Source organism: Salvelinus namaycush, chromosome 25, assembly GCF_016432855.1.
Source record: "Salvelinus namaycush isolate Seneca chromosome 25, SaNama_1.0, whole genome shotgun sequence".
Taxonomy (NCBI): Eukaryota; Metazoa; Chordata; class Actinopteri; order Salmoniformes; family Salmonidae; genus Salvelinus; species Salvelinus namaycush.
In genome coordinates, this window is record NC_052331.1 from 35,021,064 (window position 1) to 35,093,152 (window position 72,089).

The window sequence follows — 72,089 nt, forward strand, 5'->3', positions numbered from 1 at the left end:
TCCTCAAAATGTCCTCTTCTATACAGGTCCTCTCCTCTACAGGTCCTCTCCTCTACAGGTCCTCTCCTCTACAGGTCCTCTCCTCTACAGGTCCTCTCCTCTAAATGACCTCTCCTCTAAATGACCTCTCCTCTAAATGACCTCTCCTCTGCAGGTCCTCTCCTCTACAGGTCCTCTCCTCTACAGGTCATCTCCTCTAAATGTCCTCTCTTCTACAGGTCCTCTCCTCTACAGGTCATCTCCTCTAAATGTCCTCTCTTCTACATGTCCTCTCCTCTGCAGGTCCTCTCCTCTATATGTCCTCTCTTCTACAGGTCCTCTCCTCTAAATGTCCTCTCTTCTACAGGTCATCTCCTCTAAAGGTCCTCTCCTTTACAGGTCCTCTCCTCTAAATGTCCTCTCCTCTGCAGGTCCTCTCCTCTACAGGTCCTCTCCTCTACAGGTCCTCTCCTCTACAGGTCCTCTCCTCTAAAGGTCCTCTCCTTTACAGGTCCTCTCCTTTACGGGTCCTCTACTCTAAATGTCCTCTCCTTTACAGGTCCTCTCCTCTAAATGTCCTCTCCTTTACAGGTCATCTCCTCTAAATGTCCTCTCCTTTACAGGTCCTCTCTTCTAAATGTCCTCTCCTCTACAGGTCCTCTCCTCTACAGGTCCTCTCCTCTACAGGTCCTCTCCTCTACAGGTCCTCTCCTCTACAGGTCCTCTCCTCTAAATGTCCTCTCCTTTACAGGTCCTCTCCTCTACAGATCCTTTCCTCTACAGGTCCTCTCCTCTAAATGTCCTCTCCTTTACAGGTCCTCTCCTCTACAGGTCCTCTCCTTTACGGGTCCTCTACTCTAAATGTCCTCTCCTTTACAGGTCCTCTCTTCTAAATGTCCTCTCCTCTACAGGTCCTCTCCTCTACAGGTCCTCTCCTCTACAGGTCCTCTCCTCTACAGGTCCTCTCCTCTAAATGTCCTCTCCTCTACAGGTCCTCTCCTCTACAGGTCCTCTCCTCTACAGGTCCTCTCCTCTACAGGTCCTCTCCTCTAAATGTCCTCTCCTCTACAGGTCCTCTCCTCTACAGGTCCTCTCCTCTACAGGTCCTCTCCTCTAAATGTCCTCTCCTCTACAGGTCCTCTCCTCTACAGGTCCTCTCCTCTAAATGTCCTCTCCTCTACAGGTCCTCTCCTCTACAGGTCCTCTCCTCTACAGGTCCTCTCCTCTACAGGTCATCTCCTCTAAATGTCCTCTCTTCTACAGGTCCTCTCCTCTACAGGTCATCTCCTCTAAATGTCCTCTCTTCTACATGTCCTCTCCTCTGCAGGTCCTCTCCTCTATATGTCCTCTCTTCTACAGGTCCTCTCCTCTAAATGTCCTCTCTTCTACAGGTCATCTCCTCTAAAGTTCCTCTCCTTTACAGGTCCTCTCCTCTAAATGACCTCTCCTCTGCAGGTCCTCTCCTCTACAGGTCCTCTCCTCTACAGGTCCTCTCCTCTACAGGTCCTCTCCTCTAAAGGTCCTCTCCTTTACAGGTCCTCTCCTTACGGGTCCTCTACTCTAAATGTCCTCTCCTTTACAGGTCCTCTCCTCTAAATGTCCTCTCCTTTACAGGTCATCTCCTCTAAATGTCCTCTCCTTTACAGGTCCTCTCTTCTAAATGTCCTCTCCTCTACAGGTCCTCTCCTCTACAGGTCCTCTCCTCTACAGGTCCTCTCCTCTAAATGTCCTCTCCTTTACAGGTCCTCTCCTCTACAGGTCCTTTCCTCTACAGGTCCTCTCCTCTAAATGTCCTCTCCTTTACAGGTCCTCTCCTCTACAGGTCCTCTCCTTTACGGGTCCTCTACTCTAAATGTCCTCTCCTTTACAGGTCCTCTCTTCTAAATGTCCTCTCCTCTACAGGTCCTCTCCTCTACAGGTCCTCTCCTCTACAGGTCCTCTCCTCTACAGGTCCTCTCCTCTAAATGTCCTCTCCTCTACAGGTCCTCTCCTCTACAGGTCCTCTCCTCTACAGGTCCTCTCCTCTAAATGTCCTCTCCTCTACAGGTCCTCTCCTCTACAGGTCCTCTCCTCTACAGGTCCTCTCCTCTAAATGTCCTCTCCTCTGCAGGTCCTCTCCTCTACAGGTCCTCTCCTCTAAATGTCCTCTCCTCTACAGGTCCTCTCCTCTACAGGTCCTCTCCTCTACAGGTCCTCTCCTCTACAGGTCCTCTCCTCTAAATGTCCTCTCCTCTACAGGTCCTCTCCTCTACAGGTCCTCTCCTCTAAATGTCCTCTCCTCTACAGGTCCTCTCCTCTACAGGTCCTCTCCTCTACAGGTCCTCTCCTCTACAGGTCATCTCCTCTACAGGTCCTCTCTTCTACAGGTCCTCTCCTCTACAGGTCATCTCCTCTAAATGTCCTCTCTTCTACATGTCCTCTCCTCTGCAGGTCCTCTCCTCTATATGTCCTCTCTTCTACAGGTCCTCTCCTCTAAATGTCCTCTCTTCTACAGGTCATCTCCTCTAAAGGTCCTCTCCTTTACAGGTCCTCTCCTCTAAATGTCCTCTCCTCTGCAGGTCCTCTCCTCTACAGGTCCTCTCCTCTACAGGTCCTCTCCTCTACAGGTCCTCTCCTCTAAAGGTCCTCTCCTTTACAGGTCCTCTCCTTTACGGGTCCTCTACTCTAAATGTCCTCTCCTTTACAGGTCCTCTCCTCTAAATGTCCTCTCCTTTACAGGTCATCTCCTCTAAATGTCCTCTCCTTTACAGGTCCTCTCTTCTAAATGTCCTCTCCTCTACAGGTCCTCTCCTCTACAGGTCCTCTCCTCTACAGGTCCTCTCCTCTACAGGTCCTCTCCTCTACAGGTCCTCTCCTCTAAATGTCCTCTCCTTTACAGGTCCTCTCCTCTACAGGTCCTTTCCTCTACAGGTCCTCTCCTCTAAATGTCCTCTCCTTTACAGGTCCTCTCCTCTACAGGTCCTCTCCTTTACGGGTCCTCTACTCTAAATGTCCTCTCCTTTACAGGTCCTCTCTTCTAAATGTCCTCTCCTCTACAGGTCCTCTCCTCTACAGGTCCTCTCCTCTACAGGTCCTCTCCTCTACAGGTCCTCTCCTCTAAATGTCCTCTCCTCTACAGGTCCTCTCCTCTACAGGTCCTCTCCTCTACAGGTCCTCTCCTCTAAATGTCCTCTCCTCTACAGGTCCTCTCCTCTACAGGTCCTCTCCTCTACAGGTCCTCTCCTCTACAGGTCCTCTCCTCTCCTCTACAGGTCCTCTCCTCTACAGGTCCTCTCCTCTAAATGTCCTCTCCTCTACAGGTCCTCTCCTCTACAGGTCCTCTCCTCTAAATGTCCTCTCCTCTACAGGTCCTCTCCTCTACAGGTCCTCTCCTCTACAGGTCCTCTCCTCTACAGGTCCTCTCCTCTAAATGTCCTCTCCTTTACAGGTCCTCTCCTCAACAGGTCCTCTCCTCTTCCTTTATAGTAGAGTACCAGGCTAGGGTCTTCATATATTAATTGCTTGATATGGGCAGTGACCTTAATCCTACTCCTTAGCTGTGTGTGTGTCTGTCTGTCTGTCTGTCTGTCTGTCTGTCTGTCTGTCTGTCTGTCTGTCTGTCTGTCTGTCTGTCTGTCTGTGGGGTTAGGACACACACCCAGTTTAGGGTACAGGGGAAGTGTAGGGATTAGGATACGAAACCAGTTTAGGGTAAGGTTTAGGGATTAGGATACGAAACCAGTTTAGGGTAAGGTTTAGGGATTAGGATACGAAACCAGTTTAGGGTAAGGTTTAGGGATTAGGATACGAAACCAGTTTAGGGTAAGGAGTAAGGGTTTGGGTTAGGTGCTGCTCAGGATGGTGAAGAGTGGAGAGTCTTTGCTTGTATGTGTGTGTAGACAAAAACAAACATTTAATGGATAACCGGGCGAAGAACTTACACATCAAAGTAATTATTGAGTAAACACTGTTACTAAACAGATACCAGGGAGGCAGTCGAGCATCACTCTCCGGGAAATGGCATCACAAAACACATTCTCAATAGATTCATTGGTTGGTGGATGGATGGAACGATAGATGGATCGAGGGATGGATTCATTGATTGATTGATGTTTATTGTTCTTCAGGAGGACACTCACAGCTCACACATACACAAATCACAGAGAAACTGTCATTATTCAGAGACTTTAAAAAATATAAATTAGCATCCAATTCCCTTTTTAGTGCACTTATTGTGACCAGAGCCCATTTTGGTCACAACCTCATTGTCACAGATAAACCATTTTCTGCAAAACAGCCTAGATTTTCAATCCCAGTCCCCCTACTGTCCTTACCAATAAAGATCTCCACCTCTACTGTAGAAATGGATCATTAATTATGAAGTCAGAATGTAATGGCTGAATCTCAGTGAGATAATCCATATAGAGCGGCTCCCTGCAGCGATGAATACCATTATGTCTGGCCTGTCTCTCAATTCAATTCAATTTAAGAGCTTTATTGGCATGGGAAACATACGTTAACATTCCCAAAAGCAAGTGAAGTAGATAATAAACAAAAGTGAAATCAACAATAAAAATTAACAGTGAACATTACAGTCACAGAAGTTCCAAAAGAATAAAGACATTTCAAATGTCATAATATGTATATATACAGTGTTGTAACGATGTACAAATGTTTAAAGTACAAAAGGGAAAGTAAATAAACATAAATATAGGTTGTATTTACAATTGTCAGAGTCGTGTGTATAGGTGGCAGGGAAGTCAGGCGCAGGAGAATCAAACTTAATGTAATGGAGTTGTTTAATAACAATAAACAAAACAAAACTCCAAAACGATTAACTTCTTATGGCTGCAGGGACAGTATTGAGTAGCTTGGATGAAAGGTGCACAGAGGTGCCCAGAATAAATGGCCTGCTCCTCAGTCATAGTTGCTAATAAATGCATATTATTATTAGTATTGGATAGAAAACACTCTGAAGTTTCAAAAACTGTTTGAATTATGTCTGTGAGTATAACAGAACTCATATGGCAGGCAAGAAACTGAGAAAAAATTCAAACAGGAAGTGGAAATTCTGAGGCTGGTAGATTTTCAACCAAGCTCCCATTGAAATCACAGCGAGATATGGATGAGTTTTCACTTCCTACGGCTTCCACTAGATGTCAATAGTCTGTAGAACTTTGTCTGATGACTCTACTGTGAAGGGGGGCCGGATGAGAGGAGAATTAGTCAGGTCTGCCATGAGGTGACCATTCTTTGACCATGCGCATTCACATGAGGGAGCTCCGTTCCATCGCTCATCTGAAGTCAATGTAATTCTCCGGTTGGAACGTTATTCAAGATTTATGTTAAAAACATTCTAAAGATTGATTCAATACATCGTTTGACATGTTTCTACGGACTGTTACGGAATTTCGTCAGGTTTTAGTGAACGCGCTTCCCTGATGTTGGATTTGTATACCAAACACGTGACAAAAATAGCTATTTGGACATAAATGATGGACATTACCGAAAAAAACGAACATTTCTTGTGGAAGTGGGAGTCCTGGGAGTGCATTCCGACGAAGATCAGCAAAGGTAAGTGAAGATTTATAATGCTTTTTATGAGTTTTGTTGACTGCACAATTTGGGCGGGTAACTGTATGGCTTGCTTTTGTGGCTGAACGCTGTTTTCAGATTATTGAATATTGTGTTTTGCCGTAAAGCTTTTTGAAATATTACACAGCGGTTGCATTAAAACTTCATCGGGATAGGGGGCAGTGTTTCCACTTTGAACAAATTGCGTGCCCAAACGAAATGTCCTCCTACTCTGTCCCAGAAGGTAATACATGCATATTATTATTACTATTGTATAGAAAACACTCTGAAGTTTCTAAAACTGTTTGAATTATTTCTGTAATTATAACAGAACTCATTTGGCAGACAAAAACCTGAGAAGAGGTCAAAACAGGAAATGAGAACTCGATTTTCAAAACAGTGTCAAATGATACCCCTTCTAGATATGACTGAACAAAGACTTCCTAGGGCTTCCACTAGATGTCGCCATCTTTAGATTTTAGTCTTATGATTCTACTATAAAGGAGGGGCTCATAGGAGCTGTTTTAGTGAGTGGTCGTCAGAAATCTCAGTCTGGTTTTGCACGCGAGGGAGAGAGAGTGCTCTCGTTCCAACGCTCTTTCTTCAGACAATGAAATTCTCCGGTTGGATCCTTATTGATGATTAATGTAAAACACATGGATTGCAAACATCATTTGACCTGTTTCTACGACCTGTAACGGAACTTTTTGAGTTTTTGTCTGGAGGGATTTCTCGTGCGTCATGAAAATGGATTCCTGGGCTGAACATGCTAACAACAAGTGGCTAAATGATGGGCTTTATGGAACTTTTCAGTCATTTATTGTCGATCTGGGAATCCTGGGAGTGCCTTCTGATGAAGTTATTCGAAGGTAAGTGCATATTTATAGTGTTTTTGTAGCTTTTGTTGACGCCAAAATAGCGACTGTTTCTTTGGCTGGATTGTGCTCTAAACGCCATTCTCAGATTAATCTTTTTCCGTAAAGTTTATTTTGAAATCTGACACAGCGGTTGCATAGAGGATACATTTATCTTTAATTATGTGAATAACACTTGCATCTTTTATCAATGTTTATTATGAGTATTTCTGCAAAATCACCAGATGTTTTGGAATCAAAACATTACTGCACGTAACGCGCCAATGTAAACATATTTCTTTTATATATATATACAGTGGGGCAAAAAAGTATTTAGTCAGCCACCAATTGTGCAAGTTCTCCCACCTAAAAAGATGAGAGAGGCCTGTAATTTTCATCATAGGTACACTTCAACTATGACAGACAAAATGAGGGAAAAAAATCCAGAAAATCACATTGTAGGATTTTTAATGAATTTATTTGCAAATTATGGTGGAAAATAAGTATTTGGTCAATAACAAAAGTTTATCTCAATACTTTGTTATATACCCTTTGTTGGCAATGACAGAGGTCAAACGTTTTCTGTAAGTCTTCACAATATACGTGGTGTTTTCGCTGTAAAACATTTAAAAAATCGGACATGTTGGCTGGATTCACAAGATGTTTATCTTTCATTTGCTGTATTGGACTTGTTAATGTGTGAAAGTTAAATATTTCTAAAAAATATTTTTGAATTTCGCGCGCTGCCTTTTCAGTGGAATGTGGGGGGGCTAGCGGAACCCCAGGGCTAGACAGGTTTAAGAACAAGTGTATCTTTAATTCTATGCAAAACATGTATCTTTCATCAAAGTTTATGAAGAGTATTTCTGTTATTTGACGTGGCTCTCTGCAATTTCTCCGGATATTTTGGAGGCATTTCTGAACATGGCGCCAATGTAAACAGAGATTTTTGGATATAAATATGAACTTAATCGAACAAGACATATATGTATTGTGTAATATGAAGTCCTATGAGTGTCATCTGATGAAGATCATCAAAGGTTAGTGATTAATTTTATCTCTATTTGTGCTTTTTGTGACTCCTCTCTTTGGCTGGAAAAATGGCAGAATCTTTCTTTGAGTTGGTGCTGACCTAACATAATCGTTTGTGGTGCTTTCGCTGAAAAGCCTATTTGAAATCGGATACTTTGGTGGGATTAACAACAAGATTACCTTTTAAAATGGTATGAGATACATGTATGTTTGAGGAATTTAATTATGAGATTTCTGTTGTTTGAATTTGGCGCCCTGCACTTTCACTGGCTGTTGTCATATCGATCCCGTTAACGGGATTGCAGCCATAAGAAGTTTTAATAACAATAAAACAAAGTGGGTACGAGGACCTGTCGCGCACCAATACAAACAACACAAAACTGAACAACAAACAAACAATCTCTGACAAAGACATGAGGGGAAACAGAGGGTTAAATACACAACAGGTAATGAATGGGATTGAAACCAGGTGTGTAGGAAGACAATACAAAACCAATGGAAAATGAAAAACAGATCAAAGATGGCTAGAAGACCGGTGACGTCGACCGCCGAGCACCGCCCGAACAAGGAGAGGCTTCGACTTCGGTAGAAGTCGTGACAGTACCCCCCCCCCCCCCCCCCCCCCCCCCCCACCGGCCTCAGGGATGACCCGGAGGGCGAGGCGCAGGGCGATCCGGATGGAGACGGTGGAAATCTCGCAGCATGGAAGGATCTAACACGTCCTCCACCGGAACCCAGCATCTCTCCTCCGGACCGTACCCCTCCCAGTCCACGAGGTACTGAAGGCCCCTCGCCCGACGTCTTGAATACACGATGGATCGAACGGAGTACGCCGGGACCCCCTCGATGTCCATCTCGCACTTCAGACTCCTGGAGCGGGCCAGCCACCACCGGCCTGAGGAGAGACACAAGGAACGAGGGGTTAATACGGTAATTAATGCGTAGCTGTAACCTATAACATTGCCTCGTTCACTCTTCTCAGGACATTAAACGGCCCCACAAAATGCGTACCCAGCTTCCGGCAGGGCAGGCGGAGGGGCAGGTTTCGGGTCGAGAGCCAGACCCTGTCCCCTGGTGCGAACACCGGGGCCTTACTGCGGTGATGGTCTGCGCCAACTTTCTGGCGTAGTATGGTGCGCTGAAGGTGGACGTGGGCGGCCTCCCAGGTTCCCTCCGCGCGCCAGAACCAATTGTCCACCGCAGGTGCCTCGGTCTGACTCTGATGCCAAGGAGCCAGAACCGTCTGATACGCAAATACACATTGAAAGGGAGAAAGGTTAGTGGAGGAGCGAGTTCTGGGCCATCTCTGCCCATGGCATGAACTTCGCCCACTCCTCCGGCCGGTCCTGGCAATAAGACCGCAGAAAACCTACCCACATCCTGGTTAACTCTCTCCACCTGCCCATTACTCTCGTGGTGAAAACCTGAGGTAAGACCGAGACCCCCAGACGTTCCATGAACGCCTTCCAGACCCTTGACGTGAACTGGGGACCCCGATCAGACACTATATCCTCAGGCACCCCATAGTGCCGGTATTAAAGGAATTTTGATTTCTGTTTATTAACCAATTCAATTAAAACACTCTGCCCATAAATAAGAATTTGTAAGATAATTATCTGCATAAAATGGACAGATACCAGTCTTAAAATCAATCAATCAATCAATAGCGTTTATTCTCGAGAGTACTGATCATAATACATTTTACATCAGGTTATATAATAAAGATGATGTCATAGGTTTTAATGTCCAACCTCCTCTCGGATACAATGGCAATACAGTTCGAGTTCTCATTACTGTCTGCCACCTGTTAAACTATCTACAACCAACTCAAGGTCTCTCCCCTCCCTGGGTAGAGACATCATTCTAGCCTGTCTGAAGATAAACCCATTCTTTCTAACAAGGAACACATAACATTCAACATTTATGAGTTATAATTCTAAGTCAAATGTATACATATTTTAGTCATTAAACACAAAAATCCCGTAACAGCCGGAAAACGTGTGTAAACAGGGCCTCCGCAGTTTGTAAGGCCGTAAGGAGACTGGGCAAAGGGAGGAGACGACAAGACTTAGAAAAACGATCCACAACGACCAGGATCGTGGTGTGACCCTGTGAAGGAGGAAGATCGGTTAGGAAATCCACCGACAGGTGTGACCACGGCCGTTGTGGAACGGGTAAGGGTTGTAACTTACCTCTGGTCAGGTGTCTAGGAGCCTTGCACTGCGCGCACACTGAGCAGGAGGAAACATAAATCCTCACGTCCTTAGCTAAAGTGGGCCACCAGTACCTCTCTTCAAGACAGCGCATCGTCCGACCTATCCCAGGATGACCAGAGGAGGGTGACGTGTGGGCCCAATAGATCAGTCGGTCGTGGACAGCAGACGGAACGTACAGACGCCAAGCTGGACACTGAGGGGGAGAAGGCTCTGCACGTGACGCCCGCTCTCTGAGAGAGCACTGCTCCTATCCCAGCTTCGGATGCGTCCACCTCCACTATGAACGGCAAAGAGGGATCCGGATGAGCCAACACCGGAACCGAGGTAAACAGAGCCTTCAGGTGCCTAAAAGCCCTGTTCGCCTCAGCTGACCACTGCAAGCGCACCGGGCCCCCCTTTATCAGTGAGGAAATGGGAGCAGCAACCTGACCAAAACCCCGGATAAACCTCCGGTAGTAGTTGGCAAACCCTAAGATTCGCTGCACCTCCTTTACCGTGGTGGGAGTCGGCCAATTACGCACGGCTGCAATGCGGTCACTCTCCATCTCCACTCCTGACGTGGAAATCCGATGCCCTAGGAAGGAGACGGACTGTTGGAAGAACAAGCATTTCTCAGCCTTGACATATAGGTCATGCTCCAACAGGCAATCAGGCACTTTGCGCATCAGGGACACATGCTCGGCGCGTGTAGCGAAGTATATCAGGATGTCATTGATATACACCACTACACCCTGCCCGTGCAGGTCCCTGAAAAAAATCTAGTCAACAAAGGCTTGGAAGACTGATGGAGCATTCATCAACCCGTACGGCATGACGAGGTACTCATAATGCCCTGAGGTGGTACTAAATGCCGTCTTCCACTCGTCTCCCTTCCGAATACGCACCAGATTGTACGCACTCCTGAGATCCAGTTTAGTGAAGAAGCGCACCCCGTGCATTGACTCAATCGTGATAAGAGGTAGCGGGTAACTATACCTCACCTTGATTTTATTTAGACCTCGATAATCAATGCACGGGCGCAAACCTCCATCCTTCTTCTTCACAAAAAAGAAACTTGAGGAGACGGGGGAAATGGAGGGCTGAATGTACCCCTGTCTACCAGGAGTGCAGTGATCTATCCCCCCGGTTTACAGAAGGCGAGAGCCAAATCGGCATATTCTGGGGGGATGCGCACGGTGGAGACCTGGTCTGGACTTTCCACCATAGTAGCACCAACGGAAACCCCTAAACACCTACCTGAGCACTCTTGCGACCACCCTGTGAGAGCCCTCTGTGGCCACAAGACAGTGGGGTTATGACAAGCTAACCAGGGTAGGCCCAGCACCACAGAATACGCAGGAGAATCAATAAGGAAAATATTAATATTCTCCTTGTGACCCCCCTGCGTTACCATACTCAAAGGAGCGGTGGCCTCCCTGATAAACCCTGACCCTAATGGTCGACTATCTAAGGCATGAACGGGAAAAGGCATATCCACAGGAACAATGGGGATCCCTAAACTATGAGCTAAACCTTTATTAACTTTTACTTGGTACTCATCCCGGATCCGCACCCTCATCAGTAAAAAAGCTGACTAGCATAGCCTAGCATGAATAAATACTAGCATCTAAATATCATGAAATCACAAGTCCAAGACACCAGATGAAAGATACACATCTTGTGAAATCCAGCCATCATTTCTCATTTTTAAAATGTTTTACAGGGAAGACACAATATGTATTTCTATTAGCTAACCACGATAGCAAAAGACCCAACTTTTTTTTCTCCACCATTTTTTTACTGCATGAAAAAATAAAAATAAAAATAAATGTTTACACTGTCACTTCTGCATTATGTTAACATCTATCTATCACAAATTCGACCAAATAAAGATATAAATAGTCACTAACCAAGAAACAACTTCATCAGATGACAGTCTGATAACATATTTATTGTATAGCATATGTTTTGTTCTAGGCTACCTGCCTCTAACCACTAGGCTACCTGCCTCTAACCACTAGGCTACCTGCCTCTAACCACTAGGCTACCTGCCTCTAACCACTAGGCTACCTGCATCTAACCACTAGGCTACCTTCCTCTAACCACTAGGCCACCTGCCTCTAACCACTAGGCTACCTTCCTCTAACCACTAGGCTACCTGCCTCTAACCACTAGGCTACCTGCCTCTAACCACTAGGCCACGTACCTCTAACCACTAGGCTACCTGCCTCTAACCACTAGGCTACCTGCCTCTAACCACTAGGCTACCTGCCTCTAACCACTAGGCTACCTGCCTCTAACCACTAGGCTACCTGCCTCTAACCACTAGGCTACCTTCCTCTAACCACTAGGCTACCTGCCTCTAACCACTAGGCCACCTGCCTCTAACCAATAGGCCACCTACCTCTAACCACTAGGCTACCAACCTCTAACCACTAGGCTACCTACCTCTAGCCACTAGGCTACCTACCTCTAGCCACTAGGCCACCTGCCTCTAACCACTAGGCCACCTACCTCTAACCACTAGGCTACCTGCCTCTAACCACTAGGCTACCTGCCTCTAACCACTAGGCTACCTGCCTCTAACCACTAGGCTACCTGCCTCTAACCACTAGGCTACCTTCCTCTAACCACTAGGCTACCTGCCTCTAACCACTAGGCTACCTGCCTCTAACCACTAGGCCACCTGCCTCTAACCACTAGGCCACCTGCCTCTAACCAATAGGCCACCTACCTCTAACCACTAGGCTACCAACCTCTAACCACTAGGCTACCTACCTCTAGCCACTAGGCTACCTACCTCTAGCCACTAGGCCACCTGCCTCTAACCACTAGGCCACCTGCCTAACCACTAGGCCACCTGCCTCTAACCACTAGGCTACCTGCCTCTAACCACTAGGCTACCTGCCTCTAACCACTAGGCTACCTGCCTCTAACCACTAGGCTACCTGCCTCCAACCACTAGGCTACCCTGCCTCTAACCACTAGGCTACCTGCCTGTAACCACTAGGCTACCTGCCTCTAACCACTAGGCTACCCTGCCTCTAACCCGTCATTGACATCTTCCACACTGACTTTACAGAATTCAAAATGACAGTGCTCGTCTTTCATAATTTTATGCATGTATATGTAGATTCAGAATTTGTTGCTGGCATGTCATGCATACATTTTCTAATCTCGCCAATGAAAAAATCTTTAAATATCAGTGGTTTTTATGATGAATGAGCCATCTGAATGAGCCATCTGAATGAGCCATCTGAATGAGCCATCTGAATGAGCCATCTGATTCAATGAATGATGGAGCCGAGTTTGCCTTTTTGCCCAACATTTCATTTAAGGGGCTCCAAAACGTTTTACTATCAAATCTTTATGTCCTTTATCTTTGTTTCATAGTTTTTCCTTATTTTCTGTTCACTTAGTCACATGATTTCTCAATTTATATTATTTCAAAACCTGTATCTGTGCTTGATTGAGCTGTCCTTTCTCCCCCAGTACTTCTCCCACTGATCTCTCTCTCTGTGATCCCTGTATATTGATGCTACAGTACCTGGGTTCAAATACTATTTGAGGTAATTTCAAATACTGTATCTGTGCTGCCATTTTTTTGATTGACCCAAGTTCTTTTCTTTTGTTTTGTTAAAAATGTATGGGTTTGATTTTTGTTGTGGTGAAGAACTTTAATTGTCTTTCATAAGCATCTGTATATAGTTGAGGAAAAGGTTAGCTGCACCACTTCTAAAATCTTTCCCAACTCTTTCATTCAGTCCATTCCTACTAAGTTCACATATGGACTTGTTTTAAAAAGTTCACAACAAATAACATGTTGCCATTTGATTTAGAATTGATTTAATAACTCAAATAAATATTTGATGAAACATTGAATTTGTCCTTGTTGCTGTTAGCCAATAGAAACACATTGAATAACAGACAGTCCTTACTGCTATTAGCCAATAGAAACACATTGAACAACAGATAGTCCTTACTGCTATTAGCCAATAGAAACACATTGAATAACAGACAGTCCTTACTGCTATTAGCCAATAGAAACACATTGAACAACAGATAGTCCTTACTGCTATTAGCCAATAGAAACACATTGAATAACAGATAGTCCTTACTGCTATTAGCCAATAGAAACACATTGAATAACAGATAGTCCTTACTGCTATTAGCCAATAGAAACACATTGAATAACAGATAGTCCTTACTGCTATTAGCCAATAGAAACACATTGAATAACAGATAGTCCTTACTGCTATTAGCCCATAGAAACAAATTGAATAACAATGAACCGCTCAAACTACGCTAGCCTGGTCTCATAGACTAGACGTAACATAGTACATGTAAATCCAGGACACTGGCATGGTCTGGTATGGTTAGATAAGACATAAGGTTACTTAAGTAAATCATGAAAGGAGGGTGGAAGGGTAGACGTATAACGCAACCCAAAAGTTGTGAGTTCAAATCTTGTCATAGACAACTTTAGCATTTTAGGTAATTTGCAACTTTTCAGCTACTTACTACTTTTTACAGATTTACGTACAGAATAATATGAAATGCTCTTAGACCAGGTTGCACAGCCAGCCAGCCCAGCAGCCAGCCAGCCAGACCAGCAGCCAGCCAGCCAGCCAGCCAGCCCAGCAGCCAGCCAGCCCAGCAGTCAGCCCAGCTGCCAGCCAGCCCAGCTGCCAGCCAGCCCAGCAGCCAGCCAGCCAGACCAGCAGCCAGCCAGCCCAGCAGCCAGCCAGGCCAGCAGTCAGCCGGCCAGCCAGCCCAGCAGCCAGCACTATGGGAGTCCTGACATACTGATCCTAGCCCAAGTTCATAGGATTTCAACCCAACCATGAAAGTTTGTCGGCAAAAAGAGCTTGTCAAAATTGTGGCGAAATTGTGTAGTGTATACCCGGCATTATTAGAGAAAGTTTTTTTTTTTTTTTTTTTCACCTTTATTTAACCAGGTAGGCCAGGTCACCTTTATTTAACCAGGTAGGCCAGGTCACCTTTATTTAACCAGGTAGGCCAGGTCACCTTTATTTAACCAGGTAGGCCAGGTCACCTTTATTTAACCAGGTAGGCCAGGTCACCTTTATTTAACCAGGTAGGCCAGTTGAGAACAAGTTCTCATTTACAATTGCGACCTGGCCAAGATAAAGCAAAGCAGTGTGACAAAAACAACAACACAGAATTACACATGGAGTAAAACAAACATACAGTCAATAACACAATAGTAACCCAGAACTTTTTGGAGATTGTGCTACAGGATGCAAATTTCTGTTTGAAAAAGCTACCCTTTTCTTTCCTAACTGACTGTGTATAATGGTTCTTAACTTCCCTGAAAAGTTGCATATCGCGAGGGCTATTCGATGCTAATGCCGTACGCCACAGGATGTTTTTGTGTTTTTGTTTTTGTTTTGTTCTGTCAAGGGCAGTCTGGTCTGGAGTGAACCAAGGGCTATATCTGTTTCTGGTTCTAAATGTTTTGATTGGGGCATGCTTATTTAAGATGGTGAGGAAAGCACTTTTAAAGAATAACCAGGCATCCTCTACTGACGGAATGAGGTCAATGTCCTTCCAGGATACCCGGGCCAGGTTGATTGGTAAGGCCACCTCGCTGAAGTGTTTTAGGGAGCATTTGACAGTGATGAGGGGTGGTCGTTTGACCGCGGACACATTACGGACGAAGGCAATGAGGAAGTGATCGCTGAGATCCTGGTTAAAGACAGCAGAGGTGTATTTAGAGGGCAGGTTGGTCAGGATGATATCTATGGTTAAGGCTGGGTCAATATTAGAGGTTAAACCTCTACTTCATCACCCTCCCGGATCCGGTATCCTCCTCATCAAAAAAGCTGACTAGCATAGCCTAGCCTAACGGGACAGGGGTATCATATAATATAATTTTCATGAAATCACAAGTCCAATACAGCAAATGAAAGATAAACATCTTGTGAATCTAGCCATCATTTCCGATTTTTAAAATGTTTTACAGCGAAAACACAATATGTATTTCTATTAGCTAACCACAATAGCCAAACACACAACCGCATATTTTCACCATGTTTCCACCGCATAGGTAGCTTTCACAAAACTGACAAAATAGAGATAAAATTAGTCACTAACCAAGAAACAACTTCATCAGATGACAGTCTTATAACATGTTATACAATACATTTATGTTTTGTTCGAAAATGTGCATATTTGAGGCATAAATCATAGTTTTACATTGCAGCCACCATCAAAAATAGCACCAAAACAGCCAGAATAATTAGAGAGCAACGTGAAATACATAAATACTCATCATAAAACATTTATGAAAAATACATGGTGTACAGCAAATGAAAGATAAACATCTTGTGAATCCAGCCAATATTTCTGATTTTCTAAGTGTTTTACAGCAAAAACACAATATAGAATTATATTAGCTTACCACAATAGCCAAACACACAAACGCATTTTTTCACCGCAAAGGTAGCTTTCGCAAAAACCAGCAATATATATAAAATTAATCACTAACCTTTGGACAACTTCATCAGATGACAGTCTTATAACATCATGTTATACAATACATTTATGTTTTGTTCGAAAATTTGCATATTTAGAGCTGCAAATCGTGGTTATACATTGTGAATACGTAGCAACATTTCCCCAGAATGTCCGGAGATATTTTGGACACTCACCTAATCTGACCAAAGAACTCATCATAAACTTTACATAAAAATACTTGTTGTATGACAAATGAAAGATACACTGGTTCTTAATGCAACCGCTGTGTTAGATTTTTTAAAATAACTTTACCACAACATACAGCTTGGGTTATTGTGAGACAGCGCTCACCAACACGGCGGAGAATAGGCATCAACATATTACACAGAAATACGAAATAACATCATAAATGTTGTCTTACTTTTGCTGAGCTTCCATCAGAATGTTGTACAAGGAGTCCTATTTCCAGAATAAATCGTTGTTTGGTTTTAGAATGTCCATTTCTTCTGTCGAATTCGCGCCACAATGCTAGCCAAGGTTGCTAACATTCCCATCCTCTCTTGTCGCAAAGAACGGAAAACTCCAAAAGTCCCAATAAACATTGAATAAACTGATAAAACTCGGTTGAAAAAACCTACTTTATGATGTTATTATCATATGTATCAAATAAAATCAGAGCCGGAGATATTCGCAGTGTATACCAAACGCTTTTCAGAAGACAATGTCGAGGTCCCTCGCGCGCCGTCGAAGACAAAGAAAATACCGGACCTGTCACGTTCCTGACCGGTTTTCTGTTATTTTGTATGTGTTTGACGGTCAGGGCGTGAGTTTGGGTGGGTAGTCTATGTTGTGTGTTTCTATGTTTGTTAAGGGTGACCTGATATGGCTCTCAATTAGAGGCAGGTGGTTTTCATTTCCTCTGATTGAGAGCCATATTAAGGTAGGTGTTTTCACACTTTGTTTGTGGGTGGTTGTCTCCTGTGTCTGTGTCTATGTACGTTGCGCCACACGGGACTGTTTTCGGTTTGTTTGTTCGTTTGTTCTGTTTATGTAGTCTGTTCCTGTTTCATGCGTTCTTCGTGTCATGTAAGTTCTTATGTTCAGGTGCGTCTACGTCGTTTGTTGTTTTGTAGTTTGTTAAAGTGTTTTCGTGTTTTTTCGTCTTGAATTTAATAAATCATGTCATCTCAAGAAGCTGCATTTTGGTTCAATCCTTGCTCCTCCTCTTCGGATGAAGAGGAGGAGGAAAGCCGTTACAGAACCACCCACCACACCAGAACCAAGCGGCGTGAATTCGAGCAGTGGCCTGCTACACAGGAATCCTGGACATGGGATGAAATATTGGAGGGAAAAGGACACTGGGCTCATATTGGGGAATATCGCCGCGCTCGTGAGGAGATGGAAGCAGCGAGAGCCCAGGAGCGGTGGTATGAGGAGGCAGCAAAGAGACGTGGCTGGAAGCCGGAGAATCAAGCTCAAAACCGCATATATGAAGGTACGCGGCTAGCAAGGAAGCCCGAGAAGAAACCCCAAAAATTTCTTGGGGGGGGGGGCTAAGAGGTAGTGGGTCTAGGGCAGGTAGGAGACCTGCGCCCACTTCCCAGGCTAACCGTGGAGAGCGGGAGTACGGGCAGACACCGTGTTACGCAGTAGAGCGCACGGTGTCTCCTGTACGTGTGCATAGCCCGGTGCGGGTTATTCCACCTCCCCGCACTGGTAGGGCTAGATTGAGTGTTGAGCTGGATGTCATGAAGCCGGCCCTACATATCTGGCCACCAGTACGCCTCCTCGGGCCGGCTTACATGGCACCAGCCTTACGCATGGTGTCCCCGGTTCGCCTACATAGCCCGGTGCGGGTTATTCCACCTCCCCGCACTGGTCGGGCGACGGGGAGTATTCAACCAGGTAAGGTTGGGCAGGCTCAATGCTCAAGGGAGCCAGTACGCCTGCACGGTCCGGTATTTCCGGCGCCACCTTCCCGCCCCAGCCTAGTACCACCAGTGCCTACACCACGCACCAGGCTTCCAGTGCGTTTCCAGAGCCCTGTTCCTCCTCCACGCACTCTCCCTATGGTGCGTGTCTCCAGCCCAGTGCCTCCAGTTCCGGCACCACGCACCAGGCCTACAGTGCCATCTGAGCCATCCGTCTCCCCAGCGCCATCTGAGCCATCCGTCTCCCCAGCGCCATCTGAGCCATCCGTCTCCCCAGCGCCATCTGAGCCATCCGTCTCCCCAGCGCCATCTGAGCCATCCGTCTCCCCAGCGCCATCTGAGCCATCCGTCTGCCCAGTGCCGTCTGAGCCATCCGTCTGTCCCGAGCCATTAGAGCCGCCCGTCTGTCCCGAGCCGTCAGAGCCGTTAGTCAGTCAGGAGCCGCTAGAGCCATTTGTCAGTCAGGATCTGCCAGAGCAGCCAACCAGACAGGATCTGCCAGAGCCGCCAACCAGACAGGATCTGCCAGAGCCGCCAACCAGACAGGATCTGCCAGAGCCGCCAACCAGACAGGATCTGCCAGAGCCGCCAGCGAGCCATGAGCGTCCAGAGCCGTCAGCCAGCCATGAGCGTCCAGAGCCGTCAGCCAGCCATGAGCGTCCAGAGCCGTCAGCCAGCCATGAGCGTCCAGAGCCGTCAGCCAGCCATGAGCGTCCAGAGCCGTCAGCCAGCCATGAGCGTCCAGAGCCGTCAGCCAGCCATGAGCGTCCAGAGCCGTCAGCCAGCCATGAGCGTCCAGAGTCGTCGGGCAGCCATGAGCAGCTCCTCAGGCCGGAGCTGTTATTTATCCAGAACTGCCCCTCAGTCCAGAGCTGTCTCTCTGTCCGGAGCTGCCCTTCAGTCCGGAGTTGCCCCTCTATCCTGAGCTACCTCTCTATCCTGAGCTACCTCTCTATCCTGAGCTATCCCTCTGTCCTGAGCTACCTCTCTGTCCTGAGCTACCTTGTCCCGGAGCTGTCCTTTATCTTGGTGTTGCCCCTTAAATTAGGTTGGTGGAGTAAGAGGGTGGTCATTCTGAGGGGGAGACGTAAGCTGGGATTGACTATGGTGGGGTGGGGACCTCGCCCTGAGCCTGAGCCACCACCGTGGTCAGACGCCCACCCAGACCCTCCCCTAGACTTTTGGTGGTGCGTTCGGAGTACGCACCTTGAGGGGGGGGTTATGTCACGTTCCTGACCGGTTTTCTGTTATTTTGTATGTGTTTGACGGTCAGGGCGTGAGTTTGGGTGGGTAGTCTATGTTGTGTGTTTCTATGTTTGTTAAGGGTGACCTGATATGGCTCTCAATTAGAGGCAGGTGGTTTTCATTTCCTCTGATTGAGAGCCATATTAAGGTAGGTGTTTTCACACTTTGTTTGTGGGTGGTTGTCTCCTGTGTCTGTGTCTATGTACGTTGCGCCACACGGGACTGTTTTCGGTTTGTTTGTTCGTTTGTTCGGTTTATGTAGTCTGTTCCTGTTTCATGCGTTCTTCGTGTCATGTAAGTTCTTATGTTCAGGTGCGTCTACGTCGTTTGTTGTTTTGTAGTTTGTTAAAGTGTTTTCGTGTTTTTTCGTCTTGAATTTAATAAATCATGTCATCTCAAGAAGCTGCATTTTGGTTCAATCCTTGCTCCTCCTCTTCGGATGAAGAGGAGGAGGAAAGCCGTTACAGGACCTGTCATTCCAAAAGCTCTTGTTCGGCCTCAGATCAAGCTAGACACCCCATTACACCTTCCACTGCCTGTTGACATCTAGTGGAAGGCGTATGAAGTGCATACATATCGATAAATAAAATCCAGTTGAATAGGCAGGCCCTGAAACAGAGCCTCGTTTTCAGATTTTTCACTTCCTATATGGAAGTTTGCTGCCAAATGAGTTCTGTTTTACTCACAGATATAATTCAAACAGTTTTAGAAACTTGTGAGTGTTTTCTATCCAATAGTAATAATAATATGCATATTGTATGATCTAGAACAGAGTACGAGGCCGTTTCATTTGGGCACGATTTTTTCCAAAGTGAAAACAGCGCCCCCGTATTGACGAAAAGTTAAGGCTGGATCAGTATTAGAGTAAGATTAAGGCTGGATCTTAATCAAAGGTGCATTGTAGCATTTGACATTTTGACATTTAAAGGTAGTTTCCAATTGAGCTGACATCTGCGGTATTTACCGTGAGTGAGATCTCCGCAATCGTCAGAACATTACATTTAAAAGGCGCATTATCGACAGGGTGTCACGCCGGAGTCCGCACCTTTGGGGGGGGGGGGGGGGGGGGGGGGGGGTACTGTCACGCCCTGGCCTTAGTATTCTCTGTTTTCCTTATTATTTTAGTTAGGTCAGGGTGTGACATGGGGAATGTATGTGTTTTTGGATTGTCTAGGAGTTTGTAGGTTAAATGGGTCAGAGTCTTGTCTAGGGGTTTTGTATGTCTATGGCTGCCTAGATTGGTTCTCAATTAGAGGCAGCTGTGGTTCATTGTCTCTGATTCAGAGCCATATTTAAGGAAGCCATAGGCATTGGGTTTTGTGGGTAATTGTCTATGTAGAACATTTGTAGCTTTTGTATTGCACTTACGTTTGTAGCTTCACGGTTGTTTTGTTTCGTTTTGTTATAAGTGTTCGTTTCCTGTTTCGCTCGTCTCAAATAAAAGAGATGTATTTTTCACACGCTGCGCCTTGGTCCACTCATTATCCTCAAGACGATCGTGACACAGGGTTGGGGAGTAACAGATTACAAGCAATGGATAACAAAACAACTGTAACTGTAATCTGTTACGTTACCAGCAAAAAAAAAATGTGCGATCATAATACAGATACTTATGAAAAACTAGATTACTAGGATTAAGTATGTTCGCGCAAAAAATATCTTTATGAAACCTTTCTGGTTATGTTTGTTCCACCTGAGTGAATCTAACCAGGTGTCTTCTGGTTATGTTTGTTCCACCTGAGTGAATCTAACCAGGTGTCTTGTGGCTCCGTTGGTATAAGAATGGAGCCTGCAGCTCCAGGGTTGTACGTTCGATTCCCATGGTGAACCAGTACAATAATGTATGCACTCGCTCCTGTAAATCACTCTGGATAAGGGCGTCTGCGCAACGGCACCGCCAAATGCGTATGATGGATTGCAGGGATAGGCTGCTTTTTTTGTAGGCTACAGCCCAAGCTATGTCTTCCAATGGTGCGACTGCTGTCGGCATCCAAAGATATTACATCAAATTCGGAAAAAAAACTTGGACATATGGACGACAGCAGTGGTGTAGCCTGCGGGTGATACGGATCACTTGACATCTACATAGTACACTGCTGCCTCTCATTGGCACCATAACGGATTGTGGATGTTGTGGATGGGCTGTTCACAAATATGTATGTGTATTTTAACCCAATATTGTTTGAATTGAAGAAGTTTAAGGTGACTATCAATCATTGCTTTTGCAACCAGTCGACAGCCAGTGAAAAATGGCTCTTGCAACAGCTGCATAGTGCTGGTTCCAGCCTATGGAATAACAGTCTGGGGTGGATCCCAGCCTATGAAATAACAGCCTGAGGTGGATCCCAGCCTATGGAATTACAGTCTGAGGTGGATCCCAGCCTATGGAATAACAGTCTCAGGTGGATCCCAGCCTATAGAATAACAGTCTGAGGTGGATCCCAGCCTATGGAATAACAGTCTGAGGTGGATCCCAGCCTATGGAATAACAGTCTGAGGTGGATCCCAGCCTATGGAATAACAGTCTGAGGTGGATCCCAGCCTATGGAATAACAGTCTGAGGTGGATCCCAGCCTATGGAATAACAGTCTGGGGTGGATCCCAGCCTATGGAATAACAGTCTGAGGTGGATCCCAGCCTATGGAATTACAGTCTGGGGTGGATCCCAGCCTATGAAATAACAGCCTGAGGTGGATCCCAGCCTATGGAATTACAGTCTGAGGTGGATCCCAGCCTATGGAATAACAGTCTCAGGTGGATCCCAGCCTATAGAATAACAGTCTGAGGGAGTTCCTTCCTTCTATCCTCCTCCATGGTATTGTGCTCCATACTGTTCCCTTTCAGAAAACCGGGGATTTTAGTATTCATTCTAATTCGTACTGACGAGAAAAGAAAATGGACCTAAGTGACACATGCTCAAACAGGTGCACTTTGAAATGATCAAGATATCAAAGTGTCGCCAATAAAAACGGAAACAATTTTCCTATAGCAAATGCAGCACATGGCATTCATTTATCACACGTTAATAACCCTTTTCAGTAGTGCTCTAAGCCATTCCATGAGTACAGCATTTCTTTTTCAACTAGAAGCAATGAGCCCAGTCAGTCCTCCATGACAACACAATCATAGACAACAGAGTAGGGCTAATTAGTCCTTAGTCGGATTGAATCGGGGCCGATATTCAAGGCATAATAGCAACACAGACAGACAGACAGACAGACAGACAGACAGACAGACAGACAGACAGACAGACAGACAGACAGACAGACAGACAGACAGACAGACAGACAGACAAACACACACATAAACACACACATAAACACACACATAAACACACACATAAACACACACATAAACACACACAGACACACCTCTCTCAGGGGAAAGTAACAGTTTCAGAATGATCTGGTTGTTCTTTCTTCAGCATGTAGCTACCAACCAGGTCATCCGTGATACAAGTCAATGTTCAACGTCTGAGGACGTTGGGAGATGACGTGGAAACCGTCCACTAGGGGCGACGGCGAACGCTGCTACCTTCAAGTAGGTTTCGGTTTTGGACACGGTGGATGGTGATGGTGGAATGGGCATAAGCATCTTCCTCTGGTGCCAAAGGATGTTTGAATCGAGTGATAAAAAGTTATATTTGTGTTTTAAGCTTATCCCTTACCTTAACCATTGGGATTCAATGCCTAACTTTTTAAAATTATATCTGAGTTACACATTCATCTTCTGCACATTCTACCATTCCAGTGTCTAATTGCTATATTGTAAATACTTCGCCACCATATCGACTGTATGTTTACTTATCCCATGTGTAACTCTGTGTTGTTGTATGTGTCGAACTGCTTTGCTTTATCTTGGCCAGGTCGCAGTTGTAAATGAGAACTTGTTCTCAACTAGCCTACCTGGTTAAATAAAGGTGACCTGGCCTACCTGGTTAAATACAGGTGACCTGGCCTACCTGGTTAAATACAGGTGACCTGGCCTACCTGGTTAAATACAGGTGACCTGGCCTACCTGGTTAAATACAGGTGACCTGGCCTACCTGGTTAAATACAGGTGACCTGGCCTACCTGGTTAAATAAAGGTGACCTGGCCTACCTGGTTAAATAAAGGTGAAAATAAATTAAATGCCTGAACTTAAACTTAAACACTTAAAAATGTTAAGTTTGGAAAAACTTCTAAATTAGATTTTCGAGAAACATGGATGAACATCTAATTCTGACTTTGAGAGCTGTTAGGGAGCTACGGTAGTGAAATATCTAATGCATTTTCAAGTGTATGTAATTATGTCCAATATGTATAATATCTGTATAGATTCTGTATATATTCTGTATAGATTCTGTATAGGCTCTGTATAGATTCTGTATAGGCTCTGTATAGATTCTGTATAGGCTCTGTATAGATTCTGTAGAGTTTCTGTATAGATTCTGTATAGATTCTGTATAGATTCTGTATAGGCTCTGTATAGATTCTGTATAGGCTCTGTATAGATTCTGTATAGGCTCTGTATAGATTCTGTAGAGTTTCTGTATAGATTCTGTATAGATTCTGTATAGATTCTGTATAGGCTCTGTATAGATTCTGTATAGGCTCTGTATAGATTCTGTATAGGCTCTGTATAGATTCTGTAGAGTTTCTGTATAGATTCTGTATAGATTCTGTATAGTTTCTGTATAGATTCTGTAGAGTTTCTGTATAGATTCTGTAGAGTTTCTGTATAGATTCTGTATAGATTCTGTATAGACTCTGTATAGGCTCTGTATAGATTCTGTATAGTTTCTGTATAGATTCTGTATAGATTCTGTATAGATTCTGTATAGTTTCTGTATAGATTCTGTATATTTTCTGTATAGATTCTGTATAGATTCTGTATAGTTTCTGTATAGATTCTGTATAGATTCTGTATAGATTCTGTATATTTTCTGTATAGATTCTGTATAGATTCTGTATAGTTTCTGTATAGTTTCTGTATAGATTCTGTATAGATTCTGTATAGATTCTGTATAGATTCTGTATAGATTCTGTATAGATTCTGTATAGGCTCTGTATAGGCTCTGTATAGATTCTGTATATTTTCTGTATAGATTCTGTATAGATTCTGTATAGTTTCTGTATAGTTTCTGTATAGATTCTGTATAGATTCTGTATAGATTCTGTATAGATTCTGTATAGTTTCTGTATAGATTCTGTATAGTTTCTGTTTAGATTCTGTATAGATTCTGTATAGATTCTGTATAGTTTCTGTATGCTACTGTTACTATCTAAATAACGGTCATATTTTCATCAAATTGTGAATGGTTGTAACTCTTTGACTGAATCCATAACGAGGGGCTCTATTTAATCCACATCACAGAAATTCAGGGCTAAAGCCCAATGTAAAGGCCCTGTTCCGGCGGTGACAGAGATTCACAGGCTGTCGGCTCAATGGGAAATCCCCTTGACATTTCTATTGTCCTCTAAACCTTCAGTGATAGAGACCGATCCTAGCATTCTGTGGTTTTCCTTTTCCTCTGGTTGATATAAAGTGTTACATAGTGATAAACGATGCTGGCTCATCTCACCAATAGGCGGCGCTATCACCGGTCCTCGGTTGGTAACCGTTCTGTGAGCAATAGATATGGTTGAGTATTGGTCTCCGTGATAGATAGTGGTGGGAAATCAGTTACTAATACATGACAAGTAAAGGTTACATCCTGTGTTATTATATGTTACATCCTGTGTTATTATAGGTTACATCCTGTGTCCTCCAATTATATGTTGGTCTATTCAAGATACTACATTTGGCGACGAGGCAAAATCGGAAGAAGTTTTCGGTGAGACTACGGAGTTTTATGAGTTATATTAGTGAATATTAGCGTGCTAGTTGGCGAGGAAAGGCTAAGCTAAGCGAGTGAGAGATATCGACGTGGGGAAGCAAGCAAATACTTCGCCCTCTGTTTGGCAGCAGTGACTGGATGGATGGCAGGCACAGTGGGATCGGTGGCACCATTTGACAACAGAGACACAGTTGTGGGAAGAATATTGCGAAATTCTCAGCAACAAAAAAAAAAGTGGTGCAAATGAGATCGCTGACGCGGCAAAGAAAAATGGCCGTTCTACTGAGCTGTGTGGGCGAGCAAACCAACACCTCGATGAGGAATTTACTGAGTCCGGCAAAGCCAGGAGAGAAGTAATTTGAGGACTTGGTGAGTCGACTGAAAACACATTTCAAACGTAAACCGAGTGAACTAGTACAAAAGGTGGAACTTCAACTCGAGACATAGGAAACCAGAGGAAAAGTATTATTGAATACGTAGCGGAGCTAAGGAAGCTAGCACAAGACTGTAACTATGGAGACACCGTCACAGGGATGCTACTTAACAGATTAGTATGTGGGGTAAATTATGATAAGATACAGAGAAGCCTTTTATCTGAGGAGATTTTGACATTTGACACAGCGCTAAGGAAAGCACAGGCTGTTGAAGCAGCCAACAACAACATGAAGGATTTGAACTGCCTGAGCGAAGGGGGGGCCGACCGGCGGCGGGGACAGTTTACAAAATGGACGAGCTCGGCGAAGACGCAGCAGGAGGGAAAATGCGACAGATGTGGTGGACGCAACCACTGGGCAAATAAGTGCAGGTTCAAGGGGAGAAAAGTGTCACAACTGTGGTAAAATGGGGCACATAAAGACGACCCGCAGAATTACAGTCGCAGACAAAACGAGCGCGCAGGCTCCTAAAACGACTCAAGGGGGGAGAGAGAGACATTCGAAAAAGGGCAAATTTCATACAGGAAGAGGAAGAGTGTAGCGAGGATGTGTTTGCTATATGGGCACTGCCATTACTAAGGTACCTCCGCTTAGACAGTATTTAACCCTTGTGTTGTTTTAAGGTTCAAAAATTACCCGCCACTATGTTTAACAGCAGAGAAAACCCCCTAAATGATATTTTTTCAACTTGAAATGTCCTAGTGACCCCAACATTAGACAAAGTGAAACATCGTCTTTGTTCATATTTCCATGAAAGCTGTACACCACCAGGGTACAAAGATTGTCTTAGGGTCATTTTAGACCCGTCAGTTATAAAATCATTTACACACCACAAAAACCACAAAGACACACACACACATACACACACACACACACACACACACACACACACACACACACACACACACACACACACACACACACATACACACACAGCCTCGGATTGAATCAGGCATATATTCAGGTCATAATAGCAACATATACATACACACATGCAAACACACACACACAGACACACACACACATACACACACACACACACACACACACACACACACACACACACACACACACACACACACACACACACACACACACACACACACACACAGACACACACACACAGACACACACATACAATGATAAATTGAGATTGTGTGTACTACTGATTGAACTCAGACAAAACTAAAACGTTCTTATGCATGTACACCATCTCCCCCCCACGACCCCTCCACGACCCCTCCACGACCCCACACATGACTCAAGTTCACAGACAAAATGTAAAAAAATTCAGACAAAATAAACATTTATTGAAAGCATTGTTTACTAATGGGGGATGCAGTCAGAGGCTGTAAAGGTGCTGCAGATGACAGTCCCCCCAGTTCTCTCTTTGCTGAAGCCATGAGTTCACATTTCAGTGCCCAACAGGTCATAGATCCGATTTTTTCAGATGTCCAGGAGGAACAAGAGAACAATGATTTAGAAGAAGAGGAGGTATCTGAAGAAGAAGAAATACAACCCAGCATCATCTTCAGATGAAAGAAGAAATCCCCCAAGCTGAAAGAGAGACATTTTAGTCAAAGAACAGCAAAATAACATGGTCCTTGTCACCACATGACAACCAGGGCAGGATGGCAGCACAACATGGCATAAGGATGACCCCAGAGCCTTATGACCCCAGGGACTTATGACCCCAGAGCCCACAAGACATGCCGTTGCCCAGGACATCACCTCAACATTCTACATGTTCATCACACCATTGAAATAATGTATAATAAGCGTCTGCCGTACCTCTACAACCCTGGGCCTGAAGTAACAGTGGATGAACAACTGGTTCCATTCAGAGGTACATCTTTATTTTCATATCTGTAATCTAAGTGATTTACACTGTTTAATTATATTATGTACTGCTGTAATATCATTGATTTATGTCCTTCACGTTTTTGTTTTGTATCTATTATCTTATTTTATTCTTATTTATTGTTGTTGTTTAAACACTTTATGGGTGGGGGGCAACGGTTCCAAAACAAATGGGAGAAGACTAGTATTTTGTGGTTGAATTCCTCATTGTTTGTACAAATATATTACAATGTTGCCAAAGAAGTTCCAGACTATTAATGTTTCCCTTCAGTAAAATGCATTCAAAACATACTTTCTGCACATTTCTGCTACTTTCTTAGGCTTTACAAAGGAATAGTCAAAGAGCTACCAGTTGTAGATGTAGCTGGTTCAGGACCAAACCTGCTGGGGTGACGGTGGATCACCATGTTGGATGTGGACCATGAATAAGATCCATGACAGAAAAAAAATGCTCTACAGGAAGTGTTAAAGAAACATGAGGAAGTGTTCAAGGATGACTTGGGAACGTTCACAGCAAAGATACATCAATATCAAGTGATGCCACACCCTGTTTCTTCAAAACCAAGGTCAGTACCGTTTGCGACGAAAACTAAGATAGAGGCTGAGTTCGATCGTTGCCGGGACAACAAAATCATGGAACCAGTGAAGTTTTCGGACTGGGCAGCACCGTTAGTCCCAGTGTTAAAACCAGACGGTACAGAGAGATTGTGTGGTGACTATAAAGTAACGGTAAACAGAGTTATCATCACTAGAACAGTACCCTATTCCTAAAATGGAGGACACGTCCACGTCATTAGCAGGAGAAGAATTCAGCAATCTAGACATGAGTCATGCATACCAGCAGATTCAAAGAAATATGTCACAGTGAACACGCACAAGGTTCACTTATGTCAGGTTACCCTTCAGCGTCAGCTCCAGGCCCGCTATCGTCCAGCGCACTATGGAGGAGATTCTACAGGGGATTACCCAGTGCGCAGTGTGTCTCGATGATATTCTCCTGACAGGAAGAAATGATCAGGACCACATCCGAACACTGGACAGAGTGTTACAGCGACTGGAGGAGGCTGGGCTACGCTTGAAACGGAGTAAGTGCAGCTTCATGGAGAAGGAAGTGACATTCCTAGGACACAGGGTGGACGCTTACTGGACGCACCAAAGAAAGTAAAGGCGGTGCATGATGCACCAATGTCTACTACAGCCACAGAACTGAAATCATATCTGGGCCTATTAAACTACTATAATAGTTTCCTACCCGAATCTGTCGACGCTATTGGCTCCTTTGCACAAGCTGCTGAGGAAGGACGAGCCAGTCGCTGTTCTGTATCTATGGACGCGACCCAGTCGTTGTTCTGTATCTATGGACCCAGTCGTTGTTCTGTATCTATGGACCCAGTCGTTGTTCTGTATCTATGGACCCAGTCGTTGTTCTGTATCTATGGACCCAGTCGTTGTTCTGTATCTATGGACCCAGTCGTTGTTCTGTATCTATGGACCCAGTCGTTGTTCTGTATCTATGGACCCAGTCGTTGTTCTGTATCTATGGACCCAGTCGTTGTTCTGTATCTATGGACCCAGTCGTTGTTCTGTATCTATGGACTCGACCCAGTCGTTGTTCTGTATCTATGGACCCAGTCGTTGTTCTGTATCTATGGACCCAGTCGTTGTTCTGTATCTATGGACCCAGTCGTTGTTCTGTATCTATGGACCCAGTCGTTGTTCTGTATCTATGGACCCAGTCGTTGTTCTGTATCTATGGACCCAGTCGTTGTTCTGTATCTATGGACCCAGTCGTTGTTCTGTATCTATGGACGCGACCCAGTCGTTGGTGTTGGGGATCAGAACAACAAAAAGATTTCAAACTGTCAAAAAGAGCTGTTGCAGTCAAGCAGAGTGACGAAGGAAAATAACTGATACTTTCCTGTGATGCCTCGCCCTACGGGATACAGGCGGTATTGTCTCATCGCATGCCAGATGCCTCGCCCTACGGGATACAGGCGGTATTGTCTCATCGCATGCCAGATGGCTCGCCCTACGGGATACAGGCGGTATTGTCTCATCGCATGCCAGATGCCTCGCCCTACGGGATACAGGCGGTATTGTCTCATCGCATGCCAGATGGCTCGCCCTACGGGATACAGGCGGTATTGTCTCATCGCATGCCAGATGCCTCGCCCTACGGGATACAGGCGGTATTGTCTCATCGCATGCCAGATGGAGAAGGGGAAGAAGCAAGTAAGGTTTGTATCACGCACTGTCTCACCTGCAGAGAAGAACTATTCACAACTTGATAAGGGGGGGGGGGGGGGGGTTAGCTATCATATTTGGGGTGCAGAAGTTTCATAAGTATCTATATGGGAGAAAGTTTGAAATCTGTACAGATTATCAGTCTGTTGAATGAAAATGTCAGTACCGTTTGCGACGAAAACTAAGATAGAGGTAACGGTAACTAGACATGAGTGCGACAGATGGTATCACCACAGATGGTATCACCACAGATGGCATCTCCTAGAACAATGAGATGGACAGTAACACTACGAGCATATGAGTTATTACTTACAGAGCAGACAAGAACAATGGTAATGCAGATGCTCTCAGCCGCCTCCCTCTCCCAGAGTGTCCACGCAGTCCGCCTCCGGAGGAACGAGTGCTGATGTTGGACCAGGAGAACAGCCCACTGATGACCTCCCAGCAAATCCAGAGCTGGACAGAGAAAGATCCAGTCCTGTCGAGGGTCCATGAGTACACACTGAGGAGGTGGTCAGATCACAACGTGGGACACGAGTTTGTTCCATACAAACACGAGCTCAGTGTCCTGGATGGCCGTGTGCTGTGGGGAGCACCGTGTCATCGTTCCAGAGAGAGGACACACAGCGATGATGGAGTAGCTACATCAGAGTCATCCTGGCATGACCAGGAGCTACAAGTGGAGGTCTAATATGGACTCTGACATTGAAAGGAAGGTAAAGTCACGCACCACCTGTCAAGAGCAAATTAAAACACCTGCTAGTGCACCACTCCATCCATGGGAGTGGCCCAGTAAGACCTGGAGAAGGCTACACATAGACTATGCAGGGTCCTTTCACGGGGAAGATGTTGTGATAGTAGACACTCAGTCAAAACGGCTGGATGTATATCCAGTGTGCTCAGCTACATCTGCTGCTACCGTGGAGTGTCTCAGGAACAGTTTCAGTATTCATGGCATTCCAGAGATGATTGTTTCAGACAACAGCTCAGTGTTTTGCGTGTGAGAACAATAAGGAGTTCATGACAGAGAATGGAACCACACATGTCAGTTGGGCACCACACCATCCTGCACCGAACGGTTTGGTAGAGAAACTTTTAGATGTTCAAATAGTGTTTGATGAAAAAGAAGTGCAGGCGACTCGTTGGAGACAAAACTGAGTAGAGCGTTGTTAAGTTATCACGTCACGCCAAAGTCACCGGACTTTCACTGGCTGAGATGAGGACGGGGAGGAAGTTGAGGTGCACGTTAGACTTGCTACACCCAGACTAAAAGAGTAAGGTGCAGGCTAAGCAAGCAGGACAGGGAACTTACCATGACAAACATGCAAAAGCAATATAAATACAATACAAATATACAATATATATATACAATATAAACATACAATATACAATATATATATACAATATAAACATACAATATACAATATATATATACAATATAAAACATACAATATACAATATACAACATACAACATACAATATACAATATAAATATTCAATATACAATATACATATTCAATATACAATATAAATATTCAATATACAATATAAATATTCAATATACAGGGAATAGGGTGTCATCTGAGATGCTGCCCTGCTACATTTCTACATTTCTGTATTTCTACATTTCTACATTTCTGTATTTCTACATTTCTACATTTCTGTATTTCTGCATTTCTGTATTTCTGTATTTCTACATTTCTGCATTTCTGCATTTCTACATTTCTGTATTTCTGCATTTCTACATTTCTGTATTTCTACATTTCTAAATTTCTACATTTTTACATTTCTGCATGTCTGTATTTCTATATTACTGTATTTCTGCATTTCTACATTTCTGTATTTCTGTATTTCTACATTTCTACATTTCTGCATTTCTACATTTCTGTATTTCTACATTTCTGCAATTCTGTATTTCTACATTACTGTATTTCTACATTTCCGTATTTCTACATTTCTGCATTTCTGTAGTTCTACATTTCTGGTGCCAAGTAGTGCACTATGAAGGGAATAGGGTGCCAAGTAGTGCACTATAAAGGGAATAGGGTGGCAAGTAGTGCACTAACACAGCATACTGAAGGAGATCTTGTGGGAAAAAAACAGCAGAGGGCTCCCAAGTGGTGCAGCGGTCTAAGGCACTGCATCTCAGTTCCAGAGGCATCACAACAGAACCTGGTTAAATTCCAGGCTGTATCACAACCACCCGTGATTTGGAGTCCCATAAGGCGGCGCACAATTGGCCCAGCTTCTTCCTGGTTTGGCCGGGGTAGGCCGTCATTGTAAATAAGAATTTGTTCTTAACTGACTTGCCTAGTTAAATAAAAGTTAAATAAATATACATTATACAGGGAATGGTTAAATAAATATAAATATACAATATACAGGGAATAGTTAAATATAAATATACAATATAAATATACAATATACAATATAAATATACAATATACAGGGAATAGTTAAATAAATATAAATATACAATATACATATACAATATACAGGGAATAGTTAAATAAATATACAATATACAATATAAATGTACAATATCAAATTACAATATACAATGTAAATATACAATGTACAATATACAGGGAATAGTTAAATAAATATACAAAATAAATATACAATATTCAATATACAGGGAATAGGGTGTCATCTGGGATGCTGCCCTGCTACATTTATGCATTTATACATTATCTGTATTTCTACATTTCTACATTTCTATATTTCTACATTTCTGTATTTCTACATTTCTATATTTCTACATTTCTATATTTCTACATTTCTATATTTCTACATTTCTGTATTTCTACATTTCTACATTTCTATATTTCTATATTTCTACATTATCTGTATTTCTGTATTTCTACATTTCTGTATTTCTACATTTCTGTATTTCTACATTTCTACATTATCTGTATTTCTACATTTCTACATTTCTACATTTCTGTATTTCTACATTTCTACATTATCTGTATTTCTACATTTCTACATTTCTGTATTTCTACATTTCTGTATTTCTACATTATCTGTATTTCTATATTTCTACATTTCTGTATTTCTACATTTCTGTATTTCTACATTTCTATATTTGGAACCAACATACCACAGAGCTTTACTTTCCGCACTACATTTAGTCTTCACCTCCCTCCCATTCTCCTCTGGGACTGTCATCTTGTCATGGTGAGAGGGCTTGTGTACCTCATCAACCCCTTAGAGCTATGCTGGTGGGAGGTAACTCCCCGCAGGTCTAACCAAACCGGACAGGTCTAGGGTGAGGGGTCACTCTGCCTTTTGATCATGGAGTCATAAAGGAAAATGATCTATGACCCTTGCGGATAACAGTGGACACAGCTGCCTGGGATAAGCACCCATCCAGTTGTTAAAAAATTATTACAGGAACACAAAATATGTCAACTCAACCTCTCCAAAACCCAAACAGACTACCCTAGTAGGTTGCCCATGATTCCCCTGGGCCAAACTCAACCTCTCCAAAGCCCAAATAGACTACCCTAGTAGGTTGCCCATGATTCCCCTGGGCCAAACTCAACCTCTCCAAAACCCAAACAGACTACACTAGTAGGGTGCCCATGATTCCCCTGGGCCAAACTCAACCTCTCCAAAACCCAAACAGACTACCCTAGTAGGTTGCCCATGATTCCCCTGGGCCAAACTCAACCTCTCCAAAACCCAAATAGACTACCCTAGTAGGTTGCCCATGATTCCCCTGGGCCAAACTCAACCTCTCCAAAACCCAAACAGACTACACTAGTAGGGTGCCCATGATTCCCCTGGGCCAAACTCAACCTCTCCAAAACCCAAATAGACTACCCTAGTAGGGTGCCCATGATTCCCCTGGGCCAAACTCAACCTCTCCAAAACCCAAGTAGACTACCCTAGTAGGGTGCCCATGATTCCCCTGGGCCAAACTCAACCTCTCCAAAACCCAAATAGACTACCCTAGTAGGTTGCCCATGATTCCCCTGGGCCAAACTCAACCTCTCCAAAACCCAAATAGACTACCCTAGTAGGTTGCCCATGATTCCCCTGGGCCAAACTCAACCTCTCCAAAACCCAAACAGACTACCCTAGAAGGGTGCCCATGATTCCCCTGGGCCAAACTCAAACTCAACCTCTCCAAAACCCAAACAGACTACCCTAGTAGGGTGCCCATGATTCCCCTGGGCCAAACTCAACCTCTCCAAAGCCCAAACAGACTACACTAGTAGGGTGCCCATGATTCCCCTGGGCCAAACTCAACCTCTCCAAAGCCCAAACAGACTACACTAGAAGGGTGCCCATGATTCCCCTGGGCCAAACTCGACTGACCCATAATATGTAATAAAGAGACAATATCTGCAGGAATCAGACAGATCTACATCCAAAAGGGCGTAACATTACAGTCATTCAGCTCCAACCAACTCAGCTGACTAAGAAGGAAAATATGCATTCTATCAACAAGCTGGGGATATGGGGATATGAATGCCAAGATCGGAAAGGACAACAACAACAGGAGAGGCACAATAGGGAGCGAGGGTCTAGGACATATGGGGAGAGGACAGATGAACGAGAATGGTCTTCTGTTCACAGACGAGTCTTCTGTTCTCAACGAGCTGGCAATCGGAGGAAGTCTCTTGAAACACAAACCCACTCACAAAGCCACATTGGTATCCCCGGACAACCAAACAGAAAGACAGATTGATCACATAATAATAACCAGGAAATGGAGGAGGTTGCTCCTGGATGTAAGAGTCAAAAGAGGGGCTGACATGGACTCAGATCATCACCTCTTAGTAGGAGAATTTAGCATGAAGTTGGCAGTAAAGAGGAAGGTGATTTGAGAAGGGAAAACTACAAAAGAGATATGCCAGGAATGGGGAATATCTGAGTGAAACAGATTTCAAGCATTGGCAGAAAACATTGATGACACGTGGTCAATATGCAAGACTGCCATCACAAGCACTTGTGAGGAAGTCCTAGGCCGTAGGGAATTTTAAAATAAATACTGGATTACATATGATACCTGAACTGAAATAGAGGCAAGGAGGCCCGTCTCAACAGGGAAACGGATGACAGAGTGATAGAAAGTCTGCTGCAGGAATACCAACATAGAAAAAAGTTGGTCAGAAAGAGGTGCACGAGGGACGAGAAAGCACACACTGAACAACTTGCTAGTGAAGAACAGCATCAGAAGCCACCCCATCAGAGACAAACGGGGATACCGTCTTGCCAAGAGGGACGAGAAAGCACACACTGAACAACTTGCTAGTGAAGAACAGCATCAGAAGCCACCCCATCAGAGACAAACGGGGATACCGTCTTGCCAAGAGGGACGAGAAAGCACACACTGAACAACTTGCTAGTGAAGAACAGCATCAGAAGCCACCCCATCAGAGACAAACGGGGATACCGTCTTGCCAAGAGGGACGAGAAAGCACACACTGAACAACTCACTAGTGAATACAGCATCCGAACCCATCAGAGACGAACAGGGGATACCTTCTTGCCAAGAGGGACGAGAAAGCACACACTGAACAACTTGCTAGTGAAGAACAGCATCAGAAGCCACCCCATCAGAGACAAACGGGGATACCGTCTTGCCAAGAGGGACGAGAAAGCACACACTGAACAACTCGCTAGTGAAGAACAGCATCAGAAGCCACCCCATCAGAGACAAACGGGGATACCGTCTTGCCAAGAGGGACGAGAAAGCACACACTGAACAACTTGCTAGTGAAGAACAGCATCAGAAGCCACCCCATCAGAGACAAACGGGGATACCGTCTTGCCAAGAGGGACGAGAAAGCACACACTGAACAACTTGCTAGTGAAGAACAGCATCAGAAGCCACCCCATCAGAGACAAACGGGGATACCGTCTTGCCAAGAGGGACGAGAAAGCACACACTGAACAACTTGCTAGTGAAGAACAGCATCAGAAGCCACCCCATCAGAGACAAACGGGGATACCGTCTTGCCAAGAGGGACGAGAAAGCACACACTGAACAACTCACTAGTGAATACAGCATCCGAACCCATCAGAGACGAACAGGGGATACCTTCTTGCCAAGAGGGACGAGAAAGCACACACTGAACAACTTGCTAGTGAAGAACAGCAGCAGAAGCCACCCCATCAGAGACAAACGGGGATACCGTCTTGCCAAGAGGGACGAGAAAGCACACACTGAACAACTCGCTAGTGAAGAACAGCATCAGAAGCCACCCCATCAGAGACAAACGGGGATACCGTCTTGCCAAGAGGGACGAGAAAGCACACACGGAACAACTCACTAGTGAATACAGCATCAGAAGCCACCCCATCAGAGACAAACGGGGATACCGTCTTGCCAAGAGGGACGAGAAAGCACACACTGAACAACTTGCTAGTGAAGAACAGCATCAGAAGCCACCCCATCAGAGACAAACGGGGATACCGTCTTGCCAAGAGGGACGAGAAAGCACACACTGAACAACTCGCTAGTGAAGAACAGCATCAGAAGCCACCCCATCAGAGACAAACGGGGATACCGTCTTGCCAAGAGGGACGAGAAAGCATTCACTGAACAACTTGCTAGTGAAGAACAGCATCAGAAGCCACCCCATCAGAGACAAACGGGGATACCGTCTTGCCAAGAGGGACGAGAAAGCACACACTGAACAACTCACTAGTGAAGAACAGCATCAGAAGCCACCCCATCAGAGACAAACGGGGATACCGTCTTGCCAAGAGGGACGAGAAAGCACACACTGAACAACTCACTAGTGAATACAGCATCAGAAGCCACCCCATCAGAGACAAACGGGGATACCGTCTTGCCAAGAGGGACGAGAAAGCACACACTGAACAACTTGCTAGTGAAGAACAGCATCAGAAGCCACCCCATCAGAGACAAACGGGGATACCGTCTTGCCAAGAGGGACGAGAAAGCACACACTGAACAACTCACTAGTGAATACAGCATCAGAAGCCACCCCATCAGAGACAAACGGAGATACCGTCTTGCCAAGAGGGACGAGAAAGCACACACTGAACAACTTGCTAGTGAAGAACAGCATCAGAAGCCACCCCATCAGAGACAAACGGGGATACCGTCTTGCCAAGAGGGACGAGAAAGCACACACTGAACAACTCACTAGTGAATACAGCATCAGAAGCCACCCCATCAGAGACAAACGGAGATACCGTCTTGCCAAGAGGGACGAGAAAGCACACACTGAACAACTTGCTAGTGAAGAACAGCATCAGAAGCCACCCCATCAGAGACAAACGGGGATACCGTCTTGCCAAGAGGGACGAGAAAGCACACACTGAACAACTCACTAGTGAATACAGCATCAGAACCCATCAGAGACGAACAGGGGATACCTTCTTGCAAAAATAATCCCAACAACTGGAGCACTGGAAAGTACACTTGGAGGAAATCCTAAACAGTCCTCCACAGGACTTAACCTCAGACATCGTGGAAGCAAGAGAAGACCTAAACATTAACTGTAGATATTTGAAGAGGAGATCAAGAGAGCTGAAGCTAGGAAATGACAACATACCACCTGATGTTTTGAAAACACTGCAGAGGTCTTACACAGCTTACTGAACGAGATCTGGGAAAAACACTGCAGAGGTCTTACACAGCTTACTGAACGAGATCTGGGAAAAACACTGCAGAGGTCTTACACAGCTTACTGAACGAGATCTTGGAAAAACACTGCAGAGGTCTTACACAGCTTACTGAACGAGATCTGGGAAAAACACTGCAGAGGTCTTACACAGCTTACTGAACGAGATCTGGGAAAAACACTGCAGAGGTCTTACACAGCTTACTGAACGAGATCTGGGAAAAACACTGCAGAGGTCTTACACAGCTTACTGAAGGAGATCTGGGAAAAACACTGCAGAGGTCTTACACAGCTTACTGAACGAGATCTTGGAAAAACACTGCAGAGGTCTTACACAGCTTACTGAACGAGATCTTGGAAAAACACTGCAGAGGTCTTACACAGCTTACTGAACGAGATCTGGGAAAAACACTGCAGAGGTCTTACACAGCTTACTGAACGAGATCTGGGAAAAACACTGCAGAGGTCTTACACAGCTTACTGAACGAGATCTTGGAAAAACACTGCAGAGGTCTTACACAGCTTACTGAACGAGATCTGGGAAAAACACTGCAGAGGTCTTACACAGCTTACTGAACGAGATCTGGGAAAACACTGCAGAGGTCTTACACAGCTTACTGAACGAGATCTGGGAAAAACACTGCAGAGGTCTTACACAGCTTACTGAACGAGATCTGGGAAAAACACTGCAGAGGTCTTACACAGCTTACTGAACGAGATCTTGGAAAAACACTGCAGAGGTCTTACACAGCTTACTGAACGAGATCTGGGAAAAACACTGCAGAGGTCTTACACAGCTTACTGAACGAGATCTGGGAAAACACTGCAGAGGTCTTACACAGCTTACTGAACGAGATCTGGGAAAACACTGCAGAGGTCTTACACAGCTTACTGAAGGAGATCTGGGAAAAACACTGCAGAGGTCTTACACAGCTTACTGAACGAGATCTTGGAAAAACACTGCAGAGGTCTTACACAGCTTACTGAACGAGATCTGGGAAAAACACTGCAGAGGTCTTACACAGCTTACTGAACGAGATCTGGGAAAACACTGCAGAGGTCTTACACAGCTTACTGAACGAGATCTGGGAAAAACACTGCAGAGGTCTTACACAGCTTACTGAACGAGATCTGGGAAAAACACTGCAGAGGTCTTACACAGCTTACTGAACGAGATCTTGGAAAAACACTGCAGAGGTCTTACACAGCTTACTGAACGAGATCTGGGAAAAACACTGCAGAGGTCTTACACAGCTTACTGAACGAGATCTGGGAAAACACTGCAGAGGTCTTACACAGCTTACTGAACGAGATCTGGGAAAAACACTGCAGAGGTCTTACACAGCTTACTGAACGAGATCTTGGAAAAACACTGCAGAGGTCTTACACAGCTTACTGAATGAGTTCTGGGAAAAAGTACTGACAAAATAGAAGTCAGGTTTGATTTTTACAATCCCCAAGAAAAGGCAACTTCAGTGAATGCAAAAACTGGAGAGGAATCATGTTCCACTCAATCCCCTGTCGGATCATCTTGGATAGGATGCAGGACACACTCGACAAGAGACTCCAAAAGGAACAAGCAGGCTTTAGGAAGGACTACTTCTGTAAGACCACATTGATACACTCAGGATATTTGTAGAACAGTTCACTGAATGGCAGACACCATTACACTTCAACTTTGTAGACTTTGAAAAAGCTTTCGATAGTCTAGACAGAAAACAGTCTATGGACACTGCTACGGCACTATGGCGGCGCTCAAAAACAATCTGAATCTGATCAGGAGTATGTGTGAAGGGTTCACTGGCCAGGCCATCTCCAACGGAGAACTTCCAGACACACTCCGTATCCAAACTGAGGTACGCCAGGCAGCTTACTAACCCCTCTGCTTTTCTAATAGTCCTCGATTGGACCATGAAGAGAACCACAGCCCATCAGGAAACAAGGATCCAATGGAGCGAGCCCATTCACTCAACTGGAGGACCTGGATCTAACAGACGACCCGGCTCTGGTCTCCGAAAGTCACAGGCATGTGCCTGACTTTGTCTATCTCAGAAGCAACATCAGCACTGACAGGAACCGATAAGGATCCAGAGATACACATCAGCAAAGCTCAACATGCCTTCAGGACACTCCGCCCCCTATGGCTCTCATCACAGCTCTCCATAAACACCAATATCCACATCAGGACTCATCACATCTCTCCATAAACACCAATATCCACATCAGGACTCATCACAGCTCTCCATAAACACCAATATCCGCATCAGGACTCATCACAGCTCTCCATAAACACCAATATCCACATCAAGACTCATCACATCTCTCCATAAACACCAAGATCCTCATCAGGACTCATCACAGCTCTCCATAAACACCAATATCCACATCAAGACTCATCACATCTCTCCATAAACACCAAGATCCTCATCAGTACACATCACATCTCTCCATAAACACCAAGATCCACATCAGGACTCATCACATCTCTCCATAAACACCAAGATCCACATCAGTACTCATCACATCTCTCCATAAACACCAAGATCCACATCAGTACTCATCACATCTCTCCATAAACACCAAGATCCACATCAGTACACATCACATCTCTCCATAAACACCAATATCCACATCAGTACTCATCACATCTCTCCATAAACACCAATATCCACATCAGGACTCATCACATCTCTCCATAAACACCAAGATCCACATCAGTACTCATCACATCTCTCCATAAACACCAATATCCACATCAGGACTCATCACATCTCTCCATAAACACCAAGATCCACATCAGTACTCATCACATCTCTCCATAAACACCAAGATCCGCATCAGGACTCATTACATCTCTCCATAAACACCAAGATCCACATCAGTACTCATCACATCTCTCCATAAACACCAATATCCACACCAGGACTCATCACATCTCTCCATAAACACCAAGATCCACATCATGACTCATCACATCTCTCCATAAACACCAAGATCCACATCAGTACTCATCACATCTCTCCATAAACACTAAGATCTGCATCGGGACTCATCACAGCTCTCCATAAACACCAAGATCCACATCAGTACTCATCACATCTCTCCATAAACACCAAGATCCGCATCAGTACTCATCACATCTCTCCATAAACACCAATATCCACATCAGGACTCATCACATCTCTCCATAAACACCAATATCCACATCAGGACTCATCACATCTCTCCATAAACACCAAGATCCACATCAGGACTCATCACATTTCTCCATAAACACCAAGATCCACATCAGGACTCATTACATCTCTCCATAAACACCAATATCCACATCAGGACTCATCACATCTCTCCATAAACACCAAGATCCACATCAGGACTCATCACAGCTCTCCATAAACACCAAGATCCACATCAGGACTCATCACATCTCTCCATAAACACCAAGATCCACATCAGTACTCATCACATCTCTCCATAAACACCAAGATCCACATCAGGACTCATCACATCTCTCCATAAACACCAAGATCCACATCAGGACTCATCACATCTCTCCATAAACACCAATATCCACATCAGGACTCATCACATCTCTCCATAAACACCAAGATCCACATCAGTACTCATCACATCTCTCCATAAACACCAAGATCCACATCAGGACTCATCACATCTCTCCATAAACCCCAATATCCACATCAGGACTCATCACATCTCTCCATAAACACCAAGATCCACATCAGGACTCATCACATCTCTCCATAAACACCAATATCCACATCAGGACTCATCACATCTCTCCATAAACACCAAGATCCACATCAGTACTCATCACATCTCTCCATAAACACCAAGATCCACATCAGGACTCATCACATCTCTCCATAAACACCAAGATCCACATCAGTACTCATCACATCTCTCCATAAACACCAATATCCACATCAGGACTCATCACATCTCTCCATAAACACCAAGATCCACATCAGTACTCATCACATCTCTCCATAAACACCAAGATCCACATCAGGACTCATCACATCTCTCCATAAACACCAATATCCACATCAGTACTCATCACATCTCTCCATAAACACCAATATCCACATCAGGACTCATCACATCTCTCCATAAACACCAAGATCTGCATCAGGACTCATCACATCTCTCCATAAACACCAAGATCCACATCAGGACTCATCACATCTCTCTATAAACACCAAGATCCACATCAGGACTCATCACATCTCTCCATAAACACCAAGATCTGCATCAGGACTCATCACATCTCTCCATAAACACCAATATCCACATCAGGACTCATCACATCTCTCCATAAACACCAAGATCTGCATCAGGACTCATCACATCTCTCCATAAACACCAAGATCTGCATCAGGACTCATCACATCTCTCCATAAACACCAATATCCACATCAGGACTCATCACATCTCTCCATAAACACCAAGATCTGCATCAGGACTCATCACATCTCTCCATAAACACCAAGATCTGCATCAGGACTCATCACATCTCTCCATAAACACCAATATCCACATCAGGACTCATCACATCTCTCCATAAACACCAAGATCCACATCAGTACTCATCACATCTCTCCATAAACACCAAGATCCACACCAGGACTCATCACATCTCTGCATAAACACCAAGATCCACATCAGGACTCATCACATCTCTCCATAAACACCAAGATCCACATCAGGACTCATCACATCTCTCCATAAACACCAAGATCCACATCAGGACTCATCACATCTCTCCATAAACACCAATATCCACATCAGGACTCATCACATCTCTCCATAAACACCAAGATCCACATCAGGACTCATCACATCTCTCCATAAACACCAATATCCACATCAGGACTCATCACATCTCTCCATAAACACCAAGATCCACATCAGTACTCATCACATCTCTCCATAAACACCAATATCCACATCAGGACTCATCACATCTCTCCATAAACACCAATATCCACATCAGGACTCATCACATCTCTCTATAAACACCAAGATCCACATCAGGACTCATCACATCTATCCATAAACACCAAGATCCGCATCAGGACTCATCACATCTATCCATAAACACCAAGATCCACATCAGGACTCATCACATCTCTCCATAAACACCAAGATACACATCAGGACTCATCACATCTCTCCATAAACACCAAGATCCACATCAGGACTCATCACATCTCTCCATAAACACCAATATCCACATCAGGACTCATCACATCTCTCCATAAACACCAAGATCCACATCAGGACTCATCACATCTCTCCATAAACACCAATATCCACATCAGTACTCATCACATCTCTCCATAAACACCAATATCCACATCAGGACTCATCACATCTCTCCATAAACACCAAGATCTGCATCAGGACTCATCACATCTCTCCATAAACACCAAGATCCACATCAGGACTCATCACATCTCTCTATAAACACCAAGATCCACATCAGGACTCATCACATCTCTCCATAAACACCAAGATCTGCATCAGGACTCATCACATCTCTCCATAAACACCAATATCCACATCAGGACTCATCACATCTCTCCATAAACACCAAGATCTGCATCATGACTCATCACATCTCTCCATAAACACCAAGATCTGCATCAGGACTCATCACATCTCTCCATAAACACCAATATCCACATCAGGACTCATCACATCTCTCCATAAACACCAAGATCCACATCAGGACTCATCACATCTCTCCATAAACACCAAGATCCACATCAGGACTCATCACATCTCTCCATAAACACCAATATCCACATCAGGACTCATCACATCTCTCCATAAACACCAATATCCACATCAGGACTCATCACATCTCTCCATAAACACCAAGATCCACATCAGGACTCATCACATCTCTCTATAAACACCAAGATCCACATCAGGACTCATCACATCTCTCCATAAACACCAAGATCTGCATCAGGACTCATCACATCTCTCCATAAACACCAATATCCACATCAGGACTCATCACATCTCTCCATAAACACCAAGATCTGCATCAGGACTCATCACATCTCTCCATAAACACCAATATCAGCATCAGGACTCATCACATCTCTCCATAAACACCAATATCCACATCAGGACTCATCACATCTCTCCATAAACACCAAGATCTGCATCAGGACTCATCACATCTCTCCATAAACACCAAGATCCACACCAGGACTCATCACATCTCTCCATAAACACCAAGATCCACATCAGGACTCATCACATCTCTCCATAAACACCAAGATCCACATCAGGACTCATCACATCTCTCCATAAACACCAAGATCCACATCAGGACTCATCACATCTCTCCATAAACACCAATATCCACATCAGGACTCATCACATCTCTCCATAAACACCAAGATCCACATCAGTACTCATCACATCTCTCCATAAACACCAAGATCCACATCAGTACTCATCACATCTCTCCATAAACACCAAGATCCACATCAGGACTCATCACATCTCTCCATAAACACCAATATCCACATCAGGACTCATCACATCTCTCCATAAACACCAAGATCCACATCAGGACTCATCACATCTCTCCATAAACACCAATATCCACATCAGGACTCATCACATCTCTCCATAAACACCAAGATCCACATCAGTACTCATCACATCTCTCCATAAACACCAATATCCACATCAGGACTCATCACATCTCTCCATAAACACCAATATCCACATCAGGACTCATCACATCTCTCCATAAACACCAAGATCTGCATCAGGACTCATCACATCTCTCCATAAACACCAAGATCCACATCAGGACTCATCACATCTCTCCATAAACACCAAGATCCACATCAGGACTCATCACATCTCTCCATAAACACCAAGATCCACATCAGGACTCATCACATCTCTCCATAAACACCAATATCCACATCAGGACTCATCACAGCTCTCCATAAACACCAATATCCACATCAGGACTCATCACAGCTCTCCATAAACACCAATATCCACATCAGGACTCATCACAGCTCTCCATAAACACCAAGATCCACATCAGGACTAATCACATCTCTCCATAAACACCAATATCCACATCAGGACTCATCACATCTCTCCATAAACACCAAGATCCACATCAGGACTCATCACATCTCTCCATAAACACCAAGATCCACATCAGGACTCATCACATCTCTCCATAAACACCAAGATCCACATCAGGACTCATCACATCTCTCCATAAACACCAAGATCCACATCAGGACTCATCACATCTCTCCATAAACACCAATATCCACATCAGTACTCATCACAGCTCTCCATAAACACCAATATCCACATCAGGACTCATCACAGCTCTCCATAAACACCAAGATCCACATCAGGACTAATCACATCTCTCCATAAACACCAATATCCACATCAGGACTCATCACATCTCTCCATAAACACCAATATCCACATCAGGACTCATCACATCTCTCCATAAACACCAAGATCCACATCAGTACTCATCACATCTCTCCATAAACACCAAGATCCACATCAGTACTCATCACATCTCTCCATAAACACCAAGATCCACATCAGGACTCATCACATCTCTCCATAAACACCAATATCCACATCAGGACTCATCACAGCTCTCCATAAACACCAATATCCACATCAGGACTCATCACAGCTCTCCATAAACACCAATATCCACATCAGGACTCATCACAGCTCTCCATAAACACCAAGATCCACATCAGGACTAATCACATCTCTCCATAAACACCAATATCCACATCAGGACTCATCACATCTCTCCATAAACACCAAGATCCACATCAGGACTCATCACATCTCTCCATAAACACCAAGATCCACATCAGGACTCATCACATCTCTCCATAAACACCAATATCCACATCAGGACTCATCACATCTCTCCATAAACACCAAGATCCACATCAGGACTCATCACATCTCTCCATAAACACCAAGATCCACATCAGGACTCATCACATCTCTCCATAAACACCAAGATCCACATCAGGACTCATCACATCTCTCCATAAACACCAAGATCCACATCAGGACTCATCACAGCTCTCCATAAACACCAAGATCTGCATCAGGACTCATCACATCTCTCCATAAACACCAAGATCCACATCAGGACTCATCACATCTCTCCATAAACACCAATATCCACATCAGGACTCATCACATCTCTCCATAAACACCAATATCCACATCAGGACTCATCACATCTCTCCATAAACACCAAGATCCACATCAGTACTCATCACATCTCTCCATAAACACCAAGATCCACATCAGTACACATCACATCTCTCCATAAACACCAAGATCCACATCAGGACTCATCACATCTCTCCATAAACACCAAGATCCACATCAGGACTCATCACATCTCTCCATAAACACCAAGATCCACATCAGGACTCATCACATCTCTCCATAAACACCAAGATCCACATCAGGACTCATCACATCTCTCCATAAACACCAAGATCCACATCAGGACTCATCACATCTCTCCATAAACACCAATATCCACATCAGGACTCATCACATCTCTCCATAAACACCAATATCCACATCAGGACTCATCACATCTCTCCATAAACACCAAGATCCACATCAGGACTCATCACATCTCTCCATAAACACCAATATCCACATCAGGACTCATCACATCTCTCCATAAACATCAAGATCCACATCAGGACTCATCACATCTCTCCATAAACACCAAGATCCACATCAGGACTCATCACATCTCTCCATAAACACCAAGATCCACATCAGGACTCATCACATCTCTCCATAAACACCAATATCCACATCAGGACTCATCACATCTCTCCATAAACACCAAGATCCACATCAGTACTCATCACATCTCTCCATAAACACCAAGATCCACATCAGGACTCATCACATCTCTCCATAAACACCAAGATCCACATCAGTACTCATCACATCTCTCCATAAACACCAAGATCCACATCAGGACTCATCACATCTCTCCATAAACACCAAGATCCACATCAGGACTCATCACATCTCTCCATAAACACCAATATCCACATCAGGACTCATCACATCTCTCCATAAACACCAAGATCCACATCAGTACTCATCACATCTCTCCATAAACACCAAGATCCACATCAGGACTCATCACATCTCTCCATAAACACCAATATCCACATCAGGACTCATCACATCTCTCCATAAACACCAAGATCCACATCAGGACTCATCACATCTCTCCATAAACACCAATATCCACATCAGGACTCATCACATCTCTCCATAAACACCAAGATCCACATCAGTACTCATCACATCTCTCCATAAACACCAAGATCCACATCAGGACTCATCACATCTCTCCATAAACACCAAGATCCACATCAGTACTCATCACATCTCTCCATAAACACCAATATCCACATCAGGACTCATCACATCTCTCCATAAACACCAAGATCCACATCAGTACTCATCACATCTCTCCATAAACACCAAGATCCACATCAGGACTCATCACATCTCTCCATAAACACCAATATCCACATCAGTACTCATCACATCTCTCCATAAACACCAATATCCACATCAGGACTCATCACATCTCTCCATAAACACCAAGATCTGCATCAGGACTCATCACATCTCTCCATAAACACCAAGATCCACATCAGGACTCATCACATCTCTCTATAAACACCAAGATCCACATCAGGACTCATCACATCTCTCCATAAACACCAAGATCTGCATCAGGACTCATCACATCTCTCCATAAACACCAATATCCACATCAGGACTCATCACATCTCTCCATAAACACCAAGATCTGCATCAGGACTCATCACATCTCTCCATAAACACCAAGATCTGCATCAGGACTCATCACATCTCTCCATAAACACCAAGATCCACATCAGGACTCATCACATCTCTCCATAAACACCAAGATCCACATCAGTACTCATCACAGCTCTCCATAAACACCAAGATCCACATCAGGACTCATCACATCTCTCCATAAACACCAAGATCCACATCAGTACTCATCACATCTCTCCATAAACACCAAGATCTGCATCAGGACTCATCACATCTCTCCATAAACACCAATATCCACATCAGGACTCATCACATCTCTCCATAAACACCAAGATCCACATCAGTACTCATCACATCTCTCCATAAACACCAAGATCCACACCAGGACTCATCACATCTCTCCATAAACACCAAGATCCACATCAGGACTCATCACATCTCTCCATAAACACCAAGATCCACATCAGGACTCATCACATCTCTCCATAAACACCAAGATCCACATCAGGACTCATCACATCTCTCCATAAACACCAATATCCACATCAGGACTCATCACATCTCTCCATAAACACCAAGATCCACATCAGTACTCATCACATCTCTCCATAAACACCAAGATCCACATCAGTACTCATCACATCTCTCCATAAACACCAAGATCCACATCAGGACTCATCACATCTCTCCATAAACACCAATATCCACATCAGGACTCATCACATCTCTCCATAAACACCAAGATCCACATCAGGACTCATCACATCTCTCCATAAACACCAATATCCACATCAGGACTCATCACATCTCTCCATAAACACCAAGATCCACATCAGTACTCATCACATCTCTCCATAAACACCAAGATCCACATCAGTACACATCACATCTCTCCTTAAACACCAAGATCCACATCAGGACTCATCACATCGCTCTATAAACACCAAGATCCACATCAGGACTCATCACATCTCTCCATAAACACCAAGATCCACATCAGGACTCATCACATCTCTCCATAAACACCAATATCCACATCAGTACTCATCACATCTCTCCATAAACACCAAGATCCACATCAGTACTCATCACATCTCTCCATAAACACCAAGATCCACATCAGGACTCATCACAGCTCTCCATAAACACCAATATCCACATCAGGACTCATCACATCTCTCCATAAACACCAAGATCCACATCAGGACTCATCACATCTCTCTATAAACACCAAGATCCACATCAGGACTCATCACATCTCTCCATAAACACCAAGATCTGCATCAGGACTCATCACATCTCTCCATAAACACCAAGATCCACATCAGGACTCATCACATCTCTCCATAAACACCAAGATCTGCATCAGGACTCATCACATCTCTCCATAAACACCAAGATCTGCATCAGGACTCATCACATCTCTCCATAAACACCAATATCCACATCAGGACTCATCACATCTCTCCATAAACACCAAGATCTGCATCAGGACTCATCACATCTCTCCATAAACACCAATATCCACATCAGGACTCATCACATCTCTCCATAAACACCAATATCCGCATCAGGACTCATCACATCTCTCCATAAACACCAAGATCCACATCAGGACTCATCACATCTCTCCATAAACACCAATATCCGCATCAGGACTCATCACATCTCTCCATAAACACCAAGATCCACATCAGGACTCATCACATCTCTCCATAAACACCAAGATCCACATCAGTACTCATCACAGCTCTCCATAAACACCAAGATCCACATCAGGACTCATCACATCTCTCCATAAACACCAAGATCCACATCAGTACTCATCACATCTCTCCATAAACACCAAGATCCACATCAGGACTCATCACATCTCTCAATAAACACCAAGATCCACATCAGGACTCATCACATCTCTCCATAAACACCAAGATCCACATCAGGACTCATCACATCTCTCCATAAACACCAAGATCCACATCAGTACTCATCACATCTCTCCATAAACACCAAGATCCACATCAGGACTCATCACATCTCTCCATAAACACCAAGATCTGCATCAGGACTCATCACATCTCTCCATAAACACCAAGATCCACATCAGGACTCATCACATCTCTCCATAAACACCAAGATCTGCATCAGGACTCATCACATCTCTCCATAAACACCAAGATCCACATCAGGACTCATCACATCTCTCCATAAACACCAAGATCCACATCAGTACTCATCACATCTCTCCATAAACACCAATATCCACATCAGGACTCATCACATCTCTCCATAAACACCAATATCCACATCAGGACTCATCACATCTCTCCATAAACACCAAGATCCACATCAGGACTCATCACATCTCTCCATAAACACCAAGATCTGCATCAGGACTCATCACATCTCTCCATAAACACCAATATCCACATCAGGACTCATCACATCTCTCCATAAACACCAAGATCTGCATCAGGACTCATCACATCTCTCCATAAACACCAATATCCACATCAGGACTCATCACATCTCTCCATAAACACCAATATCCGCATCAGGACTCATCACATCTCTCCATAAACACCAAGATCCACATCAGGACTCATCACATCTCTCCATAAACACCAATATCCGCATCAGGACTCATCACATCTCTCCATAAACACCAAGATCCACATCAGGACTCATCACATCTCTCCATAAACACCAAGATCCACATCAGGACTCATCACATCTCTCCATAAACACCAAGATCCACATCAGGACTCATCACATCTCTCCATAAACACCAAGATCCACATCAGTACTCATCACATCTCTCCATAAACACCAAGATCCACATCAGGACTCATCACATCTCTCCATAAACACCAAGATCCACATCAGTACTCATCACATCTCTCCATAAACACCAATATCCACATCAGGACTCATCACATCTCTCCATAAACACCAAGATCCACATCAGGACTCATCACATCTCTCCATAAACACCAAGATCCACATCAGTACTCATCACATCTCTCCATAAACACCAAGATCCACATCAGGACTCATCACATCTCTGATCAAGGTTCCTTGTTCTCCTTGTTCTCCTCCTTTCTCTATCTGATCAAGGTTCTCCTCTCTATCTGATCAAGGTTCTCCTCTCTCTATCTGATCAAGGTTCTCCTCTCTATCTGATCAAGGTTCTCCTCTCTCTATCTGACCAAGTTTCTCCTCCTTTCTCTCTATCTGATCAAGGTTCTCCTCTCTCTATCTGATCAAGGTTCTCCTCTCTCTATCTGATCAAGGTTCTCCTCCTTTCTCTCTATATGATCAAGGTTCTCCTCTCTCTATCTGATCAAGGTTCTCCTCTCTCTATCTGATCAAGGTTCTCCTCTCTCTATCTGATCAAGGTTCTCCTCTCTATCTGATCAAGGTTCTCCTCTCTCTATCTGATCAAGTTTCTCCTCCTTTCTCTCTATCTGATCAAGGTTCTCCTCTCTCTATCTGATCAAGGTTCTCCTCTCTCTATCTGATCAAGGTTCTCCTCCTTTCTCTCTATATGATCAAGGTTCTCCTCTCTCTATCTGATCAAGGTTCTCCTCTCTCTATCTGATCAAGGTTCTCCTCTCTCTATCTGATCAAGGTTCTCCTCTCTCTATCTGATCAAGGTTCTCCTCTCTCTATCTGATCAAGGTTCTCCTCTCTATCTGATCAAGGTTCTCCTCTCTCTATCTGATCAAGTTTCTCCTCCTTTCTCTCTATCTGATCAAGGTTCTCCTCTCTCTATCTGATCAAGGTTCTCCTCTCTCTATCTGATCAAGGTTCTCCTCCTTTCTCTCTATATGATCAAGGTTCTCCTCTCTCTATCTGATCAAGGTTCTCCTCTCTCTATCTGATCAAGGTTCTCCTCTCTCTATCTGATCAAGGTTCTCCTCTCTCTATCTGATCAAGGTTCTCCTCTCTCTATCTGATCAAGGTTCTCCTCCTTTCTCTCTATCTGATCAAGGTTCTCCTCTCTCTATCTAATCAATGTTCTCCTCCTTTCTCTCTATCTGATCAATGTTCTCCTCTCTCTATCTGATCATGGTTCTTCTCTCTCTATCTTAACTATGTTCTCCTCCTCTTCTCTATCTGATCAAGGTAACTCTCTGATTTGCATACGACCCGAGGGAGGAATACTGTTGCTGCTTATCACACACTGACAACCCTTTATTGATACCGTTGTTTACACTGTTGTTGTTTACAGTGTTGTTGTTTACACTGTTGTTGTTTACAGTGTTGTTGTTTACACTGTTGTTGTTTACACTGTTGTTGTTTACACTGTTGTTTCTAACAAAGCTAACCGCCATAACTTTGATGTGATGGAAGTTCCCTACATCAGACATGCTCTATTGGCCTGATAGTTCCTGGCTGTCTCAAATGGCACCCTATTCCCTATATAGTGCACAATTGTTAACCAGAGCCCACTTCCCTATATAGTATACTACTTTTTGACCAGGGCCCACTTTATAGGGAATAGGGCTCCATTTCAGACACAATCCTTTTCTTCCAACAGCCTTCTTCACTCACCATCAATCACATTTCTGTGATGTCCTGAGGTGACTACTGCTAGATTAGCTAGTGTTTAGTTCATATATTCCTGTTATAATTTCATTCTAATGAGGGACAGACAGACAGACCACTGAGTGATGGAATGCAGTGGTTGATTGACAGGGCCTGTCAAACACATTATTGGAAGATGTCATATTCTGTCACACTCTGTCAAAGCTTGGGCACAGTCACTCACGCTTGCACGCACACACACTCTCTCCATCTATCTCTCTACCTCTGTCATATTCTGATGTGCCTATAGGAATCAGAAAAGGGCAGTCCAAAAAAAAACACCGAGCAGGTAGAGAAAGGGGGAGAGAATGTGAGAGAGAAAGGGCGGTGGAAGAAAGGGAGCTAATGAAGGAGGGGTTAGACTAACAGGGAGGTAATGAAGGAGGGGTTAGACTAACAGGGAGGTAATGAAGGAGGGGTTAGACTAACAGGGGGGTAATGAAGGAGGGGTTAGACTAACAGGGGGGTAATGAAGGAGGGGTTAGACTAACAGGGGGGTAATGAAGGAGGGGTTAGACTAACAGGGAGGTAATGAAGGAGGGGTTAGACTAACAGGGAGGTAATGAAGGAGGGGTTAGACTAACAGGGGGGTAATGAAGGAGGGGTTAGACTAACAGGGAGGTAATGAAGGAGGGGTTAGACTAACAGGGAGGGAGGTAATGAAGGAGGGGTTAGACTAACATAGATGTAATGGAGGAGGGGTTAGACTAACAGGGAGGGAGGTAATGAAGGAGGGGTTAGACTAACATGGAGGTAATGGAGGAGGGGTTAGACTAACAGGGAGGTAATGAAGGAGCGGTTAGACTAACAGGGAGGGAGGTAATGAAGGAGGGGTTAGACTAACAGGGAGGTAATGAAGGAGGGGTTAGACTAACAGGGAGGTAATGAAGGAGGGGTTAGACTAACAGGGGGGTAATGAAGGAGGGGTTAGACTAACAGGGAGGTAATGAAGGAGGGGTTAGACTAACAGGGAGGTAATGAAGGAGGGGTTAGACTAACAGGGAGGTAATGGAGGAGGGGTTAGACTAACAGGGAGGTAATGAAGGAGGGGTTAGACTAACAGGGGGGTAATGAAGGAGGGGTTAGACTAACAGGGAGGTAATGAAGGAGGGGTTAGACTAACAGGGAGGGAGGTAATGAAGGAGGGGTTAGACTAACATAGATGTAATGGAGGAGGGGTTAGACTAACAGGGAGGGAGGTAATGAAGGAGGGGTTAGACTAACATGGAGGTAATGGAGGAGGGGTTAGACTAACAGGGAGGTAATGAAGGAGCGGTTAGACTAACAGGGAGGGAGGTAATGAAGGAGGGGTTAGACTAACAGGGAGGTAATGAAGGAGGGGTTAGACTAACAGGGAGGTAATGAAGGAGGGGTTAGACTAACAGGGGGGTAATGAAGGAGGGGTTAGACTAACAGGGAGGTAATGAAGGAGGGGTTAGACTAACAGGGAGGTAATGAAGGAGGGGTTAGACTAACAGGGAGGTAATGGAGGAGGGGTTAGACTAACAGGGAGGTAATGAAGGAGGGGTTAGACTAACAGGGAGGTAATGAAGGAGGGGTTAGACTAACAGGGAGGTAATGAAGGAGGGGTTAGACTAACAGGGAGGTAATGAAGGAGGGGTTAGACTAACAGGGAGGTAATGGAGGAGGGGTTAGACTAACAGGGAGGTAATGAAGGACGGGTTAGACTAACAGGGAGGTAATGAAGGAGGGGTTAGACTAACAGGGAGGTAATGGAGGAGGGGTTAGACTAACAGGGAGGTAATGAAGGAGGGGTTAGACTAACAGGGAGGTAATGAAGGAGGGGTTAGACTAACAGGGAGGTAATGAAGGAGGGGTTAGACTAACAGGGGGGTAAAGAAGGAGGGGTTAGACTAACAGGGAGGTAATGAAGGAGGGGTTAGACTAACAGGGAGGTAATGAAGGAGGGGTTAGACTAACAGGGAGGTAATGGAGGAGGGGTTAGACTAACAGGGAGGTAATGAAGGAGGGGTTAGACTAACAGGGAGGTAATGAAGGAGGGGTTAGACTAACAGGGAGGTAATGGAGGAGGGGTTAGACTAACAGGGAGGTAATGAAGGAGGGGTTAGACTAACAGGGAGGTAATGGAGGAGGGGTTAGACTAACAGGGAGGTAATGAAGGAGGGGTTAGACTAACAGGGAGGTAATGAAGGAGGGGTTAGACTAACAGGGAGGTAATGGAGGAGGGGTTAGACTAACAGGGAGGTAATGAAGGAGGGCTTAGACTAACAGGGAGGTAATGAAGGAGGGGTTAGACTAACAGGGAGGTAATGGAGGAGGGGTTAGACTAACAGGGAGGGAGGTAATGAAGGAGGGGTTAGACTAACAGGGAGTTAATGAAGGAGGGGTTAGACTAACATGGAGGTAATGAAGGAGGGGTTAGACTAACAGGGAGGTAATGAAGGAGGGGTTAGACTAACAGGGAGGTAATGAAGGAGGGGTTAGACTAACAGGGAGGTAATGAAGGAGGGGTTAGACTAACAGGGAGGTAATGAAGGAGGGGTTAGACTAACAGGGAGGTAATGAAGGAGGGCTTAGACTAACAGGGAGGTAATGAAGGAGGGGTTAGACTAACAGGGAGGTAATGGAGGAGGGGTTAGACTAACAGGGAGGGAGGTAATGAAGGAGGGGTTAGACTAACAGGGAGGGAGGTAATGAAGGAGGGGTTAGACTAACAGGGAGGTAATGAAGGAGGGCTTAGACTAACAGGGAGGTAATGAAGGAGGGGTTAGACTAACAGGGAGGTAATGAAGGAGGGGTTAGACTAACAGGGAGGTAATGAAGGAGGGGTTAGACTAACAGGGAGGTAATGGAGGAGGGGTTAGACTAACAGGGAGGTAATGAAGGAGGGGTTATATTAACAGGGAGGTAATGCCAATGGCATTATCCTGTGTTGTCAAACTATGATTGGTGTGTGTCCATTGATGTTCCATTTGTCCAGTGATCACAGAGACACCTCTCCCAGTCTCTCTGGACAGGGTAACAGGAAGAGGTCTTAAGGGTAATGGTGGAGAGGTTATAGGTGAGCCAGAAGCCTGGGGAATAGAGTCAGTGCTATCCAACTCCATTAGTCCATCAAGTCCTTCCACAATGAAAGAGTCTCAGACATGATTACCATCAGGTGTGTCCACATTGACACAATATGGGGTTCCAACAAAAGACATGAATCAACTTTTGTGTGGATGGTGTCATGGGTGTTTCTCTTTAAGTCCCAATTCTGTAGCGGTATTTATTAGAGGGGTAAAATATAAAGATTTTGTTCGGGCGCCAGGCAGGTATTAACCATGCTGAAAGGAAAAGAGTAGAATAGAGAGTGTACCACTACCAGACCCACACACATCAGCAGAAGAGACTGTCTAGAGTGTAGCCTGTTTACCAGATAGCCAGTGGAGAGAAGAGAGAATACACACATCAGCAGAAGAGACTGCCTAGAGTGTAGCCTGTTTACCAGATAGCCAGTGGAGAGAAGAGAGAATACACACATCAGCAGAAGAGACTGTCTAGAGTGTAGCCTGTTGACCAGATAGCCAGTGGAGAGAAGAGAGAATACACACATCAGCAGAAGAGACTGTCTAGAGTGTAGCCTGTTGACCAGATAGCCAGTGGAGAGAAGAGAGAATACACACATCAGCAGAAGAGACTGCCTAGACTGTAGAGGAGAGAGAGAGAGAGAGAGAGAAAGATAGATCTTAGCTGTTGACTACAGGCTTGCAGTTGTCCTGTCTGACTGTCCGATGGTTTGTTTGTTTATATGTCAAAGCTTAGCAACAATGTTGCTACTAATCCATAACCGTTGCGGTCTTAAAACTTCTTATGGCTGCAGGGTATTGAGTAGCTTGGATGAAAAGGTGCCCATTGTAAACGGCCAGCTCCTCAGTCTCAGTTGCTAATATATGCATATTATTAGTAGTATTGGATAGAAAACACTCTAAAGTTTCTAAAACTGTTTGAATTATGTCTGTGAGATTAACAGAACTCATATGGCAGGCAAAAACCTGAGAAGTTCCACTTCCTGTTTGGATATTTTCTGGGGGTGCCATATTTTCAACCAAGCTCTCATTGAAAATACAGAGAGATAAGGATGGGTTTTCACTTCCTACGGCTTCCACTAGATGTCAACAGTCAATAGAACTAAGTCCGATGACTCTAATGTGAAGGGGGGTCGAAGGAGCTAGGAATGAGTAATCACTGCCATGAGGTGCCCACGCATTGAACTGGCGCGTTCACCGTTCCATCTCTCAATTGAAGTGGACGTAATTCTCCGATTGGAACGTTATTCAAGATGTATGTTAACAACATTCTAAAGATTGATTCAGTACATCGTTTGACATGTTTCTACTGACTGTAACGGAACGTTTGGACATTTCGTCACGTTATAGTGGTCGCACTTTGAGACTTTGGTTAGGGTTTTGGTAAACAATTCTAAAGTAGCTAATTTGACATAAATAACGGACATTAACGAACAAATCAAGCATTTATTGTGGACCTGGGATTCATAGGACTACATTCTGATGAATTCATCAAAGGTAAGGAAACATTTATCATGTATTTTCTGGTTTCTGTTGAGTCCAACATGGTGGCTAATTTGGCTAATCATCTGAGCTCCGTCTCAGATTATTGCATGGTTTATATTTCCGTAAAGTTTTTTTTAAATCTGACACAGCGGTTGCATTAAGGAGAGGTATATCTATAATTCTATGTGTATTACTTGTATTATCATTTATATTTCTGTTGAGTATTTCTGTTGAAACGATGTGGCTATGCAAAGTCACTTGATGTTTTTGCAACTAGTGAATCTAATGCCTCAATGTAAACTCAGATTTTTTGATATAAATATGAACTTAATAAAACAAAACATGCATGTATGGTGTAACATGAAGTCCTATGAGTATCATCTGATGAAAATAATCGAAGGTTAGTGATTAATTTTATCTCTATTCTGGTTTTTGTGAAAGCTATCTTTAGCTGGAAAAAATGGCTGTGGTTATTGTGGTTTTGTGGTGACCTAACATAATCGTTTGTAGTGCTTTCGCTGAAAAGCCTATTTGAAATCGGACACTTTGGTGGGATTAACAACAAGGTTACCTTTAAAATGATATAAGACACATGAATGTCTGAGGAATTTTAATTATGAGATTTCTGTTTTTTGAATTTGGCGCCCTGCACTTCAACGGGCTGTTGTCATATCGATCCCGTTAACGGGACTGCAGCCATATGAAGTTAAACGATAACAACCACTACCTAGAGGTTCCTGCCAAGGCAGCAGCTTCTCTTCCTGGGGTTTATTATGGATCCCCATTTGTTCCTGCCAAGGCAGCAGCTACGCTTCCTGGGTTCCAGCAACATTCATTTACATACAATTTAAAATACTACATGACATGCCATTTCATAACACTTTACCCAACACAGTTAGTGTGTTCCCTCAGGCTACTACTCCACTATCACATATCAACAATACAACATCCATGTGTACATGTGTGTAAAGTGCGTGTCTTATCATGTGTGTGTGTAGGTCTCCCCAGCCTGGTGGGCCCTGTGGCAGCCCTGACCGTAGAGAGCTTTTTATGTCTCTATTTTGGTTTGGTCAAGGTGTTATTTGGGTGGGCATTCTATGTTAATTTTTCTATGTTTGTATTTCTTTGTTTTGGTCGGGTGTGGTTCTCAATCAGGGACAGCTGTCTATCGTTGTCTCTGATTGGGAACCATACTTAAGTAGCCTTTTCCCACCTGTGTTTTGTGGGTGGTTATTTTCTGTTTTGTGTTTCTGCACCTGACAGGACTGTTTCGGTTTCGTTCATTCCCTTTGTTATTTTTGTTATAGTGTTCAGTTTAAATAAAAAGCATGAACACTTACCACGCTGCGCTTTGGTCCGATTATTCCTCATCCGACGACGACACCCGTTACCGAACTACCCACCACCAACGGACCAAGCAGCGTGGTATGGAGGAGCAGAGGGTTCAGGACTCCTGGACATGGGAGGAGATATTGGACGGAAAAGGACCCTGGAGACAGGCTGGGGAATATCGACGCCCGAAAAAGTAGATGGAGGCAGCTAAAGCTGAGAGGCGGTGATATGAGGCAATGCAGCGCAGCAGGCACGAGAGGCAGCCCCCCAATTTTTGGGGGGGGCACACAAGGAGAATGGCGAAGTTAGGCGATAGACCTGAGCCAACTCCCCGTGCTTACCGGAAGCAGCGTGGTACTGGTCAGGCACCGTGTTATGCGGTAAAGCGCACAGTGTCTCCAGTGCGCGCTCATAGCCCGGAGCGTTATATGCCAGCCCCCTGCAAGTGCCATGCGAGAGTGGGCATCCAGCCAGGGAGGATGGTGGCAGCTCAGCGCGCTTGGTCTCCTGTGCGCCATTTCGGCCCAGGGTATCCTGCGCCGGCTCTGCGCACTGTGTCTCCGGTGCGCTGGGACCGTTCAGTTCGTCATATGCCTGCGCTCGCCCGTGCCGGGCTAAAGTGGGCATTGAGCCTAATGGAGAGGTGCGAGTGGTAAGCACCAGATCTCCAGTGCTCCCCCGCAGCCCGGTTCGACCTGTGCCTGCACTCTGGAGAGGTCGGGCTAAAGTGGGCATTCAGCCTGGAGGAGTGGTGCCAAGGCTGCGCACCAGAGCTCCAGTGCTCCCCCACAACCCGGTTCATCCAGTGCCTCCTCTACGCACCAGGTCTCCTGTAGGTCTCCCCAGCCTGGTGGGCCCTGTGGCAGCCCCACGCACCAGGCTGTCTCTGCGTCTCCTCACTCCAGAGTCGCCCTCCAGTCCGGACCCTCCAGCAACGCCCTCCAGTCCGGAGCCTCCAGTGTCGCCCTTCAGTCCGGATCTTCCAGCGACGCTCTCCAGTGCGGAGCCTTCCGAGTCGCCCTCCAGTCCGGAGCCTTCCGAGTCGCCCTCCAGTCCGGAGCCTTCCGAGTCGCCCTCCAGTCCGGAGCCTTCCGAGTCGCCCTCCAGTCCGGGGCCCGCTACGAGGGTGCCCAGTCTGGGGCCCGCTACGAGGGTCCCCAGTTCGGGGCCCGCTACGAGGGTCCCCAGTCCGGGGTCGGCGGCGAGGGTCCCCACTCTAGAGGCGCCACCTAAGTGGGCTAAGCCAGGGGTGGGGCGGGGTCTACGTCCCGCGCCAGAGCCGCCACCGCGGAGAAATGCCCACCCAGACCCTCCCCTATAGGTTCAGGTCTTGCGGCCGGAATCCGCACCTTTGGGGGGGGGGGGTACTGTTACGCCCTGACCGTAGAGAGCTTTTTATGTCTCTATTTTGGTTTGGTCAGGGTGTGATTTGGGTGGGCATTCTATGTTAATTTTTCTATGTTTTGTATTTCTTTGTTTTGGTCGGGTGTGGTTCTCAATCAGGGACAGCTGTCTATCGTTGTCTCTGATTGGGAACCATACTTTGGTAGCCTTTTCCCACATGTGTTTTGTGGGTGGTTATTTTCTGTTTTGTGTTTCTGCACCTGACAGGACTGTTTCGGTTTCGTTCATTCCCTTTGTTATTTTGTTATAGTGTTCAGTTTAAATAAAAAGCATGAACACTTACCACGCTGCGCTTTGGTCCGATTATTCCTCATCCGACGACGACACCCGTTACAGTGTGTGCATGTGTCTGTACCTGTGTGTGTGTCTCTTCACAGTCCCTTCTGTTCCATAAGGTGTATTTTTTACCTGCTTTTAAATCTAATTTCACTGCTTGCATCAGTTACCTGATGTGGAATAGAGTTCCATGTAGTCATGGCTCTATGTAGTACTGTGTGCCTCCCATAGACTGTTCTGGACTTGGGGACTGTGAAGATACCTCTGGTGGCATGTCTTATGGTGTATGCATGGGTGTCTGAGCTGTGTGCCAGTAGTTTAGACAGACAGCTCGGTGCATTCAACATGTCAATACCTCTCATAAATACAAGTAGTGATGAAGTCAATCTCTCCTCCACTTTGACCCAGGAGAGATTGACATGCATATTATTAACAAGTCACATAATAATATTATTAATGTTAGTTCTCCGTGACATTTAAAGGCTGTGCTGCCCTGTTCTGAGACATCTGCAATTGTCTGAGGTGATTAGTATGTGTTCTAAGCTGTTATGGCATCGTAAACATTTGAGTCCCAAAATGCACCCTATTCCCTAACTACTTTTGACCAGGGCCAATAGGGCTCTAAAGTAGTGCGCTATAAAGGGAATAGGGCTTTAAAGTAGTGCATTATGAAGGGAATAGGGCTTTAAAGTAGTGCACTATAAAGGGAAAAGGGCTTTAAAGTAGTGCACTATAAAGGGAATAGGGCTCTAAAGTAGTGCGCTATAAAGGGAATAGGGCTTTAATGTAATGCACTATAAAGGGAATAGGGCTCTAAAGTAGTGCACTATAAAGGGAATAGGGCTCTAAAGTAGTGCGCTATAAAGGGAATAGGGCTTTAATGTAATGCACTATAAAGGGAATAGGGCTCTAAAGTAGTGCACTATAAAGGGAAAAGGGCTCTAAAGTAGTGCGCTGTAAAGGGAAAAGGGCTTTAAAGTAGTGCACTATAAAGGGAATAGGGCTCTAAAGTAGTGCACTATAAAGGGAAAAGGGCTCTAAAGTAGTGCGCTGTAAAGGGAAAAGGGCTTTAAAGTAGTGCACTACAAAGGGAATAGGGCTCTAAAGTAGTGCACTATAAAGGGAATAGGGCTTTAATGTAATGCACTATAAAGGGAATAGGGCTCTAAAGTAGTGCACTATAAAGGGAAAAGGGCTCTAAAGTAGTGCGTTGTAAAGGGAATAGGGAATCGTAAACACCTGCTGTATAGCCATGGTGTTGTCACCGTGGCAACAGGGATGCTGAGCGATTAGAGGCCCTGGTTCAGGATTACCATGAGAGAGAGAGAGAGAGAGAGAGAGAGAGAGAGAGAGAGATCACACAGACCCACAAAGAATTAAAAATAAAAGTCTAACATTGATAAACTCCATATCTGATAGGTGAAATACCGTAGTGTGCAATCACAGCAGCAAGACGTTTGTCCCGTTGCCATGAGAACAGGGCAACCCGTGTAACACAATTATTGTAAATACAACCTATATTTATCTGTTTACTAATCTGCACTGGTTGCCCTCTAGGTTACAGAGAGCTGGTAGTCCCATCCACCCAACTACCAGGTGTGAAAAAGAGAAGAGACTCAGGGGGTATGCTAATTTGTTATAGAGCAGACCTAACTCACTTTATTAAATTAATCAAAACAGGAACATTTTACATCTGGCTAGGAATTCAAAAGGAAATTATCTCAACAGAAAAAAATGTCTTCCTGTGTGCTACCTATATCCCCCCACCAGAATCCCCATACTTTAATGAAGACATGATGACAGCTTCTCCATCCTAGAAGGGAGATCAACTATTTCCAGGCCCAGGGACATGTACTAGTCTGTGGAGACCTAAATGCCAGAACTGGACAAGAACCTGACACCCTCAGCACACAGGGGGACAAACATCTACCTGGAGGTGACAGCATTCCCTCCCCCATATGCCCCCCTAGATACAACTATGACAACATAACCAACAAAAATGGGTCACAACTCCTGCAGCTCTGTTGGATGCTGGGTCTGTACATAGTCAAAGGTCGAAGGTCGAAGGTCGGCTTCGAGGGGACACTCCTACAGTAGGTAGCTCATCTCTTGACAGTAGTTCTTTAGACTACTTTATCACTGACCTCAACCCAGAGTCTCTCAGAGCGTTCACAGTCAGTCCACTGACACACCTACCAGATCACAGCAAAATCACAGTCTTCTTGAACAGAGCAATACTCAAACATGAGGCATCAAAGACAAAGGAACTGAATAATATTAAGAAATGCTATAGAGGGAAGGAAAGTATTGTGGAAATCTACCAAAAAACGATTAGGCAAAAACTAATTCAAACCCTTTTAGACAACTTCTTCAACAATCCCTTCTAGACAATTTCTGGGACAAAATGTTTCACTGCAATAGTGAAGGTGTAAACTTAGCAGTAGAAAACCTAAACAGTATATTTGACCTCTCAGCTTCCCTATCAAATAAAAAAATATTCAAGCAGACAACCTAAGAAAATGAACAACAATGACAAATGGTTTAATGAAGAACGCAAAAAACCTAAGAAAGAAATAGAGAAACCTGTCCGACCAAAAACACAGAGACCCAGAAAACCTGAGCCTTCACTATGGTGAATCACTAAAACAATACAGAAATACACTACGGAAAAAGAAGGAACAGCACGTCAGAAATCAGCTCAATGTAAATGAAGAATCCATAGAATCTAACCACTTCTGGGAAAATTGGAAAACTCTAAACAAACAACAAGACAAAGAATTATCTACCCAAATGGAAATGAAATGGATAAACCACTTCTCCAATATTTTTGGCCCGATAACAAAGAACAAACAGCAAAAACACATACAAATCTTAAAATCAACTATTAAAGACTACCAGAACCCACTGTACAGGTTTTTGGATCATAGAAAATCCTTCTTGATTCTCTTTGAGATAGTTGGACTTAGTTTTACGTGGTTAAAGCACACAAAAAAACTATACATACCTCGGCCTAAACATCAACACCACAGGTAACTTCTACAAAGCTGTGAACGACCTGAGACAAGGCAAGAAGTGCCATCAAAAGGAACATAAAATTCAAACTGAAACTGATAGAAGCTGATGACATCGAGGCCTTCAAGAGGACGGCGGCTAGAGAGATTTGGCCCCATGAGTAATGGGCCAGCCTGCTAGCACCCTTCCTGTCAGGTGCGGCACAGAAGACATATCAGGATCTGATACCAGGCGACGCATTACGATTAAGTCATGCGCCGGTATGGTTAGCACAAAGATTCCATGATTGGGCGAATGATGCCACAGCGCTCCACCCCCCCCCCCCCCCCCCCCCCCCCCCCCGATTGATTAGGCTGGATTAGGCAAGAGCTGGCTAACTGCTGAACCACTGACGATCATGCTCATCGAGAAAGTGGTCGTAGATACATTTCTACGCTCTCTCCTGTTCAAAGCTAAAAAGTTAGCAAGCTAAGCGAGCGCAGATCAACTGGTGGAACTGGTGGAAGGACAACAGGTGGCTTTGGAGGTGTGCAGCGGACAACCATGGAAGTCGGAACTCTCCACTCGCCCGAAGGAGCGAAAAAGGACGAAGGACAAGGATGGAGGAACACCAAATCAAATCAAAGTTTATTTGTCACGTGTGCCGAATACAACAGGTATTCACCTTACAGTGAATTGCTTACTTACAGGCTCTAACCAACAGTGCAAAAAAAAAAGTATTAGGTGAACAATAGAAAGGTTTACAACAATAAAAAAGACAGTGAAAAATAACAGTAGCGAGGATATATACAGTAGAGAGGCTATAACAGTAGAGAGGTTATATACAGTAGAGAGGCTATAACAGTAGAGAGGTTATAACAGTAGAGAGGATATATACAGTAGAGAGGCTATAACAGTAGTTATAGTGCCGGTCCTTATTGGGAGGGATTTCCCGATGTTCCACCAACTGTGGACCAGTATGTCCGGAGACGTAGGGAACCGAGGGAACCAGGTGGGAGGAGGAAGCCAGAGAGGCGGGGGGACGCCAGAAGGAGTGATGCCCGGATGTGTGGATTCCAGGAAGTGGACCCCAGGCGTCAACAGAACCCCTCTTTGAGGGTGACTGGGGTGAAGCAAGACTGGAGGAAGGTGAGACGGGTTTGGACGACATGTTCCCGATGAACCATGAGGTGGCACCAGAGCCCGCCTCTCTAACAGGCCGGTTCGGCACAGCCCAATTGGAGGATCCCAATCTGGCCAGCGCTCTCCAGCAGGTGACCGTGGTGGACGGAAAGCCCATGGAGGGGGTAAGTCAGATCACCTACCCCCATTTTTCTATAAAGAAGAAGTTGCTATATCAGCTCGTGAAGAAGAATGACGAATGTCTGGAGTTGTTGTTGGTGCCCTGTCCCTTTGTACCATCTGTCCTGCAGTTGACGCACTCCCACTTTCTTGGGGCCCACCTAGGGGTGGAGAAGACTGTAGACCGGATCAAGGCACAATTTTACTGGCCAGGTGTGAAGAGAGCAGTGGAGGATTACTACTGCAGTTGCCTGGAGTGCCAGCAAGTGGCGCCAAAACCGCACTTTTGAAGCCCCTTAATTTCCCTACCCATCATTCAGTCCCTTTCAGCAGGACCAGGTGGGACCTCTACCCGACCTCTACCCGACCTCTACCCGACCTCTACCCAAGAGCAACCGAGGGCACCAATACATCCTGGTGATTCTGGATTATGCCACCAGGTACCCGGAAGCCATACCCCTGCGCCTCATGGCTACCAAGAGAATCGCACGTGAGTTAGTCATGGACCCGAGGACCGCTAGATTGGGCTAAAGAAGCCTGGGAACAGCAACCGTTGCCCCATCGAATAATGGTGGAACACGTGGAAGACATGAGAGACCGGATGGCAACCCTGTGGCCCCTGGTACGGGAACACATGCTGGAGGCCCAGGAGGCCCAAGCGTGGGTGTACAACAGAGGGGCACAACGAAGGGACGTCCAGGCAGAAGACAAAGTGTTGGTGTTGGTCCCCACCTCAGAATGTACGGGCCATATGAAGTCCTTGAGAAAGTGGGTGAATTTAATTATAGGGTCAGACAGCCAGGCATCTGACCCAGATTTACCATGTGAATTTGTTAAAGAAATGGAATCCACGTGATGTACTCTATTCCACCGAAGAAGGCTACCACAGTGACCAAGCCGCCGGAGGTGCCACTGGGGGAGGAGCTGACTGAGTTGGTCGGCCAGAAACAGGACGTGTTCTCAAGTGAACCGGGACACCCCGATCTGGTACAGCACGGCATCATCACCGAACCCGGGAAAAGGATGAAGTTGAGACCCTACCGCATACCAGAAGCAAGGACAAAGGCCGTCAGGACCGATGTAAAAACAATGTGGGAAGCTGGAATCATCGAAGAGTTGAATAGTGAGTGGTGCAGCCCCATAGTGTTGGTGCCGAAACCAGACGGCACCATTCACTTCTGTAATGATTTTAGAAAGTTAAATGAAATCTGGAAGTTCGACGCCTACCCCACGCCTCGAATTGATGAACTAGTAGAACGGCTAGGGACCGCCTGATTTATCAGCACGCTCGACCTGACGAAGGGTTATTGGCAGGTGCCCTTAGCTCCTGAGGCACGGGAGAAAACTGCTTTCACCACCGCTGACGGGCTGTTCCACTACAGGAAGCTGCACGGAGCCCAGACCACCTTCCAGTGATTGATGGGTTCTCCGCCCCCATTGCGTCTGTCTACCTCGATGATATTGTAATCCATGGGAGTCGGAGAGCCATCTAAACCAGGTGAGCGCGATAGTGCAGGCCTTACGGGGGGCGGGGCTAACAGCTAACCCAAGGAAATGTCGGTTCAGCCTGCGGGAGGCTGAGTACCTGGGGTACACCACCAGTAGGGGATGTGTAAAACCCCAGGTGAAGAAAAGTGGAGACGATTTAGGACTGGCTCCGCCCCCTCACCAAGAAGCAGGCACGTTTGTGGGGTTGACTAGTTACTACCGGAGATTTATCCCCCACTTTGCCTCCCTAGCCAGCCCCCTTGACAGATGACCTGTGACCTGTGTTTTGGACCCGTGCTGGTGACCCCGGACTTCTTCAAACCACTGGTGGTACAGACCGATGCGTCCAAAACAGGGTTGGGTGCCGTCCTATCACAGCTACAAGAAGGTGAGGAACACCCAGTCGTGTACATTAGCCGGAAGCGGTTGCCACGGGAACCAAGACATTCCACTGTGGAGAAAGAATGTCTTGCGATCAAGTGGGCGCTGGAGACGCTGAAATATTAGTTATTGGGACGGCACTTCACCCTCGTGACAGACCATGCACCACTGGTTTGGATGTCACGGAATAAGGACAGTAACGCCCGGGTCACCCGCTAGTTCCTATCCTTACAGCCCTTTGCTTCCTCTGTCGTCCACAGATCAGGTGCAGCCCATGGAAATGACAATGCCTTCTCCAGGAGGGATGCTCTAGGAAGCTGGACTGGCCTTCCCTCCCGGTTGGAGCTGAGGGTGGGGGGGGGGGGGTGTATAGTAGACGGCAGGGAAAGGTGATTGGAGCGGTGATTAAAGGAAGATATCTTGCAGCCCGCTGGCTCCACCTCCGATCCTTATATGGACTTCCTGCCCACATGAGGCAAGCCGGTGGATCATTAAGCCGTTGAGTGCTTGGGGATAAAAGAGAGAAGCGGGCTGCACAAAGAGGGAAAGGACCGAGGGGGAAACGCGTGTTATTGAGAGTGTGAGAAGCGGGAGAACTATCAGTACGATTAGGACCGAGGGGGAAACGCGTGTTATTGAGAGTGTGAGAAGCGGGAGAACTATCAGTACGATTACCTGTTGTGAACTGGTCGCTGGATCCCCTCATTTCCCACCAAATATCCCTAATAAATGTAAATGTAATAAACCCTCATTTCCCACCAAATATCCCTAATAAACCCTCATTTCCCTCCAAATATCCCTAATAAACCCTCATTTCCCACCAAATATCCCTAATAAACCCTCATTTCCCACCAAATATCCCTAATAAACCCTCATTTCCCACCAAATATCCCTAATAAACCCTCATTTCCCACCAAATATCCCTAATAAACCCTCATTTCCCACCAAATATCCCTAATAAACCCTCATTTCCCACCAAATATCCCTAATAAACCCTCATTTCCCACCAAATATCCCTAATAAACCCTCATTTCCCACCAAATATCCCTAATAAACCCTCATTTCCCACCAAATATCCCTAATAAATTCTCCATTTGCATTCCAGTTGTGCTCCCTGTGCGTGTTTGGTTGTTGAACTTGGGGAAGTGGAAACCCCCTCACCCTTGAGCCTGCTACAATACATACAGTAAAACGATGATTATATTCTAGCAATTGCAGTATGTGTCTCATATAGATATATGCAGTAGAACGATGATATATTTTATCAATTGCAGTACCTGCCTCATATAGATATATACAGTAACACGATGATATATTATATTTATTGTAGTACCTGTCTCATATAGATATATACAGTAACATTATAATATATTCTATCTATTGTAGTACCTGTCATATATAGATATATACAGTAACACTATGATATAGTCTATCTATTGTAATTCATCTGTCCCATATATATATTTACAGTAAAATTATGATATATTATATCTATTGTAGTACCTGTCATATATAGATATATACAGTAACACTATGATATATTCTATCTATTGTAATTCACCTGTCCCATATATATATTTACAGTAAAATTATGATATATTATATCTATTGTAGTACCTGTCATATATAGATATATACAGTAACACTATGATATATTCTATCTATTGTAATTCATCTGTCCCATATATATATTTACAGTAAAACTATATAGTATATCTATTGCAGCCACCTGTCTCATATAGATATATACAGTAACACTATGATATATTCTATCTATTGTAATTCACCTGTCCCATATGTATTTATACAGTAAAAATATGACGTCAGCAACAATGTTCAGATACTAACAGTTATTAATTGGGATAGATCATATGTATACCGGGCCGTGAGACAGGTTACTTCAGTAGCTGACCTGTCATAAGTGATAATAGTCTACGAGAAGCGCAGCCGACACCAACTCATCACCTTGGACAGCAGCGCAACCAGCGTGAACTGACAGATGGTCCGTCAGTTCAGAGAGAGTACCGTACTCAGAAAACGGACCCGAATTAGAATCGGAACCACAGACAGGCCAGTGGTTAGCGCATATCGGCCGCGGATTCAGCACCAATGTCGTGGACAGCGCCATTGACGGATCAAAACAAACCCGAAATATGTCTGTGTGGTTACTGTGGTTACGGTGGCTCTGCACTGTATTCCAGCATCCCTATTGATTACAGATACATTTCGTCGCTTGCTTTCTACCTCAGACCTGAACACAGTCAACTTTAAGACCACGCGGTACTCCCAACAGGCAACATCTGTCCCGTAAGCTATGAACCGCGGCACTTGGCTTTCAGTCCATTTCTACACGGGCAGAAGGTGATGTGACTGACACACACACAGGAGCAGCTAGAAACACAAGACTCATCCGCACACACAACACAGCACCATACCGATAATGACGGGTTGACGGTGATGGGATGCGAGAAGGGGAGAAGATATTATTCCGCCGGTATATATTAAACTGATTTATACCATGAGGAAAAGTGGAGCTACACGTGCAGACAGTGGGAAATAAGACGGCAAGGTGCTGCAAAATGAAGACAGCAATGGTAAGAGCTCGTATAACTAATTTTGTCGCGGTGTGCCCATTCCTAGGCTAGAACTGCCTGTCTGCACAATTGAACAATTATTCTCTACAGTAGGCATGTTCCTTCTAGCCGCTCTAATGCCATATAGTCTACTGTAGTTTACTGTTCAGTGCCTGTAACCTAGTGTTCACTAGCTGTTCTCTGTTCTCGGCTGAAAAGCAGGTTACTGCAGGACTTTGAACAATAGACACCTAGTGAATTATTAAGAAATATGTTACCTTGGAATTTACAGTCAGGTCACTCGTGATACAAGTCGGCGTCCAGGGGCGGCAGGTAGCCTAGAGGTTGGGGCCAGTAACCTAAAGGTTGCTGGATCGAATCCCCGAGCTGACAAGGTAAACATCTGTCGTTCTGCCCCTGAACAAGGCAGTTAACTCACTGCTCGCCGGTATGCCGTCATTGTAGGAAATTGTTCTTAGACTTGTCTAGTTAAATAAAAAAAATCCATCCATGTCAGAGGACCTCGGGAAATTGGCCACTAGAGGTGTGTTGCTAGCTTTAAATTGGTTTCCGTTTCGCAAAATGTATGGCGAATGTGCCTAAGCGTTTTACCACACACACATAGTGGTTCCCAAACTTTTTATAGTCCCGTACCCCTTCAAACATTCAACCTCCAGCTGCGTACCCCCTCTAGCACCAGGGTCAGTGCACTCTCTAATGTTGTTTTTTGCTATCATTGTAAGCCTGCCACACACACACTATACGATGCATTTATTAAACATATGAATGAGTGTGAGTTATGTCACAACCCGGCTCGTGCGAAGTGACAAAGAGGGCACAAAATATAATAATAATCAATAATTTTGCTCTTTATTTAACCATCTTACATATAAAAGCTTATTTGTTCATCAAAATGGTGAATAATTCACCACAGGTTAAGGGTGTGCTTGAAAGGACGCACATAACTCTGCAATGTTGGGTTGTATTGGAGAGAGTCTCAGTCTTAAATCATTTTCCACACACAGTCTGTGCATGCATTTAGTTTTCATGCTAGTGAGGGCTGAGAATCCTCTAACATAGGTACGTGGTTGCAAAGGGCATCAGTGTCTTAAAAGCGCGATTTGCCAAGGCAGAATACTGAGCGCAGCCCAATCCAGAAATCTGAAAGTGGCTTCTGATTAAATTCACTTTTCACCAAAACCACTTATTGCAATTTCAACGAGGCTCTCTTGTTCAGATATCGGTAAGTGGACTGGAGGCAGGGCATGAAAGGGAAACCCAGTTGTTTGTGTCATCCGTTTCAGGAAAGTAGCTGCGTAATTGCTCACCCATCTCAGTCAGGTGCTTCGCTATATCACATTGTCCGTAAGCTTGAGTTCATTTGCACACAACAACAAAATAAATCATACAGTGATGGAAAGACCTGTGCGTTGTCCTTGTTAATGCAGACAGAGAAGAGCTCCAACTTCTCATAGCTTAACCAACTTAATCATAGCCTCAATTTTGTCCCGCACGTTGAATATAGTTGCGGAGAGTCCCTGTAAATCCTAGATTCAGGTCATTCAGTCGAGAAAAAACATCACCCAAATGTGTAGGATTTTTTTTATTTTTTTTTATTAAAATATTTTTATTTATTTATTACTTTATAAAATGTGAATCACATTTTTATTTGGCGTACCCCCGACGGCATTGTGCATACCCCTGGGGGTACACCCCAGTTTGGGAATACCTGTCCTAGGTTATAGGTTAAAATCCAGGAAGTTGTGGTTGAGAAACCGTAACCCTTACCTCAACCAATCAGAGTTAATACCTCGGATTTTCATAGGTTCCAAGTTCAAATCCAGTGGGAAATCGTTTTTGAGATGTTTGTTTTAAGCCTATTGTAAACCTTAACCCTTACCTCAACCATTCAGAGTTAATGGCTAACCTTAAACCCTTCGAAATTTGACGTTCGAGAAAACATGGATGAACATCTGATTTTGACGTGAGACTGTGAGAGCTAGTTGGGAATTTCTTGTTTTAAATGTCTTATTGTCTAAATATGAATGTAATGCCTGTTTCAATTGTTCTCTACTATGCAAAGAGCTGGTATACACTGAGTGTACAAAACATTAGGGACACCTGCTCTTTCCATGACATAGACTGACCAGGTGAATCCAGGTGAAAGCTATGATCTCTTATTGATGTCACCTGTTAAATCCACTTCAATCAGTGTAGATGAAGGGGAGGAGACAGGTTAAAGAAGGATTTTTAAGCCTTGAGACAAATCAAATCAAATGTATTTATATAGCCCTTCTTACATCAGCTGATATCTCAAAGTGCTGTACGGAAACCCAGCCTAAAACCCCAAACAGCAAGCAATGCAGGTGTAGAAGCACAGTGGCTAGGAAAAACTCCCTAGAAAGGCCAAAACCTAGGAAGAAACCTAGAGAAGAACCAGGCTATGAGGGGTGGCCAGTCCTCTTCTGGCTGTGCCGGGTGGAGATTATAACAGAACATGGCCAAGATGTTCAAATGTTCATAAATGACCAGCATGGTCAAATAATAGTAATCACAGTGAACAGGTCAGGGTTCCATAGCCGCAGGCAGAACAGTTGAAACTGGAGCAGCAGCACGGCCAGGTGGACTGGGGACAACAAGAAGTCATCATGCCAGGTAGTCCTGAGGCATGGTCCTAGGGCTCAGGTCCTCCGAGAGAGAGAAAGAAGGAAAGAGAGAATTAGAGAGATCATACTTAAATCCACACAGGACACCGGATAAGACAGGAGAAATACTCCAGATATACCAGACTGACCCTAGCCCCCAGACACATAAACTACTGCAGCATAAATACTGGAGGCTGAGACAGACAAAGAAGATATGGATTGTGTGTGTGTGCCATCCAGAGCGTGAATGGGCAAGACAAAATATGTCAGTGCCTTTGAACGGAGTATGGTGGTAAGTGCCTGGCACACTGGTATTAAGTTTGTCAAGAACTGCAAAACTGCTGGGTTTTTCACGCTCAACAGTTTCCCGTGTGTATCAAGAATGTTCCAGCACCTAACGGACATCCAGTCAACTTGACACAACTGTGGGAAGCATTGGAGTCAAAATGGGCCAGGATCACTGCGGAACGCTTTCAACACCTTCTACAAGGTCCATGCCCCGATGAATTAAGGCGCTTCTGAGGACAAAAGGGGATGCAACTCAATATTAGAAAGGTGTTCCTAATGTTTTGTACACTCATTGTACATACCTGCTCTGTTGATGACGTTACATTATGAACACTACCGTATGGATACCTGCTATGCCTGTGAGATAAGTGATGAGAATTATATTGTACTTACTAGATGAATTTAAAAGTGACAAGCCATTCTGCTTGAACCTTCAACCTTCATAAACTACATGTCATCTGTAACCCCTCCTTAGTGGGAGACAGCTGACCCTCCTTAGTGGGAGACAGCAGACCCTCCTTAGTGGGAGACAGCAGACCCTCCTTAGTGGGAGACAGCAGCACCAGGCCATCAAACATACAGCAGACCCTCCTTAGTGGGAGACAACAGCACCAGGTCATCTACCTACAGCAGACCCTCCTTAGTGGGAGACAACAGCACCAGGTCATCTACCTACAGCAGACCCTCCTTAGTGGGAGACAGCAGACCCTCCTTAGTGGGAGACAACAGCACTAGGTCATCTGTCTACAGCAGACCCTCCTTAGTGGGAGACAACAGCACCAGGTCATCTGTGTACAGCAGACCCTCCTTAGTGGGAGACAACAGCACCAGGTCATCTGCATACAGCAGACCCTCCTTAGTGGGAGACAGCAGACCCTCCTTAGTGGGAGACAGCAGACCCTCCTTAGTGGGAGACAGCAGCACCAGGTCATCTGTGTACAGCAGACCCTCCTTAGTGGGAGACAGCAGCACCAGGTCATCTGTCTACAGCAGACCCTCCTTAGTGGGAGACAGCAGCACCAGGTCGTCTGTCTACAGCAGACCCTCCTTAGTGGGAGACAACAGCACCAGGTCATCTGTCTACAGCAGACCCTCCTTAGTGGGAGACAGCAGCAGCAGGTCATCTGTCT